The sequence below is a fragment of the Crinia signifera genome, chromosome 6, assembly GCF_055691185.1.
Source record: "Crinia signifera chromosome 6, ASM5569118v1, whole genome shotgun sequence".
Lineage (NCBI taxonomy): Eukaryota > Metazoa > Chordata > Amphibia > Anura > Myobatrachidae > Crinia > Crinia signifera.
Window position 1 is genome coordinate 92,150,397 of NC_139222.1, and position 72,089 is coordinate 92,222,485.

The window sequence follows — 72,089 nt, forward strand, 5'->3', positions numbered from 1 at the left end:
AGTATGATTAATAGGCACCAAATTCTGCAGCTAAATAAAAGCTTGAGGGGACCATTTATAATGGATCGCATATACAATGCGATCTAGGCGGAATCTTACCACTGAGGATCGTATTGTAATATGTGATTCTATCGCTGGAATGTATGTCCCTGCAGTCGTAGGGACAGGGACTCTGAAAGGAGTCTGTCCCTTAGATCTACTTTGCCAGGTGCCGGGGTCTTCCCATGCGCAGTTAGCACAGAACCTCACTAACCGCACTGCCCCGCTGGCAACACACCATGCGCCAGATGCACTAAGCTTCAAAAGTGATAAAATGGAGAGTGAAAAACAGCCAGCCAATCAGCTCTTATCTGCCATGTCACAGACTGTGTTTGAAAAATGTCAGACAGGAGCTGATTGGCTGGCTGTTTATCACTCTCAATATGATCACTTTTGAAGCTTAGTGCATCTGGCCCCATGTATGGGCACCTTACCAATGCTGAATCAGGCCATGAAGGCATTTTGTATTACTGTGTAAGTATTACTGAGATTCATCAATTGCTGCCTAGACATAAACCTGTCATATTGGAGACTAAATTTGGCAGGTAAAATTTCCATTACACAACAGCAGCATTATCATTTCTTACATTATGCTGCACTACTCCATCAAATGAACACAGATTTCATTAAAAGAAAAAAAAAAGTATAACTAGGTAAACAAAGTGTTATCTGGTAAGAAGGAATCATCTTCCCCTATAAAAGGCATATAAATAAATATATATTGAAGAGTTTCAGATACATGCATTTTGTCTATGGAACTGAATGAACTGGTTCTAGATTGGATTGAAAAGGACAGATACACCTGCAAAATAACACTGTATATATGTCTTGAAGGCTGGCTGGAGGCAATCACCGATTATACTTGTTCGCCAATTAAGTTTTCTTCACCCTTTTGTTAACTTGCAAGAGGTGTATAAGTCACAGCTCAGCCCTAAGGCCATAAACAGTGTGAAGTGCTGACTATCCAACCTACCATCTCAATACCAGAAGTTTGGCTGAAATGCTCCCAGAGGCTATGTGAATCCCAACTACCTAGATATCAGGGCATTAGAACGCATCACACTTGCATTAACTAGAACACCTACAGAAATGGAAATGCCACAGTTCACTCAGCTGAAACTGAATGCTCTTAGTAACTGTAGAACATCTTGTTCAAACGGAATGTCAGTCATCAATATGTCTCTTCCCGGTTTAAGGAATGAAGTGACAGCTCTTCTTCCTGGAGGTCATGAAGCAGCCGCTGGCTACTGTATTTACTGGAAGAAAATGTGACCATTTAAATGAAACCTGCCCTCAGGTCAGCATGTCCCTGTATTTTAAATGTTCCAGTATTTAAAATAATATAAAGACACTGCAAACTGACTCTTTGACTGAGTCAATGGTGCTACAGTTTAAACTCTCTAGTGAGATGTAGGAAGGAAAGCAGAAGGATAAAAATATGAAGTGTTTAAAACATCAGAGCTTGTATGGTCTGTCCCTTGACAACTTTCTGAACAGTTTTATTGCTCAATCACACCACCTGCCTTCCGGAGATGAAATGGACAGAAATGAGAGTTTAGAACAGGTCTTTCCTACTACCATGAGGTGCATAGTACACTAGTCTGCACTATTTGCTGGTACAATGTCCAGATTGTTTCACCCAGTGTTAGCAACCTGTGTCTTCCAGTTGCATGCTGGGATTTATAGTTCCACATCAGCTGAGAGAAAACAGTGATTTTTTTTTCCGTGTTGCCAATCTGCTCTGTATCACAAGCTTAATAAAGTTAATTGATGAACAAAAGAATAAAGTTCACAAGAAAACAAAAGATTTATAAATTAAAGTTTTGTTTTATTATCAAATAAACTGTGTTTAACTATAAAAAAGTTTCATCAGTACAAAATGTGGCAGATAAAAAAATATAAATACCAGTGTACCTTTGAAATGTAAACATTCTTTGTAAGGATTATGTAGAAAAAGAATAATAGTAGAAAAACACCTGTCAACAGACATAAATAGGAGTTTTTGGCGTCCACCTGTCCGAGGCTGGCTCCCACAACTAGCCATTGTATCACTTGACAACTGCTCACTATTAATCTGAGCACTCATGAAAGGCAGTTGTTTAAGAGTCATATTAACAGGTGCTCAAGAGCTCCGTAAACACAATTGTTTGGTAACACCACAAGCTCTCGTTTTCCTGATCATTGTTAATGGTTGCAGGCATTAAAAATTGTCATTGTGCTGCGGCAAAACAGCTGCCCTTTAAGTGTGATATTATTATTGCATAGTAACACCTTTTTCTTAAAGTACTCATTTTGCATATATTTATATATACAATCACAAAAATAAGAACACATTTTTTTTAACACTTTCAATCGGTCCTTCATAAAATAGAGGAATTAGGCTTTTACGGCTTTCACAAAAATATAAAAATCATCTTTCTTGCTGGTTTAAGGCTTGCAAATCACAGGGTCTCGTCATTTCAAAATACAATCAATAGCGCCATATTATTGCTTTTTTTTTTGGTAACTGAATAAACAAAACATTTAAGCATACAAACATATAAAATGTATTTTGTTCCCGGTGATAATGCAATAAAGTTCTGGAATACAAAAGAGCTCATTTCAGCCACTAAGAGCATTACATAAAAGTGTTATAGGTCCCCCAAAAACCACATGATTTGGGTGCACTTGCTACATATAGCCAGGGCAAATTTATCTGGGAAAAGAATGACCTTCTGGAGTATCAGCAATAGTCAATTGTGCACAAAATAGTGATCAGTGACTCCCAGAACACCCTGTCTCTTCGTGCTTGTGAAGGAGTGACATGCGGGAGAAAGTCCTTGAACAGGTTTTGCACTGATACTTCTTGACGTCTGAATGGGTCTGTAGATGGGCTCGGAGATTGGAGCGGTCAGCGAAGGCCCGATTGCAATGAGTACAGGAAAATGGCTTTTCACCTGTAAGCAAAAAAAAAAAATGCTTTTAATGATCAATAAATTAACAAGGACCAATTAACATTTCATTTTTTTTTTTTACTATATGTGCACAATATATGAGCAAAAGCACCCCCATCTCACACACTGCAACCACAGAGATTAGGTATACAAGGGTGTGTGTGCTTTATTGGGAAGCAAAGTGCCTAATTAAATTGGCACTCTGCCTTTTTATCAAATGCTAATATCCACACTGCATTTATTTATTATAGTCAGGGTAGTGTCATTTAGTTAACACAATTAATGGCTTTGAATTTCTTTTGCATTGCCTACAGCACTTGAAGGGGGTGTGAAATCAAACCCACAAAATACACAACATTCAGACTGTCCCTGTGTTTGGGATAAAAGATTTGGTACAATGTGATCCTTGCTAAGAACACAAGCAAGGCTGGCAGCTGGGAGTGTATTACCCATCCAGGCAACTGTACTGCAACAGGTGCAATTCACAGTGCTTCCTGTGCCCACCCTTAACACCAGCCTGCCTCACTCAAAGAAAGGGAATTAGTGATGCTGAAATAATCCATTTGTATGTTGGCTTTTGTCATTTCCAGTTATCCTTTAGGTGTTTAATTTCCACCTGCCCATTATTACTAGCATGCCCCAACATAAGACATGCATGCATTTATATCCTCCTACAGACCAAGACATTACAGTAAATATTAATGCCACATTTAAACATTTAATACTATTTGCCAGAATGAAGCGGATTATTGCACTGTATCTTACCTGTGTGTGTTCTGATGTGTCCCTGAAGGAGCCATGGTCTTGAGAAAGCTTTGCCACAGATTTTACAGACACAGGGAAGTGTGTGGCTCCTGATATGCATCTTCAGGGCCCCTAAACTGACATATTCCTTCTCACAGTATTTGCAGCTGAATGATTTTCTGCTTTGGGAGTCACAGTGCAGCTGCTTGTGTTTAGACAGTCCAGCAAAGGTAGAGTAAGACTTTGTGCACTGGTTACAGTGGAACTTCTCCGCTTCTGTGGCTGAAGAGGCTGGGCTGGGGGGATCTGAGGTTTTCCCCTCATCATCCTCACTGGAGAAAGAGGTGAGGTCTAGAGGTTTAGAGTCGTCGCTGGATGTGGAGATTGGAGATTTACTGTAGTCGGGATCAGTGGTAAAGAACGTGGTAAGTAACCCAGTGTCCCAGACAAGAGGTGGGAAGTAAGCTCCTGTGCTGAGGATCTCTGGCTGAGGTATCACAGGGATGGGGTACTTGTCATATAGGAATGGTGAGATATACACTAGAGAGAAGAAAGCAAAACAAAACACATTAGCTTTAGAAGCATCAACATTAACTACAGATTGTTATATGATATTATCAGCAGCTGCATTGCAGATCAGACAGAGGCACTAAGCTTTAAAAGTGAAGTGGAGAGAGATAAAGTAGCAGCCAATTAGATCCTAACTGGCATGTTTCAGGCTGTGTTAAAAAAAATTGACAGATGTTTGGCTGCTACTTTATCTCTCTCCAAGTTTGAGGCTTAGCACACACCTGGTCCAGAAAGATACTAAAATGTGAACGTTCTATTTGCCCTGTGCACGGTGCAGCAACAGGACTGGGTGCAGTGGGTACAATGTAATGTGACTGTACCTGTCTGACTTTCCAGTTCACTGTAGTTTGGCTTCTTGGTGACAGAGAAGTGTTTCTTGACCAGGAATGATCGGGGCATCTTGGAGAAGCGGTGGCTACTGCCGATGACACAATCCAGGCAAAGAGGGTCTCACATGGGACTCTGCACTCCGGGATATAACAGAAGGCACTAGTGTGCCTGTGTCAGCGCTCTACAGCCTTAATATGCAGCCTGCGGGCCGGGGCGGGGCCATGCAAATTACCATTGTCAACTCCCAGCCAATCAGCATGCAGGGGAGTGAAGAAGCGTTCCTCCCAAAATCTCTCCCGCAGCAGCAGGTGCCTGGAGCAGTGAATTTTGGATGGTGAGCCTGCTACTTTCTCCACCCCTATAATAGGAGAGTGCAAACTTTTTATTGTATCTCCAGGCAAACTCCTGCTGACAGCAAAACCTGCTTCACCTCCTCCAACACACCATACCTGCATCGGGCACAGATCCCTTTGTTGCTGCTTAACAGGTCACTAAACATTAACAGGGCAAAAAAAGAGAGGTCCATCAGATTAGACTGTCCACATGAGGTCTTTCAGAGTATTATCCACACTGAAGGATTGGGACACATCTTCAGTACATTGTAACCAAACACAAAAATCCTTTGTGACAGCTAAACTATGCACTTTACTCTGACAATACCAGACCTTGTGTTGTTCAAATAAGTTTCAAAGCCCCTTTATTGCAGTGTTAGTTTGTGGTCTATGGTCTATTTACATAGTACATTTATTTGTACATGGGTTTTTGGTCAATCGTGCTGGTCACACTGGGCTACTGAGACCTCTTTAGTATCTTTTGTGGTTGTCACATTTGTGGCTATGGGGTTTTTATGTACTAAGGCTTGCAGAGAGATTAAGGGTTACAGACTGTTTTAAAAATGACAGTTAGGAGCTGACTGCGTGGTAGTTTATGTCCATCCACTTTATCTCTCTCTAAAGGCCCATACACACTTGGTGACTTTGAGCTGAAAACCGCTCATAACAGCAAGTTTGAGCAACTTTCAGCTCAAAGCCGCCCAGTGTGTATGCCCCGGTGATGAGTAATGAGCACTACTGCGCGCTCCCGCATCATCGCCGGGAAAGCTGTTCATCTGCTGGTAATACCCGAAGTATGAACGGCTTTGAGGATGGCTTTGCATAGTGCTGCGCTATGCAAAGCCATCCTCCCCCCACTGAAGCCGTTCAGTGTGTATGCACTGAGCGGTTTTCCCCCCAGCGATGATAGTGATCATGACTGTCCATACATGCTGGGCATAGTGATCCAGTGTGAATGGACCTTAAGGCTAAGTATACATAGACCTCTATAAGCTGAAACTAGTATCAACCCTTTCCCTGGTACACGAGTGTTATACAGACTGTGCAATGGCTGAAATGCCCACTTTGAGAAGCATGCTACAATTTTCATCTTCCACCATGTTTGTACAGTATATTGGGCCTGATTCAGTTGTGGTCGGAGGAGCTAACGCTGCTTCTTACATGGAAGCAGCAGCAATACCACTAATATGGTAGTTCGACAGGAGGCAGCACATTCCCGCTGCTTTACTGATCTGAATAACTGCGATACCATTGGCGGCTGAATGCATGACCCTAAGGACCTGCAAGCCAGCCATTGCAGATCCTACTAAATAGCCATCCTCCAATAGAGATCCTGCCCCCCCCCCCCAATGGTGACAACAGCCTCTGTTTCCCAAAACCCCCTCTAAACCTCCAAATGGCAGCAGACTGTCAATCAATGACAGTCAGTTGCTGTACTGCATACAACGCGGCAGACCCATCCTGCACATGCTCAGTACTGGTGCACATGCACAAAGTATAAAATATTGGTATTTTGCCGCATGCGCCGCTCCGAAACTGAATCCTGCCCATTGTCCACATTGCATGAGAACCAAATGAAGTATGTATATATGTTTTAAAAGTATAAACAATGGAGGCAGCCTTTTTGAGTAAAAATCCAGACTATCCATTAGCTTCAGTGACATTGTAGCAAGAGGCATCTGATGTCTCACGCCTCAGTAGACACTATTGCAAAAAAATGCATAGACTCTCATCATCAAATCTTTGGTTCATCTCTCAAAATGGCTTCCTTCTTTGTGTGTATAAGGAAGGGTCACAATGTCCTGGGATTTATTTATATCTACCAAGGTAAATATTGTCCAAACTATGTGACATGATTGAAACTTTGCGACTTTCTAGATTACATCATAGTAAATAATTATAAGTCACGGTATGTATGCTCTTTAATACATTTACATGTGTAGGGGGTATTTATCAAAACATGCAGATAGATAAAGCGGAAAGAAATAAAATAGTAACCAATCAGCCATTTTTAATAAACACAGCCTGGAAAAAGAGTTAAAAAGTTATTTGTTAGTGGTTTATTTATCTCCACTTTATCTTTCTCCGTGCTGATAAATACTCCACTTAATGGGGCCTACACAGGGGGTGACACTGCTGAGCGATCTGTGCAATGTCGATAGCTCAGCAAGATCGCTCAGCGCTGCACAGCGATGTGTGCTGAGCGATCTGTCAGGGCCAGTGTTCTCCGGTGAGACCACTGTCCCTGACCGGCGATATTACTAGATTTATCCAGCATGCTGCATATTAATCACCGGGCGATAACACCACATGGGCCGGGCATCACTATCGCGTTGGCCCCTACACACAGAGCAATGTAAGGGCATTTTCTAAGCGATCTAGTCAGATTAAATCGCCTCATGTGTAGGCCCCATAAGTGTTAAATATTAAAAGAAACAATATATGAATGAGCTTCTGACTATGCAGACATTGGTAGAAAACCTGATGGTAATGCCGTCTCTACTTACAAAGTCATTTTAGACAACTGACTATCAAGCTGTTCTTTAATCTCAGCACCCTCTGTGTTGGAATTGTAGAGTTTCAGGGGAAGTGCTTTCTTTTTTGAACTTTGATTCAGGCAGGCCCACACGTGTCAGCCAGATGGCACCTGTCCCCCACTGCATTCCTCTGACACCACAGTATGGACAGGTGACAGTAGACCCAGTGGAATCCGGTCTCCTGCATGTCACTTTCAACTTACCGGCACCTCTCATCTTAGCCATGGGTGGCTGGGAAATAGTAGTGTACTTTGTCTCTGTGTGTATACGTTTAGCTTTTATTTAAGCAGGACTAACCCTGTGCACAAACTTTAGCAGACTGTATGGATTCGCAGTGCTGCACAGATATTTACTCAAGAGTTATTCAGGAGTTGCTGGCTGTATCCTGTCATTTTTCTGATCAATTAATAAGCTGCATACTGTAGATAGCAGCAAATCCTGCCTTATAAGATGGCACTTAAAATATTATTAATAATAATAATAATAATAGCTACTCATTCCTATCTACTGTGGGATAATATTGGCAGTTTCCAGTCAGCATACACCAAAATGCAAAACTAATATGCATCGCTGTAAACAAGCCATGAAAACAAATGGCTCAGCTGGAGAGGAAAGGGTTAACCTGGGTTTTATAATCTATCATGCAAATGAGGCTGCTATCTGTAAACTACAGATAAAAGTCACCTGTAGTCTAGGCAGGTAATGAAAGTAAAACATTCATTGAATCCTTACTATGCAAACACCTAAAGAGATGGTCTGATACGTTAGGAATTATGGATACATTGTTCTGTGTAATTCTGTATTGTAAATGAAAATCTGTGATTTACTTTTACTGTACAGTGTACACATGCAGAGAGAATAAGTGTACATTATTTTGCCAATTAGCATTACATAGCATATGGTAACATCGCCCCCCAGTGGCAAAACGCTTACTTTAATTCCCTCAGCAACAACTTGGAAACAAACCATTTTGCATACACGATTAAAATAACATTTTACTTATAAAGATCAACACAGAAATTTAATAGTTACACAAGAGAGATTATTTCGTTATTGTATGATTAGATTCTCAATGAAAATTTAGTTCAATATTCTTTTGGTGAACACGTTAAAAAACTTTGGGGGTAGAATAAAATGTAATTTGCAACTAAATCACACTGCATTTAAGAAATGGGTGGATTTAGGGGGTGTCAATGACTGCGTAAGGAACAATGGTGGTCACCAATAAGCTGTGATAGGTAGTTAATGTCAGTGGCAAGAATAGATATGGAAGTCACTGCAGCCCACACACGCATCGATTTTAGAATGCGTTTTGTACTTTTAAAGTACAAAACGCATCATGCGTACGATTTTAGTGTTGGAGTAGCGCGGCGTGTGCGACGCGATGCTGTACTATGCGCGTTCACGTTGCTCGATTTTAGATGTCCTAAAAAGTATGTGCCGCAGCTACTTTTTAGGACATTATCGCACAGCATCGGGCTCAGCATTATACAGGCATGCGAGCCGATGCTATACGATGGTTTTTTTTTTTTCTTTTTTTTACAAACCCTCCCCTCCGCTCAGTCCCTTCCTGCTTTCGCGCGAGAGACGGCCAGTCACGTGGGGACACCACACCTAGCAGCGGAGCGGCGCGACGGGACTGCGTACAAGGTAAGTAGTGCATAACTTATTTAATTTACAGGTGGCCGCAAAAAAAAGAAAGCACAGCGGGGGACCCCAGTCAAGAAGTGGCAGGGGGCAGTGGACCCCCTGCCACAACAGGGTATTAATGCAGGGGCGGGCAGGGAAAACAAAATGGAGCAGGGCTGCTGCAGCAGCTCTCTCCATTATACATCTGTATAGGTGGCCGCAAAAAAAAAAAAGCACAGCGGGGGACCCCAGTCAAGAAGTGGCAGGGGGCAGTGGACCCCCTGCCACAGCAGGGTATTAATGCAGGGGCGGGCAGGGAAAACAAAATGGAGCAGGGCTGCTGCAGCAGCTCTCTCCATTATACATCTGTATAGGTGGCCGCAAAAAAAAAAAAGCACAGCGGGGGACCCCAGTCAAGAAGTGGCAGGGGGCAGTGGACCCCCTGCCACAGCAGGGTATTAATGCAGGGGCGGGCAGGGAAAACAAAATGGAGCAGGGCTGCTGCAGCAGCTCTCTCCATTATACATCTGTATAGGTGGCCGCAAAAAAAAAAAAGCACAGCGGGGGACCCCAGTCAAGAAGTGGCAGGGGGCAGTGGACCCCCTGCCACAGCAGGGTATTAATGCAGGGGCGGGCAGGGAAAACAAAATGGAGCAGGGCTGCTGCAGCAGCTCTCTCCATTATACATCTGTATAGGTGGCCGCAAAAAAAAAAAAGCACAGCGGGGGACCCCAGTCAAGAAGTGGCAGGGGGCAGTGGACCCCCTGCCACAGCAGGGTATTAATGCAGGGGCGGGCAGGGAAAACAAAATGGAGCAGGGCTGCTGCAGCAGCTCTCTCCTTTATAGTTCACTATAATGGCCATTACACATAATGTCAAAACTATGGCCCTTATTCTGGTTGGTGCGGCCAGAGCCGCACACGGGGCTCCGGCCGCACAAACCAATCCCCGCCCACCCTACGGATCGCCACGGCCGTCCGTACACGGACGGCTGGCGATCCGCATAAAAATGGTGGAAGCTACGCCTCCACCATGGTGGGAGCTGCCCCCTGCATTCGATGGTCGTCGACCATCGAAGGCAGGTCCGCACGCCGCGGCAGCTCCCGCAAGCTGAGACCACACGGACAATCGTCCGTGTGGTAGCTTGTATGGGGGCTGAAAGCTGACATCCGGCGACGTCAGCTTTCCGCCCCCATGAGTGGCGTCATGCCCTCATTACCATGCATACGCCCCGCGTTTGCATGGGAACGCCCATGAAACGCGGGGCGTACACATAGGGAAATGAGGGCATGAAGCCCCTCACGCCCCTATACGCCCCCTTTGCGGCGGACGAAATACGTCTGCGGCGAAGGGGGCTGCACATGCGCAGATTGACCTCTGTGCATGTGCAGTGTAAAAACATCGGCGGTACGGCCGCACGCGGGCCGTACCGCACGAAGTAGAATAAGGGCCTATATTGTCTGTCACACATAATGCAAACACCATAATGCCAATTACACATAATGTCACACGCTGTAATGGCCTGTGCACAACATGCCAACACTGTAATGCCAGGGAGGGAATGTGGACTAAAAGTGGACTTGTAGAATCACAGTTAGTGGACAGATGTTTGCGTAACAAAATTAATATTGAGTTGAGGCAGCATTACTTCATTTGGAAGCCATATGGTTATTTAATATGGTGCTACACCTGTTATTTTGCACCTGCCCATATGAAGATGAAGAAATGAGCTTAAGCATGTAAAATAGTGATTTCAAAGATGGTTGCAACACAAACCAGTGATGCTATTCCAATAGAAGGATTGTGCAAAACCACATCAGCAGAGAGAGGGCCCTGTTCCTTACTGTGTGCAACCACAATTGTACATCACTATATTTACGCCACACAAGACCACCTGGGTCTCTCTATTTTAGGGGAGGGCAATGCAGAAAATGGATATGTCAGTATATTTTGTGAAAAACTTTGCCTATGTCTGTTCCTCACATGACAATGTTGCCTCTTTCTTTTCCAGTTGTTGAAAGCATTGACGCCACGTTGGACTATCTCTGAACATCTGTCCAATCAGGGTCCAGAAAGTCCGAAAGGTATGTTAACAGCACCATGTTGGGGGGGTTGATTTGTACTGGGTAGCTGCAAGTGCATCTCACATGGTTTTCACATGCCATATTGTGCAGTCGCTGTGTAGTAAACAATGCATGTTGCTAGGTTATGCAAAGGGAGCTCTGGATCAGTCGGTAGCCTGGACTGATGAGTTATGTCGGGGGTTTGTACTCTTTGGACAAATTGATTGGTTTCTGCAATATTTAACAAAGTTATTTGTCTAATCACTACTATTATTCCCGCATCGATGTTTCTTTTATTTGTGTATTTTTGCCTTTGCCTATGTCTGTTCCTCACATGACAATGTTGCCTCTTTCTTTTCCAGTTGCTGAAAGCATTGACGCCACGTTGGACTATCTCTGAACATCTGTCCAATCAGGGTCCAGAAAGTCCGAAAGGTATGTTAACAGCACCATGTTGGGGGGGTTGATTTGTACTGGGTAGCTGCAAGTGCATCTCACATGGTTTTCACATGCCATATTGTGCAGTCGCTGTGTAGTAAACAATGCATGTTGCTAGGTTATGCAAAGGGAGCTCTGGATCAGTCGGTAGCCTGGACTGATGAGTTATGTCGGGGGTTTGTACTCTTTGGACAAATTGATTGGTTTCTGCAATATTTAACAAAGTTATTTGTCTAATCACTACTATTATTCCCGCATCGATGTTTCTTTTATTTGTGTATTTTTGCCTTTGCCTATGTCTGTTCCTCACATGACAATGTTGCCTCTTTCTTTTCCAGTTGCTGAAATCTGTGAGGCAACGCGGAACATTTGCATAGCATCTTGCCAGTCAAGGTCTGCACAGGCAGAAAGGTATGTGTAATTGCACCAAGGTGGGTTAGTGAGGTAGAGTTGTTCTGCTTATTGGGAATTATGGGTATACACATTTTGGGGTGCGTCGTTTCAAACATGTTTTTATTATTGTCCCTATTTAACTGACTTAAACATAAGTAATAATGTAATTCTGCCAGCAATGCAATTAATCATTTTTGTAATTTTGCCAATTATGGGTGGCATAGTTAGGGGAAATACTCAGCCAGATTGCAGCTTCTCATCACAGCCAAGGGCAAACTCCCAGGTACAGGGTGTCAATGAGGGAACAGGCGTTTGATGAGGATGATGCTTTGCTCCCGCCTAGCCTACCTAGCACAGTTGCAATATGTCCCAATTCATGACAATGGACCATTGCACACCATCAATTAGGTCAGGGTGTATCTCCCGAGTAAAGGCAGGAACTTAAGCTGTTATTGTTTTTTTATCATGGAAAGCATCCACAAAGCACAAATGTAGAAGGTAGCCAGCATTCATTATAGTTGAGGAAATTATCCTTCATGACAATCACATTCTGATGTGAATAATAATGCTTGCTTAGTGACACAGAGTAATATGCAATAAGACATCAGTACTCCGGCTTCGCTAACTACTCAAACTTAAATTCTCAAAATAGCAATGGCCACTGCATAAGTATATGTAATTGTCTGTTTAAATGAGTAATGTATCTGTCATTACGACGTAACATTTTCCAAATGACGTTTATGCAAAGGATTTCACAATGGAAAGTTTATGATTTTTGCCAGGGTGTGGTGAGTTCATATTTTTGTAATCAAGTTCTTTAACAAGTGTATTTTTTTGGACTGTGTTCCTGCAGATTTTCCAGCTACAATGAGCACCAACTACTGGACACGGTTCATTGAGATCTATGAGCAGAACGACTGTCTCTGGAGGACAACGAATAAAGATTACCATAATAAAGAGAAAAGGAATAGAGCATATCAGAAGCTAATTGATTACTGCAAGGTACGAAACAGCGAGGCAGACTTGAAGTTTGTGCGGAAGAAAATTGCTAATATGAGGACAGTAGTGGTAAAGGAGCACAATCAGGTGCTTGAATCGCAGCGATCAGGAGCAGGAACCGATGATATCTACAAGCCAAAACTATGGTACTACGATATCATGAAGTTTATCATCGAACAGCCACCAAGAAGAACAGCACAGGAAACGCCTATGGATGATGACTCTCCGGAAGTCGTTCCCGTTGAAGATCCGGAGAGTGGTGACATAGTAAGTTTTTGATTCATCTTTGGTTTTCAAATGGCTTATGTAATGTATTTTAATGTCTTCTTTCTTTCTTATTATCCATAGGACGTTTTCTCGGAGCAGGATGCAACGGCTCAGGTCGAGCCAGAAGCAGAGGGACCTGTGGATGAGTCGCCAACTGTTGCTCCTCCAAAAAAACAGAGGAGGAAGCAACCGCCACAGGGGACCTGTTTGGCTGCATCCTGTGCGCTACCTTTTTTTAAGCGCGCGGAGGAAGTTCTAAATAAGCCCCCGGATGATATTCAAATGTTTGCAAACCATATGGCTAGTGAGTGCAGGAAGATGCGTCCAGAACAGTATCGCATCTTCAAACGCATAGTTCATGTCGGTATGATACGCGCATCAGATAACACCCTATATGATGAGTGTGACATAACGCCATCAGCTATGCGGCACCAGCCACAGCCCCCACCGGCCCCTTATCCATATCACCACCCCTTTGTCAATGCGCCGGGTCTACCTCCGCATCCCCATACTTCTTTTGAAGCGCCCGGGCCATCCACCCAATCATCTTCCACCTCTCAACCGAGCGCATTGTCTGGCGGTTTGTTCAGGACTATGTTGAACAATCCATCCCTCCCCCCAGATGATGATGCGTATTATTAAATAAATTGATTTAATTTGGCTTCGATTTTGGCATGCGTTAATTGTTGGTACTTAAAAAAAGGTTCGTGCTGTTCAAATTGGTGTCTGTTCGATAATAAACTCATGATGTTGTTTGTCCATAGTTTTGGTTATTGGAGATGTTATTGGTTCTGTGCTCCTGATCGTTGTGATTTGTGTGCCTGATTTGCTCCTTTTTCCACTTCTGTCTCCCATTTTTGCATTTTTCTTCCGTACAAATGTATAGTCTGCAGCACTGTTTCGTGCCTTGCATGTTCATAATTGCTGATATGTGCTTGATTCCTTTTCTCTTTATTATGTTAATGGTTCCTCCGAGGCAGTTGTATGCCTCATTTTTCTTAATGAACCGTGTCCAGATGACAGAATCTGCCGAATGCAGTAAAGTTTTCAAAATTTAAATACCGTGTGCTGTTTTTTTCCTTGCAAATGTATAGATATTGCTCCAAGCCATACATTGTTGTTTTGCATATTAACCAAACACTGTATATTAATATAAGTCAATTTTGGTAGAAAACTAAGCTTGAAAGGTGGAATTACGGTTTTTGTTTCCAAAAACCATTGTTTTGTCACGGGATATGAGTCTAATTTAGCAAGGTATTGACCTATTAACATAATGGTTTGAAACTTTTGAAAATGAAAAATCGATGGCCCTTATTCTCATCGGTGCGGCCCGATCAGTAATATGCGGTGATGTCCGTCTTGGCGAATCCCTGCCTTCCATACGGATCGCCACCTCCGTCCGTATGCGGATATGTGGCGGCCCGCATGAATGTGGACGGGGATACGCCTCCTCCATGGTGGGAGAAGCCCCTCCATTCGATGGTCGCCGACCATCGAATGCAGGGCCGCACGCTCCACCAGATCCCGCAACACAAGACCACACCGACACTTGTCTGTGTGAACTCTTGTATGGGGGCCGGCAGCTAACATCCGGCGATGTCATATGTCTGCCCTGTAGCCACGCGTCACAGCCTCATTACCATGCGTACGCCCCGCGTTTCCATGGGAAGGCCCATGAAACGTGGGGCGTATGCATAGGGTAATGAGGATAAGTAGCCCCTCACGCCACCTGTGCGGCGTATCGAGAATCGTTGCGGCGCAAGCGCCTGCACATGCGCAGAGTGACCTCTGCACATGCGCAGAAGATAAACATCGGCGGACCGTATGCAAGCGGGATTATCCGCACCGATCACAATAAGGGCCTATGTGACACAATTTGCCTCAAGGATGGTAAAAATGAAATTTCTAGAATTGGTGCACACATGACCTTTACGTACAGTAGTAATGTAGTGACAAACTATGACATATATGGCTCAAAAAAATTACACACTGGTAAGGTGTTTGTAAGTGATGGGTGGGTTTTTATTTCATGAACACTGCAAATTGAAAAGAACAATTTGGTCAAAAATAATGTAGCCTTGAGGAATATGTATTTCACGAAATGCTTAGTTCCTGCCATGGTACACTTCCAATCCCATTGAAATATTGCAAATACTCCTCTCGTACATTTCTTGCAGATGTGCTGGATCCCTGTGCAGAGGTTGTGACATGAAAGTTGTCAAGGGGGCAAGTCTCAATACTTTCACATGTTGTATCAGAGACATATGGTGTACATGGTCTGACTGTAGTTGGTGAACTTTGACGTAAGAAATTATGAAGGGAACAGGCTGCAAGAACTACCTTGTCAATTTTGCATGGGGTCATATCAATAGTGGTATGGAACACTCTGAATCTGCTACAAAGAATCCCAAAGGTATTCTCAATTACCCGGCGTGCTCTTGACAGCCGGTAATTGAAGATTCTTCTGTCATGATCCAGCGAACGTTGAGGATAGGGCTTCAGTAAATGATTCTCGAGGGCAAAGGCCTCGTCGGCCACAAAGACAAAATTAAGCCCAAACTTGCATTCATTTGCAGTAGGCAAATGAAGTGTACTGTCTTGCAACCTTTGGTAGAATTTGGTTGCCTTAAATGTGCCACCATCTGAGGAGCGACCATTAGCACCAACTGAAACATAAATAAATTCATAATTTGCATTGGCAATTGCCATCATAACGGTGCTGAAGTAGCCTTTGTAGTTGTAGAACAAGGAGCCGCTATTTGCTGGTGGCCTGATTCGAATATGCTTTCCATCTATGGCACCGCCACAGTTTGGAAATTGCCATCTGTCGTCGAATCCTTGAGCCAATTGCAACCATTGGTCCGAATTTCTGGGAAACTAGATGTAGAGAAATTTAATATTAGTGAATATTTAAAATCGTTTTCAAAATTAGACATGCAAATATATAGTGTATACGTATGCAAGGGCATGTATGTATGCAGGTAGGTATGTATGTATGTATACAAGAATTGATGTGTTTTGAGTGTGAGAGAGAGAGTGACAGAGAGAGAGAAAGATAGAGGCAGACATTGATGTGAGTATAAAAATGCATTGCATGTAATGGCAAAACAGATCTCCAGTGAAAAAGATCCCGGTAGTCTACAGTGACAATCCTGTCCCAGCCACAAACCGATATGTTACAATTTTGCAGCACACCTAGGTCGACAGTCTTTTGGCCGAGATTATCATGGCCAAAGAACCACATGTGTGTGGAGGGGGAAAAGGCCAGACCTGGTGTGTATGGGGAGCGGGGAGCACCTGCCTCCGGGGTCCGGTATGTATTGAGATTAATGGCGCCACAGTGGCGGCCTGAAATCATCAAAATCCGTGTTCCTCACTATCTGGACCCTGGACACATCAGATCACTGTCATCTGATTCAGCAGCTATGAACTCCCAGCATAAAGGACCCCAACAGGCGCAGCTAGCTATGTACACAGGTGGACCTATCAACACATAGTACTTTCTGCTCCCTCTGTGCACATGATTAGCATCAAACATTTTCAGTGGGCTGTGGAAAATGGGGTAGTGTCTAGGGGAGTGTAATGCTTGAACTTTGCTGGAAGCTGCGGATCCATGTATGCAACTTTTCACACACATGCTGCCACTGGCCACTTGCCTTGATACATTTAGGTGTTAAAGACCCTGCAAATGGCATGGCCACCAATGTTAGGGGCAGAACATCGCAGCTTATTGATAAGTGTGTCCCTCGGTGTGGTATTGCTGAAATGGTGAGATCTACCAAATGACAATCAGTATGTTATGAAAAGCAAGGGGGAAATGAAACGGATTTACTTGCATTACATATTGCCCCTGATTCTGATCGGTGCGGACACAGGTGATTATGCAGGCCGGACCGTGTGCGCAAAACCCCGCCTTCCATACGGATCGCCAACTCCGTCCGTATGCGGTAAGAAGGTGGCGGAATGGTCCGCACGTGTATTTGACACGCAATACGCCTCCTCCATCTAAGGGAACCTCCCCCATCATTCGATGGTCACAGACCATGGAATGCAGGAGCAATTGCTCCACCAAGTAGCGCAAGCACACGGACATGTTTCCATGCTAAAGCAGGGATCTGGCCGGGCAGCTGACATCCAGCAATGTCAGATGTCCGCCCCCTACACGTGCGTCACGACTGCATAACCATACGTACGACCAGCGTTTGCATGGGAAGGGCCATGAAATGGGGGGCGTATGCATATGGTAATTCGCACAAATAGCCCTTCACGCACCTCGACAGTCCCTGTTCGGAGTGTTCACAGGTCATGCGGCATTTACCCATATGCCCTGCTCTCACATGCGCAGAGACGCCTCTGCATATGCGCAGACACAAAACATCGGCCAGCCCAACGCATGAGTATATATCCACACCGATCAGAGTAAAGGCTATTCTTACATTTTTAAAGTGAAAGCAAAATATTACCTGGAAACACTTCTTCTTTAACACAGAATATATGGCTTCACACGTCTCTGGAATGATCTGGCCTAAAGCTTGCGCTGATATTCTGGTGGAAAATTTGAGGTCCTCAAACGATCTACCTGTGGCTAGGTAGCGTAAAGTCGCTACTAGCCTATCGTGCGGTGAAATTGCTTTACGCATGATTGTATCCTTTTTCACAATCAAGGGCGTGACCATTAAGAGTAGTTCTTGAAACGTGTGGTCGTTCATGCGCAAATAGTTGCGGTAATCATCAGGATTTGACTCTTGCAATTCCTGAAGGAGTGAGGTATGGGACATGCTATCTCGTTTCAGGAGCCATTCTTTTGTCCAGCAACTACGTTCCTTTCGGTCACCTGTATGATGATGATGGGCCATTTGCATAACTGCGATGCCCTGAGCATATAGTATTTGCGCCTGATACTGGAATTCATCCATAACAAATTTCTGGGAATAGCCCAAATCACCAACAAAATCACTGCGCAAAGGAATTGAAGTCTGTCAGTTTTGGCCTATAAATAAACTCTGATCACTTTTTTTATACATTCAAATTGTTATCAACAACTTTATTGATGGGTTCAAACTTGTCAACTTCAGCCAAAAAAAAGTTCAGAAAAGTCAGGTGAAAAATGTGCTTAAATCGCACAGCACAGCACAGCATCGCATCGCAAACGGCTAAATAACCATCGCATCGGGTCATGCTTAAATCTGGCCGAAAAATTGTATAGAACCATTGTACTGCTAAAAACGCATAGCACTGTAATCGGTGCGTGTGTGGCCACCTTACAGTGGTTCCCATACTGTGTGCCCCAATACACCTGCAGGTGTGCCTCCGGCTGCTGATTTAGAACCAAATGAAATTATTAATGGTCAAAGTGATAGGTAAAACCAGTGTTAATAGCTGCCAATCATAAAGCAGGTACACAATCAGAAACACAACTGTACACCACTACATAGCTGACCATTAGGATGACAGGTAGGCACAATTTACTTACTGTAACTAATCCCTCCCCCCCCCCCCCCCCCCCCCCCACACACACATAAAAAAACGGCCATGGATTGAAAGACATGCCCACTTTTTGCTGATCGCCAGGCGGCATATTGAATCCTGCCTGCCAATAAACTGGTGAGCGGGCCGAAAATGGGCCAGGGTCCCAACTGTCGGGACGTACTAACAGTCGGGACCCGGGTTGAATACTAACTAAAAGTTGATTAAAAAATGAAGAGATGCATGTCAGTGATGCAGTTCTCAATATGGCATTATAAAAAGGAAATCCAGTAGTTCATCACAGAAGTGAGATTGTCGAGCGATACCCAGGTGATGTGTTTATTACACCAATTGCGATCTTTAGGGTTGCTTTAAGCAGCTAAACCCGTCTCAATGAATGGGTGTCGTGTGGCACAAAAAGACCAGTTTAGATGCTCATATGGGTTGCTTTTCGCTTATTTCAGTTCACCACCCCTGGTGGTTTCATGCACTTTCAGTTTCCAAGTCATACACAATAATGACAACTGTAAACTAATAAAGTACAGATAATGTATCGACTATCTTGTAACAGATGTCAATTTGCAGTTTATGTGTATGATTTATCAAAGTAGTTACTGAACACATAATTCCTAATGCAACAGGGAAAGATTTTCTCTAGTCAATGATGAAAATCTAAGCTCAACCTAGAACCCTGCATTTATGTTATAGGTGGATATGTCCAAGACAACTGAAGGAGCAAGTATGCCCTCTTTTGGCAAGAAAATGAATAACATGATTATTAAGAATACCAACTGGGTACATTCTCTTATTATTATTTTATTTATTTACAGTTTCTTATATAGCGCAGCAGATTCCGTTGCGCTTTACAATAGTAGACAGTGATAAGACAAACTGGGTAACAACAGACAGACTTGGAGGTAGGAGGGCCCTGCTGCAAGCTTACAATCTATAGGGATATAGGAGGGAAACACAAGGACAAGCCTTGCTACACTCAGCACACTATTTTATTCTCCCACCACGCCCTACTGGATGATAGGGCATGAAATACCGCCTATCGGCATGTCGTCTCAAAAAATTTGAAAAACCCCATGTTGACCTTTTGACTGTCGACCTAATGACTCTGTTGACCTAACCCATGTCGACCTAGACTCACGTTGACCTTAATGCATGTCGACCATCATGCTGGTGACCCAATGACCGTATCCCATTTCGGATAGGAGTACCCGTTGTGTTATTAACATAAGAAAATGCACATGAACACCTATTTTACATATAAAGTTATTTGGCGTTCAGGTAGGGATGGCCATCATTGCCATTAATGGCAATAGTGCAACTGGCCATTGATAGCGCTAAACTATGCAAGGGATCACCATCGATATTTTTACCTATTGATGGTCATCCATTGTGTTTCTCATTTGGTTAACCCCATATGGCCGACAGGGTCAAAAGGTCAACATGGAAAAGGTAGACAGTAGAGAAGGTCCTCAGGGTCAACACGTTTATTTTTTTGTAAAACCCCTTTAGTGTACTATTGCATGTTTTATGATATGTAACCACAGTTATAGCAAACATAGATATTTGCTAGGCTTCTGGCAAAGTGCCTCGCTCTACTGCTGCCTAACGCTGCACACGTTATTATTCCCAGTTATAGTCCACGTAATGGTTAATCAAAAGAAAAATATGTGAAAAACCTTGTGTCAACCATATGTGTCGACCATTGTCACGTTGACCATTTAAACCTGAGCAAACAATTGGATAGCTCTGCGCTCCATTCCTTTGTGGTTGTGTGTGAATAACGAACAACAATGCAGTGTAATGGGTAAAGCAAGGTTTACTTAATAAAACACACAATCATGCATAAATGATACAATGCAGGGGGTACAATTTGATTGGGTAAAATCAAATTGGATACAAATAGCATACAATATAATATATAAGTGAGAGCTCTTATCTCTGCTTCAATGTAGGTGGTTCAATGGTGATGCGGTCACTTATTGCAATTGTCCAAGGATACTGGTGGGGGGATGGAGAGTGGGGTAAACTACAGTCCGGTTGGTTATTGTGGTGGGGGTGTCCAACATACCTGGTATGATCATGGCTTCCCGCTGGTCTGGACCTGCTTTTTATAGTTTCTGCAGTGAACAGGTATGGGGCCCTAATGTTGGCACAGGGTGGTGCAGTGTTTCTGAGGAGGGGCTGGATGTCGGGGAGCCCGGTGGAGCGGTGTTCCTCAGATGGAGGGGCTGGGTGTCGGGGAACCCGGTGCTGGTGGAGTGGCATTCCTGAGGAGGGGCTGGATGTCGGGGAGCCCAGTGCCTGTGTCTGGTGGTGCTTTGTGGGATACAGAGGTTTCCGGAGAGGGTTGCAGTGCGGGCGGTTCTGGACCTGCCATGTGTCAGCCCCATGGGTTTGCCCCTGTTGTTTGTTATGTTCGCTGCCACGGGGGACATGGCTGGTAGCGATCGGCACGTGCAGTCAGCTCACCATGAAGGGACTGGCCGTTTGCAATACACACCGATGGATCCGCCCTCACTTACCTGTACCTTCTCCCTCCCGATTGTGTCCACACTAGCACTTCCCGCTTTCCGGCTGTGCCTTCTTTTCTCTTGCCTCTACCTGTTTGGTGTAGGAGCTCACTTTGGGGTGCTCTACAGTGGGAGTCGCGCAGCATTTGGTCCTTGGGTGATTGCAGGTGGGTGGTGGTGCTGCTGGGAGATGGTAGGTAGGTACCCCTAACGCATTTCAGCCTATTTGGGCCTTCTTCTAGGGAACCACTCTATACTCCTACCTTTTAAATCTATTGACTGTCTAACTAGACCAGGGGTGGCCAAACCTGTCCTCAAGATCTACCAACAGTTCATGTAAATCAGTCAACCTGTGGATCTATAGTGGAAATGAATGCAGCAGGTCTGAAAATGTGACAGTTAGTAATGACTACAGCTGTGCATCAGATAGGTGATTTTTAAAACGTGAACCATTGGTAGATCTCGAGGACCGGTTTGGTAACCCTAGACCTAGACCATGTAGATCTATGATTCGGGTACAATACACATAGGATATCCAAAGCTAGACTTGTAAGCAGTTAAACTAATGTGCTGTTTAAAGAGCCAGTCTACTATGGATGGAGGATAAGTGGCACACTAGCAGACCAGGATAACAACCTTAGCATTGTTTTGATGCTGCAAGAGAGACTTTTTATAGAGTGAGATTGGTATAGCATTGTGAAAGAGACTTGGAATCATGTAGGTGTACAAAGTACTCTCTTGTATTGTAAAAGATGGAAAAGTATCATGAAATGTGATTGGGGTATATCTATGTCATGGTATGGTCCTGCTAATGCTTATAAGCATATGATTGTGTAAATAAATAAGCCAATGTAGTTAATATGTGTGCATGCAGTGTGGTATGTCCTATAAGATTCTGTGTGTCTGTTTCTATGTAGATGGACATGAGGATGATTAAGAATGTTGTCTTAAGTTATTTGTAAAATGACACATTTATTATCAACTATCAAGTGGTGTCTACTCTACAACCGGAGTGCAGTTGAGAGTCAATAATAGGATTTTTGTTTGAGGTCCAGGCAATATCACTCTGTGGGGACCTGTATAAGGAGTTAGGGTATCTTTTACAGACACCCTACACCCATAGGTATATAGGACATCTCTGAAAGATACCCAAACTCCTTATACAGGTCATCCTGCGATGAAAGCCTGCTACTTTTTTTGCTCACTGGCCATTTGCCAGGTGATTGACAGTAAGTAGGCATCTGGGCAAGGCCATCTTAACAGAAGTGCAGGCCCATGGGCAAAGCAATGCTCTGGGACCTCTTCAGACCCATTCCCGGGAATAAAAAATGTAAATGGCAGCTTAGTGCCAGAAAGAGCTAAGGTGTTCCACTACCTCAAGCACCCTTGTAGATGGCACTTTCACAGGCAGGTGTACGTGGGACACACTGACAGGTGCGCTGACACAGACACGCGTGCGGTCAGCTTCTCCTTCAGCAGCGCAAGCTTCTCTGTCTGAGGTAAGGGCGCGCTGTCACTTAACGTGTACGCAGCACGCAGGGACGCTGGGGACCACCCACAAGCGGGGACAGGAGGCGCAGTGGAACAAAATAGCCTTACGGGGCTTATAATGCTGCTGCTTCCTGGGGACAGGTGCCAAGCGCACCATTCTAACACATACTCAAGGAAGGAGGGGGTTGGGCCCCTAGAATCCTTGGGCCCCTGGGCAACTGTCCATTAAGCACAATGGGAAAGACGGCACAGCATCTGGAGTGCCAAGAAAAAAGCTAGGCATGACAGAAAAATCGCAGCTGCCGAGTAAAGCTGGCCATACACTACTGTGATGTATTGCAGCAGTGTATGGGTCATCCAATCCCCCATGAGCCCCCCAGGAAGGATCGCATGCAGTCCTTTCACATGTGATTTATCACATGCAAACCCCTTTTCCCCACAGCTAGGAGGGGGGTCCGACCGTAAATCATTAGATGGTGAGCCTGTTTCGAAGGGTTTTGGACATATTTGCTCAGCTTCAACATCTGCGCCAGGCATACACATCCATTTGCACAGCGTATAATTATAATATAATTTGCAAGTTGGGATTTATCACATACACTCCCGGGAAGCTTCAGGCAGAGGTAGAAGGGGGGCAGCGGACGCCAGCGTGGGGACTAGGGAACTGCAGCAGGGAACGGTGCCTGTGACCAGAGAGCCGGGCAGCGCAGGGTAAAAAAAAAACATACAAATTAATGGACAGCCACTGGCCTCTCTCAGCCAATCAATGGCTACCTATTCATTTGTAAGTGTTCCACTACTCCTGCCACTGGCACTGCATCATCTTCCCCTGCCCAGCTCCCTGGTTCCCTGCACTGCCCCCCCTGCTCCCTCCACCCGGCTCTCTGGTAGCCAACATCCCCCACCAGCATCCGTCCCCTGCCCAGCTCCAGGCTGCACATAAGATTTAGTAAATCTTATGTGCAGCCCATCCGACTCCGATCCGATGTGCACGGAACCTCACGTGTGATTTGGTCCGATTCATCCAAATCGGGTGAAATAGTGCCCAAATCGCATAGTGTATGTATAGTTTTCAAGCTGCACTGGGGCAGGGACTGATGTAAAGCACTGCAGATTATATGTGCTATATAAATAACTGATAACAAAGGAATACTTATAAATACAGTAAACCATCAGACCAGAGTATTAGCACCTGCCCAGTTGTAGTCACTATCTAAGAAGATTCTTTTAAGGTGATAATCACTGCAGATTGTGACATAACGACATGCAAATCATAGTGTTAGTCATAGAATAGGCTATGGGACAGGTTTCCTGTTGTCAGCCATGTATTAATACTGAACAGGTGTAGTGGTTACAGACAGGATAGAGGTAACATTCACAGAGACATGTCACAACGTGCAATCAACAGCCAGCTAACAATCCCATTGGTACAGCCCTTTGTACATTTAGCTGTGATGTTTATAGCACTTAGCCACACCTGAAGGGCAAAGACCAGGAGCTGAATGTTTAGCATCTTTTACAATTAACAATCCTTTAAAGACATATACTAAGAGCAAATCAAATAATTGTACATAATACGGATTGTCTTACTAAATAAACAAGTAAAAAGATATGAAATGGTCTTTTTATTATTTTAAGGCTGATTGGACAATTTATTGATCTAAGCCAGGATCTCCCAAACTCGGTCCTCAAGGCACCCTAAAGCTGGATACACACCTACGATTTAGCTGTTCAACCTGTCTGGTGGGAGCAAAAATCTGGTAATGTTTATGAGCAAATGATCAGTCAAATCAGACAAAAACGATTGTTGGTATAAATTTGTTCTAGACTAAAACAGCTGTTCTGACGTCTAAGGAATGGATTTTAAATATTGCACATTTTAATGAACTTGCAATTTTATTAATGTTGACCATCACCTTCACAATTAAGCACACATTTAGTGGTATCTAATCACTAGTGCAGGAGTTCCCAGCTCCAATCCTCAAGGCACACTAAAACTGGGTACACACTAGAAAATGATAGTATAGAATAATAATAATTATATATTGGGCGTAGTGGGAGAATAAAATAGTGTGCCCGAAGAATAGCGAGCGATGCGGTGCACTGGAAACTGTGTCCATGTCCACTGTCGACATTCGGGTGAAAAAACCCATGTTGACCTTTTGACTGTCGACCTAATGCTTGTGTCAACCTATTGACTTGTCGACCTACACCCATGTCGACCGTTCCCCATGACCCAATCCCCTGTAAGACATCAGGGGCGAAATGTAATAGGGTGCGTTTTTTTTTTTTTGCGATTTTTCCCGCAAAATATGCCGTTTTCGGCCATTTCCCGAAAATCGCATATTTTATAGGGTGCGATTTGCGGGAAAAATCGCATTTTTTAAAGGTGCGATTTTTAGTTAGACTAAAAATCGCATCCAGATGTTTTCCCATTAAAAAGGATAGAAGTCGCATATTTAATGGGTTGCGATTTTTAGTAAAGCTTACTAAAAATCGCAAAAAAAATAGACCAGGTTCTGCCTGGCGCTTTTATCAGAAACATGCACAGATCATTGAGATCTGTGCATGGTTCTGTTGTAAAAAAAATAGTTAAAACAAAAAAAAAGAAAAAAAACGGCGTGCGGTCCCCCCCCTAAACATAACCAGCCCCGGGCTCAAAAAGCCGGTGCTGGTATCATAAAATCAAAGGAACAATCAAGTTGGGGTTCCCTGGATTTTATAAAACCAGCACCAGGCTCAAGGTCCGGCGCTGGTTCCCAAAATACGGGGGACAAAATGACTAGGGGTCCCCCGTATTTTAAGAACCAGCTCCGGACACAACCAGCCAGCAGGGTAATGCCACAGCCGGGGGGAGACTTTTTATACAAGTCCCCCCGGCCAAAGCATTAACCCCCTGGCTGGTCAGCATGGGCAGGGGTCCTGGGGAAGTGGGGACCCCCCCCAATGAAGGGGTCCCCCCCCTCCAGGACTTACCAGCCCATGCTGATAGTCCGGGGCTGTCCCTGATGCCCCTGGGCGGTGGGCATCAGGCTGATGACTTGTGTAAAAAAAAGGATAAAAACTATTGTTCTTTACTGGCGAACTATGAGTCCCAGCAAGCCTACCCCGCATGCTGGGACTTGGGGAACCACAAGTCCCAGCATGCGGGGCATTAAAGGGCCCGCTGGCACTTGTAGTTCTGCAGTGAAAAAAATAGTGCACAAAATCACACTGACACCCTGTAAAATAAAACTTAAATACACACAAAACACACACACACTGATACTTACCTACCTTGAGCCCGTAGGTCGGTCCCTGGATCCTGGGTCCGGGCTCCAGGGCAGAAGAGTCCGGTTCCGGGGCCTTGGTCCTGGGGTTCCGGGGCTCCTGGCGTGAAGAATCCGGGGTCCGGGATCCGTGGTAGTCCAGAGGGGTACCTAAGGAGGCAAATCCTACTCACCTGCTCCCCGGCGGCGACCTCCGGTGACAGCGCTGCTCCCGACTGGTACCCGGCTTGAAGGACTTTGCCCGGCGCTGAGATGTTTCCTCTTCGCCGTCTGTGAACAGAATGATTTCTCGGCCAATCAGGAGCCGAGAAACTCGGCTCCTGATTGGCCAGGATTGGAGCCGAGAAACTCGGCTCCTGATTGGCCAGAAATCATTCTGAATACAGACGCCGACGGAGTAACATCTCAGCGCATCCAGAGCAGAGATGTTACTCCGTCTGCGTCTGTATTCAGAATGATTTCTGGCCAATCAGGAGCCGAGTTTCTCGGCTCCTGATTGGCCGAGAAATCATTCTGTTCACAGACGGCGAAGAGGAAACATCTCAGCGCCGGGCAAAGTCCTTCAAGCCGGGTACCAGTCGGGAGCAGCGCTGTCACCGGAGGTCGCCGCCGGGGAGCAGGTGAGTAGGATTTGCCTCCTTAGGTACCCCTCTGGACTACCACGGATCCCGGACCCCGGATTCTTCACGCCAGGAGCCCCGGAACCCCAGGACCAGCCCCGGAACCAGGACCAAGGCCCCGGAACCGGACTCTTCTGCCCTGGAGCCCGGACCCAGGGACCGACCTACGGGCTCAAGGTAGGTAAGTATCAGTGTGTGTGTGTGTGTGTGTTTTGTGTGTATTAAAGTTTTATTTTACAGGGTGTCAGTGTGATTTTGTGCACTATTTTTTTCACTGCAGAACTACAAGTGCCAGCGGGCCCTTTAATGCCCCGCATGCTGGGACTTGTGGTTCCCCAAGTCCCAGCATGCGGGGTAGGCTTGCTGGGACTCATAGTTCGCCAGTAAAGAACAATAGTTTTTATCCTTTTTTTTACACAAGTCATCAGCCCGATGCCCACCGCCCAGGGGCATCGGGGACAGCCCCGGACTATCAGCATGGGCTGGTAAGTCCTGGAGGGGGGGGGACCCCTTCATTGGGGGGGTCCCCACTTCCCCAGGACCCCTGCCCATGCTGACCAGCCAGGGGGTTAATGCTTTGGCCGGGGGGACTTGTATAAAAAGTCTCCCCCCGGCTGTGGCATTACCCTGCTGGCTGGTTGTGTCCGGTGCTGGTTCTTAAAATACGGGGGACCCCTAGTCATTTTGTCCCCCGTATTTTGGGAACCAGCGCCGGACCTTGAGCCTGGTGCTGGTTTTATAAAATCCAGGGAACCCCAACTTGATTGTTCCTTTGATTTTATGATACCAGCACCGGCTTTTTGAGCCCGGGGCTGGTTATGTTTGGGGGGGGGGACCGCACGCCGTTTTTTTTTTTTTTTTTTTTTTTACAACCAAAATCGCATATATGAAAATGCGCACATTTTCAGGACTGAAAATGCGCACATTTTCATGACTAAAAAATCGACCTAAATCGCGGCAAATCGCATTTTTTGCCGCTGATTCGCATCTCATTACATATGCGAATTAGCGTCTAAAAATGCGATTTTTAAAGGTGCGATTTCTGGCGAGTTTGGAACTCGTCCAAAAATCGCAGCCTATTACATTTCGCCCCAGGTATACTGTTACCGTATTTTAGCAGGATAGAAAACACTTTGCACTAAACGCAGGAAAGAAACAAATGCCATTCAATTTCTAAGTGCTTTATTGCTGCTCAGAATGATAAACATTGCTTTGTAAAATCAGTGTAAATATCCTGATACACTAAATAAGTTGCATAAACAAGTTAAAAGGCTGGGTCGACCTGCCATGTATCAGTGATAGAAGGCTGCGCCTCTTCACATACTATATGTGCTGACCCAACCTGCAGTATTATAAATCCAGGTCTCTGTTACAGCTCAGACTCACAGTACACTGCAAAATTGGACACATGTAACCCTAATATTATAAGAGGGATACATGGAGGTGAAAAATGTGCTAACAATTTTAAAGGGACACTATCACAAAAAATATATATATTTTTTAGGACTGAACACTTACAGTTTAACACAAAACTTTTTTTAAATATGTGCATGATTGTTTGGATTTGTTGTGATAACTGGTCATAGTCCATTTGTCCTCCCCAGGAAACCGGTTGGTGTTTGATGAAAAGTACAAATCAGCACCATGCTAGCACCTTTATTAGAGAAAAGCTGAACAAATTGAAATGAAAAGGGAGTTAACTCCTATTCTTGAGGTTACCAGCCCGGCAGAGTTTTGAGAATGAATGGATGGAACTCCTGTGTTTCATATCAAGTGAAAATGGGTTCCTTAATAACTGTAAAAAAACAAGACTCCCACTTCTAATATAAATTCATTTAATTTGAATAAGTGACAAAAATGAATCCCGGCTCCTTCATCCAAACGACTATTTATACCGCTTTCACCCAGTGGCCGAATAACCCAGTAATTACTAGGCTTTTGAAGTGCTGGATTATTCGGCAGCTCGCTGTCAGACCCCCTTCACACAGGAGAGCAAATCTCTGGATCTAAAATTTAGACCCAGAGATTTGCTCTATTACACAGGGTTTTTGCCTGTGTGAAAGGGTCAACCAGGATCTTAAACTCCGGGTCTCCGACCCTGTTCATTTGAAAGGTCGGAGATCCGAAGTTTAAGATTCGGATTGACCTTTTCACACAGAAAAAGGACCGGTGTATTTAATGCTTCAAACTCATTCACCCCCAAAATGGCATAATTCAGTTGCTACAAGTGGATGGAGTGCCAAACCACCAAGTCTAAGCAGTAGTAATATTGGCATAATATCCCTAATCATACAGCAACACAAATGGATAGCTAAAACATCAAACTGCCTCTGCTTCTCCGCAGTCCCAAACTCTAAACGTATATACAACCACATAAACATAATGATAGTGCCCCTTTAAAGACCACACAGAGAAATGTTATAAGACCTTCTTAATAACGACCCAGATTTATAACTGCTATTTCAATACACAGAGAGGTAGACTACCAATTTCTAAGTTATTAAAATAACCTGATAAACAGCATTTAGTCTGAAGTCTCAACATGTGGTACATTAACGGTAGGGGTATTTCCAATGGTTCAATTAAACTGAAAATCAGAGTTTAAGATACAGGTATAAAACATACAAGAAGAGTTGTCTTCAGAATGATTAATCAATTAATTGTTATATGACTGCCTGATCAAAAGTGACACATTAGAGGGTACCTGGCAAATATTTGCCATAATAATGGGGTTTCCAATAGAACAAAAGTTTAGAAACACTGGGGTAGATGTATTACTTTAAGTCAGGCTTTCCCAACCATGGTCCTCAAGGAACACCAACAGTGCAGGTTTTAGTGATATCCAGGCTTCAGCACAGATGGTTTAATCAGAATCACTCAGATACTAATTAAGTCACCTGTGCTCAAGCCTGGATATCTACAAAACCTGCACTGTTGGTGTGCCTTGAGGACCGTGGTTGGGAAAGCCTGCTCTAAGTTATGGGGCTGAAGTGGTAACAGTGCACCTTTTGTGGGCTGATACCACTTTTCCCCATAAGTCCCTCCTGTATTGGCACTGCGATCTAAAAGATTAGCGAGATCTCTTGAATGCCCAGTGGGAGATAGCGCGGGGGGGGGGGGGGGGGGGCAATGACAAGATGTTAATACATCTTATTAGTGTGGCATCCTGCTTTGCCTAGGTAATGAGACAAAGCAGGAAGTACTATAGCGGCACCACATAATACATATACCCCACAGCTCTTAACATACAATTTCAATGACATTTATCCTTAATAAAGTCCCTCCTTTAGGGGTTGATGAATCAAGCAGAGAAAAGAATAGATTTGGACCAGTGGAGAAGTTGTCCATAGTAACCAAGGACTGCACTCATGCTCTCTACCTTGTAATGTTAACTACCTTAATAATTGCATTTACCATTCTGAAAAGCATCTTTGTTGTCTCAACATGGCCAGATCAGGTAAAGACAGAGGCAACAGTCTGTTAAGCTACGGACACACTGTGAGGTATTGTCTAATGGCCAATTATGACTAAGCAATTTTGAGTAGATGCACAAGAGATTTTGTATATATGCACTGGAGATTTTGACTAAAAGACCCATACACACTGGGCGATTTTGAGCACAAAGCAGCTCAGTTTTACCATTTGAGCGGCTTTCAGCTCAAAAGCCGAACAGTGTTTACCCCTTTGGTGGTGTGGTAGACAATAAAATAGACAGTGGGTGAGGGATATATGTATTTTTCAGAAACATTTGAAAATGAAGTCAGCATGACTAAATAGTTAACTATACAAAAGTTTTGTCACTTTCCAGAGAGAGAAAAACAATACTGGATAGAAACAATAAAAAGTGAATAAAATGAAACTCAAGACAAAATGAACTTGTTGAACTGTAACATTTCCCCCTGCCATAAAAAGCATATTAAACTAGAAATGGATAAGGAATCTGTTTTATCAGTCTGATCACTAGGTTTGAATTTTACCATTGTATACTAATTTTTGCTTCTGAAGGCGACATCATTTATAATTCAGTAAAACACAATACTAGTTCCATTCAGTAACGGGGCACATTTCTTAAAGGTGCTGGTCACTTCTTTGTCAGTGATCAGCAGAATAGCTTACAATATATAATATTTGAATTATATACTATAAGCCAGCATTTACCAAACTGGTGTGCTGTGGCCCAGAGGACCAATCTGGTCCCAAGAAACAATTTGTGCCAGCAGATAATTAGTTCATGCCGTGACTGGTTTCAATTACAGAGCATGGCCACATTGGGTGTGGTATGACCTCCCGATAGTCGGGATTATGACGTCATTAGACCAACATCAGAATCCATCCTGTCGGTACTCAGATTGGGCGAGCGCTACAAAGCCCCTTGCGGACTTGCTGTACTCCCCACCCTGCGGGCTTGGTGGCTCGCCACAAGTACTATTCTCCCTATATTGGGGTTGTGGACCCCCAAGAGGGAGAATAGTTGGGATCCCGACTGTTGACATTTCAACAGTCGGGATTCTGATGTAGGTCTACTCTTGGAGGCCATCCGGCACCTGGCCACTTGTACTGATCAAGCTGTAGTGGTTGCCAACCATCTCTGGTTCCACACCCTCCATTCATCTCCTCTGATATATACACCCTCCACAGAATAGACAGACTAGATACAGAGCAGCACTCTTATGGTGTTGTGGGGAACAGCATGCCTCGCCTCCCCTCTGCAAGAGGAAACCCAAATAGCCAGAGGAAGATGTCAGCAGCGAAATGGGTGCTCCCGTGGGCCTGAAGAACAAGGAAGGTGTATGTGTGGATCGAGAAAAACTACAAAAAGGTAAAGAACATTATCTGTAATCTATGTACTTTAAAAAAAAAAATATGTGCACTGATCTACTATTTTAACTGCTACTTATTTGTATTGCACACTATCCATGTCCACCACCCATAATAACATCCTAATGAAGATTTCACAGAAATCTCCTGCAGAAGGCTAATCAGTGTTGCATACTACAGTCCCCATTATTAGCAATGGGAGCTACTCTCTGGGCGGTATTCAATGCCGCTGGCGAGGGTGGCTTGTTTTTGGTGAGAATCGCCTAAAACAAGCCATCCTCGCCATATAACCCCCTCGCCAGCCAATCACCCTATTCTATGTTCTGGGGGAATCAGATTCCTCTGAACGGCAAGGTTCGCCTCTAATGCAGTGAGCTCGCTGCATATAGCGGCGACCCTCGCCATTTTGACGGCCGCACTTCCTGTTACCACCTCACTGGAAAAACATAGCAAGGTGGAACCGGCAAGTGCAGGGGGGGTCAGTTGAATACTGACAGCTTGCCATAGAGCATTGAATACAACCCTCTGACTCCTACGCACTAAACTGTGAAAAGCATAACTCTTGCGTTTGGCCCTGCTGGAAACAAGGGGGTACTTGTGAGTTATCCGGGCTGCCGATTTTTTCATCGCGCCCGAAATCGTGGGCATCGCGTCGGTCGTGGCCGTTATAAGGGGCCGCGACGCGATGCCCGCGATTTCCCATAGACAGATGTTAAAAGACACGATGGACCCGATTTCCGACCCGAGGGGACGCGGACACCTGTGAAGCCCGCAAGGGCACGCGGATACCTGTGAAGGTATCCGCGTGCGCTCGCCACGCTTCGGACTCGGTGGCTCGCTGCACTCGCCACACTATTCTATTCTCACTCCACGCCCTAGTGGATAGTAGGGGTATGAAAAGGTCGGAGGACGCGTACCGCTGCGCTCGCCACGCTTCGGGTTGGCGTCAATAGCGGGGTGGCGTTAACGGTGGTGGGGGGCCATGAAACATTTTTTTTTAAAACATATCCAATGTGAAATGGCCATATTGGCCAATTTCACATTGTCATTTTATTTTAACATTGCTGTCTATGGGAAATCGGGTCCATCGCGTCTTTTAACATTAATGTCTATGGGAAATCGGGTCGGAAATCGGGTCCATCGTGTCTTTTAACATTACTGTCTATGGGAAATCGCGGGCATCGCGTCGCGGTTCCTTATAACGGCCACGACCGACGCGATGCCCCCGATTTGGGGCTAAATCGCGGGCATCGCGTCGGTCGGGTGTCCTTAAGTTAACTAAACTTAAGGACAAATTCGGCAGCCCGGATAACTCACAAGTACCAACAAGGGTGACACAAAACAAGTTGGAGACACCAAAGGTGCCCTTAACCAACAAAGTTTGGAAACCACTGCTATAAGCGTTAGTCATAATACAGGCAGCATTAGATTGATCGGGAGTCACATCTAAATCACCCTCTGGTCTCTATGGCAGATAAAGTCCACTTCTGTAGAGCCTGGACTAAAGCTGCAACCAACATTCACAGTGCACAAACCCTCTATAGCATCAACCAGAAAAACCAGAATAAAATCGCTCTTACCAAGTTGTCCATGTTCTTCTCTTTTAAAGTTTGTTGAGTAACTAAGCAGCAGCTTGTCACCAATCATCAGCAGCTTTGAGTGATAGTTATATAAAGGCTACAAAAATAAATGCTAGGCAACCTGGTTTAGCATTTATTTTTATTACAATTTTAAAACTATCCATCTTAATATCAGATAATAAAGTTCCTAACAATTTACTCTGGAAAATGTAGAGCGGTGTGTTAAAATGCATTGTATTTGCTGGCTGCTACTACTAGAAACACACGTTATGCATACTAATGGCTGGGAAGAGTGGGCAAGTCTCCCCAACCTCCTGGAAGAGTGGTCAAGTCTTCCCGACCTCCTGGAAGAGTGGGCAAGTCTCCCCGACCTCCTGGAAGAGTGGGCAAGTCTTCCCGACCTCCTGGAAGAGTGGGCAAGTCTCCTGGCCAGTCCCCCACAGTTATTGGGTTCTGATGACATTTATCATGCCATCATGGCTGCCTCCTCAAGGGGCAGCCAGAATGTTGGCATGTATGACAATGTTCACATATACTTAAGGCTCAGCTATATTTAAACCTGTATAACAAGATTATATCTGTCTACAAATATTTTTTTTTGCGTGCTTTAAATAGATGTTTGTAAAGTAGAACTCCACTAAAAACAAATGAAGCAGGTCACGTTAGCATTGGCAGTGATATAAAGAGTCATTGCTCCTTCCACTTATTATTCATTTTTTTTGTTTAGGTTACTTTATTGTTTCAGTCTACGTTCTACTGTAGGAACTAAAACCTAAGGAAAGTTCCTGTGCGTGCAGCCGGACACCAACTCCATTCATGTTTTGCTGCTTTTTAAAAAAGACTTTTACATTGTGTAAATAATAGCTTATAAGGCAAAGTGCTTAGTCTATGGTTCAATATTTTACAATCCTATAAACATTAAAAAATAATAGATCCAGATTTTTGTTTACTTAATTAAATATTGTTAAAGGCAATAAACTATAGTAATTAAAAAAATAACCCACTACTTCTTGGGTACCAACAATCTAAATATGCAACTAAAAACAAAAGCCACCTTCCTAAAGTCCCCGTACACATAGCCAAGTTATCGCATGCAGTCAGTTTGATTACGATGTATTGCATGCAATCCCAACTCTCCGGACTGCACATCGGTAGTAAAAGACATACGATTTGACACTTTTCACACAATTTATTGTCCCAAAGCGTCGAAATGGTGTGAAAAAAAATCGCACTAGTGTATTGGGGCCTTAAGAAACATTGCACTTTGTTTGTTTTTACTGGGCAAGAAACAAATTAAAATAAATAAGTCACACTAATATATGTATTGAGGGGAGAAAGCATTGGTGGACAGGAGGGGCTACTACTGTGATCCTGTATATGGGTAGAAATTTCAGATGGTCAAACACTACTCCCCCCCCGGACTGCACATCGGTAGTAAAAGACATCCGATTTGACACTTTTCACACAATTTATTGGCCCAAAGCGTCGAAATGGTGTGAAAAAAAATCGCACTAGTGTATTGGGGCCTTAAGAAACATTGCACTTTGTTTGTTTTTACTGGGCAAGAAACAAATTAAAATAAATAAGTCACACTAATATATGTATTGAGGGGAGAAAGCATTGGTGGACAGGAGGGGCTACTACTGTGATCCTGTATATGGGTAGAAATTTCAGATGGTCAAACACTACTCCCCCCCGGACTGCACATCGGTAGTAAAAGACATACGATTTGACACTTTTCACACAATTTATTGGCCCAAAGCGTCGAAATGGTGTGAAAAAAAAATCGCACTAGTGTATTGGGGCCTTAAGAAACATTGCACTTTGTTTGTTTTTACTGGGCAAGAAACAAATTAAAATAAATAAGTCACACTAATATATGTATTGAGGGGAGAAAGCATTGGTGGACAGGAGGGGCTACTACTGTAATCCTGTATATGGGTAGAAATTTCAGATGGTCAAACACTACTCCCCCCCGAGAACATCGTATGCAGTTCTTTTTACATGCGATGTACTGCATGTGACCCCCTTCCCCCCCATTCCCCGCCTTCGGGATGGGGGCTAAGTCGGAGGTCGGACAGGCTGCAGGTCCGACATCCAGCTCAGATCCGATGTGCACGGGACCTCACATTGGGTCGATCTGTCGGGATCGGGTGAAATCGTCCCAAATCAGACTAATGTATGGGCACCTTAACACTAAAACAGCAATGTATTTTACACTACAGTGTAACTATCATGAATACACACACAGAAGGCCTATAGCTAGACTTCAATATGGTAGGATTCATTTGGTAAATATACTTGTTGTGGTCACATCCGGTCATACACCTGTTAACCTTTTTAATTCTAACCTGGGGCAGCCGGTTTCCTAGGTGCTTTGGTACTGCCTTGCCTTCAAAAACCAAGGGGCCAAATGCAATAGGGTGTGATAATTAGAAAACAAGATTTGTGGGGAGTTTTCCCAGTATTTTTAAAATGGCAATCATTTACACTGAAAAAAACAGGTTGATTTTCCCATGTTATTAATTGCCACTTTAACAAAAAAAAAGTAAAAAGTGAAAATTCTCCCAAAATCTCTCAGATAGTGATTCACACACCCTAAAAATAAAAAAAAACATGCATGACTTCTATATTGTGTTTTCGAGTAACTGTCTCCATAGAGAATTTTACATGATGCAGCTAGGATCTACCAACACAGGGCCTGATTCAGCTTTGTGAGCACACAACAAGGCAAAACCATGGTGTACTGAGGATGGGGCTGATGTAACGTGTGCAGACATATTTAGATTAGGATGTGTTGTATTTTATTGTGCAGGGTAAATACGATCTGCTTTATTTTTACACCACAAATCACCCTTATACTTCCATGCACTTCGCTAAGTAGGGTCCAACCTGGCTCCAACCCTTTTACACTAATCCAGAGGCACCCATTATACAAAGGGAGACCCGGGTTTAACCCTTTTTATAACCCGGGCTAAATTGCCAGGTTAGTCGACGCGGTTTATTCAGTTTGATGCTTTCACACAACACATCGACCCGAGTCAATCTGGCAACAACCTGGAAATAACCATGTGAAAGGGTTATTAATCGAGCAGAGAGGACAGATCAGTCCATGTATGGTAAGTTAGTTACACTTTATGCACATAAGACGCTACCAGTGCCACAGCAACATTTGTATAGAAATTGCAGCATGCTCCCATCTGATCACTATTCTGCAGCTTATAGTGTAATATTCTCTATGGCTAGAAAATCTACTTTGATTACAGGGGTAGTTGGTGCAGCAGGGACATAAGGGACCTGAACAGCAGACCATCTCCTGCTCAGATGAGGGCTGCTGCTCATTGCAAGACCAGACAATTTCACGTCAGCTACTCAATATTAAATTAAGACTGCACATGCTTTTACCAAGCTATATAAATAAAAAGACATTTGATGCCACTTTCAGATGTATGACATGGGATATTGGCAGGACTAGCAGGGACACAAATTCCATGGTCTCAGGTCCATGACCCTGGAACAGTCTTGGGTTGTTCCCTTTCACAAATAAAAAAATACCAGGTTGATGTGGTTTCATGTGCAAATAATGGGGATATTGCTGCATGTGTGAAAGTGGCTAAATAACATTAGTCACTGCTGATGTGTGCGCTACAGAAAACATTGCGATGTACCAGACCAAATCTCAGAGAAGGCGAGGAAAGCCTTTACCTTTAAGTGTTTTGTACCACATTTGTTGCCACTTACCACAACATTTGCACAGGATCATTCAAGTATTTCTTCATTCTGCAGATAAATACTGAATGGGGGCTATTGTGATGAACGAAACCTAGTGCAATGCACTGACTGCTACTGTGCTCTGTGACATGCACCACAATGCCTCGATCTAGCCAGCACCATGAAGTGAGAAAGTACTACAGGGACCCTTTGACCCTTGTGGAAATTTGAAACTGAAACTTAAAAGTAGACCAGATCATTCTTTTACCCCAAACTAAAGGGTTACGGTATAAATGGTAGACAAAGTCTTGGTCGACAGTGACTAGGTCAACCAATTATGGTTGACAGTGACAAAATGTCGACACAAGCTTATGGTCAACAGGAATAAGGTTGGGCATGAGTTTTTCACCTTTTTTGCTGTCTAAGTCAAAATGTACGCATCTCCTCTCGCATGGCTCGCTGCATTCGCCATGCTTCGGACATGGCGCCTCACTGCGCTCGGCACACTATTGCATTCCCGCTCTATGCACACTTGGATAGTAAAGTATGACAAACCACCTTTAAAAAAATAAGTAAAAAAACTCACGTCGATATACATGTTAACCATACGCTTGTGTCGACTATTTGTCAATGTAGAACTTGGGTATGTCCACCATTTCAAGGTGTCAACCTAGTTACGGTCAACCATTAGTGATTGACCTAGGCCTTGTCTACCCAGTGACCACATACCAAGCTGAAGTTATTTCCTACATGGGATACTTGTAATTACAGAAACATAAACCTCCAAGCAGTACATCAAGTCTATAACAAATGAAGGTATGAAATCAGTACTAATATTTAGCAAAGAAATAAGCAAATAACATTTCTGATCGCCAAAACAAATTAAAACAAAAATAAATGTGTGAGTTGCAGATTTAAAAAGAAGAATATTTTGGTCTTGGCCCCTGATGTAATGATCATGAAACCCAACACCTTCCACAATCAATTTTGAAACATTATAAAATAATTCTTTTGGAGTTCACATATACAGACATCTATCACCTCAACACAGTCGGTGGTGGAGGAGCACCCGATTTCAATGTCTACACAAAAACAGACTTTTCTTAAGCCTACTGCCTTTACGTATGTTATCCAGAGAGCCAGAGAATTTGGGCTCAGCCGGATACATGGAGTCAGACATCGCCATTAGACTTCAGTCATTGCTGCCTTTAGTTATCCATTAGGGATCGCACCAGAGCTTCTCTCATCATGGCATCTTCATCAGCACTGTAATCCTATAAAATAAAGAGATGTAAGCAAACATTACATAGGTGCATAGTTTGGATGCCCAATCAAGCTCTTCAGATGGGTTTAGCTTTGGAGTGGATAAACCTGGAGCGGTCAGGTCTAAAAAACTACTAATGCCCATCTGATCAGAGCAACATTTGCATAACTACAATAGACACTCAGCAGGGGACATGATCCCCAATTGAATCAGCCCCTAGGACTGCAGACATTTAGAAAAAGCAGTACAAAGATTACATCCAACATTTCAGTTTACATTTTTAAACTTTCATCAGTGATAGAAAGTTTAAAACATATTGTGAAAGCCTATAGCAGGGAACTATAGCTAAGATATCACATTAGATTTGCCACCTCCTATCGTAGTGTCACATTACTGCATTTATTCTGGTTATTTAAGCTTAGGTGAAAACTAAAATACAACATAAAACAATTTGTTTGAGGTTTCTGACAAATGTACGTACCACAAACGTATCATATGAAAATTTGTGTCGGCGGTGGATGTGTTCCATGAAATTGGCACTTCGGTAACCTGGGTCTCCCCATGGCATAGAGGCGCAGATAGGACAAACCTATTATAAAAATGAACACGGTTGGGGTAGTAGTAGTAGACAGGAAGGGCAATGGTAGAATGTACGAACAGAGAAAACTTACCACGGGTGTGGTGTCTGTGAAATGATACTTTTTACAATGGTCCACTAACCCTTCTTGGTCCAGGTTCTGTTCACGACAATATGGACAAACAAAGGTGAACCGATTTGGGACATCTCTGGATCAAAAGTAAGGACAATCAGTTAGAATCCAAAAAATGCAGGCACATATATAAAACCAGCGCTCCAATAAACAAAATTTTTTGGTTTTGCATAAAACTGCTAATATCTGTGTGAAGTTTATATGCTTTAAATAGCTGCAATGAGTTGGAGTTGAAAAAGTCCCTCTGTAGTGACTCATTGCTAAGCAAGTCTCTCTGTTTAACAATGTGTGCTAAGCAATAGGACAACATAATTGTTGTTAAACACTGTTTGGAAATGAAATAAAATATTTTTTTATTGATTTGCCTCCCAGTTATAGGGGTATATCCAATTACAGTCAAAACTGCCTGCTTGCTGGAAAGATGGCAATTTCCGACTAGAATAGGTTGGAATAGGTTGGAAGGGGTTGGCTGCTTTTTTACGACAGGTCAGAATGCTCCGACCTGTTGGAAACCAGGCATGTTGGCGGAATAGCCCCAAATCCACCTGCTTTTGATTGAAACATGGCCAAATCCAACAGGTTTTGGTCCTGGCAATCTCAATCCAATTTGAAAAAATGTCGGATTGAGGCAGGGAGGACGGCCAGCTCACCCGGCGCCATCCTCCTGCGATGCTCACCCATTCTGGCGTCTCATGCCGTTGCTCAACCGATCCCAGCGCCAGCAGTGAGCAGCAATCAGCAGCCAAATCCTACATTCCACATATGAATGTTGGAATGAATCCAACACTATAATATACCATAGAGGAGATCTGCATCCAGAGACAGTGCTCAGTGTGGAGAGACTTTTTGAACTCTATTGCATAGCACCTGACTACAGATGCGACCTTTTACATCCTTGCTGTGATGCGTATGTATTTCAAGGATGTTGCAGCATAGTGGAGAACAGACATCGGTACGCTCCTGCTATGCCATTGAACTGAACTGGAGACAGCGTGTGCAAACTCCTGCTTCCCATTCACTTCACTGCTATTCCACTGAAGGGAATGGGACCTGGCAGCAATGATAACAAGCAGTATCAATGTAGCAGTAAACACCTGTACTTTTGGTAAGGTACTTCTGATAAGATTAGGTCACATTCCAGAATAATATGCTGCAAGCATAGGAATCACAGGAATATTATGAGACTAATACAGAATGATCCAATAAAACGTAGCAGAAATTAGTTGAAAATTAAAACAGCAATCCTTGCTTTCTCTCTTGAAGCTTACAGTATTATACCTTATGTGGAGTTTCTTGTTCACAATGTACTTCCGAATTAAATAATTGACATATTCCTAAAGTTATGCCATCAACAAAAATATAATAATCCTTTCCTGTCCAGCCAACGCTAACCTTTTTCCCAGTTGCTTCAGGCCTTAACACAACAGGGCATTAAATGCTGAATGAAGGCCTGCACTTCTATCCCTGGTGTCCAGGCACTGCAATCCAACAACCAACAGTATGCGCATAAATTGATTTATCCAGCTCAGTTATATAAATCAGTAAAACTATCTGAAAAAAGGCACAAAAGTTCTAGAAGGACACAAAGTGAGACAAATGATCCAACAACAGTGGAAAGCAAATTTGGCACCATGGGTGATATTTATGAAACCTTGTAGATAGAGTCTCATTTTACATACTGAAGGGCAGTTTTAAGTGATAAAGTGGTCAGTGATAACACACCAGCCAATCAGCTCCCAACTGTCAAGTTACAGACCAGGGGGTAGATGTATTAAGCCTTAACAAGGGTGATAAGGAGAGATAAACATCCAGCCAATCAGCTCCTTACTGACTTATTTCAAACACAGCCTGTGACATGGCAGTTAGCAGGTGATTGGCTGGGCATTTATCTCTCTTTATCACCTTTGCATTTATCTCTTGTTAAGGCTTAATACATCTGCCCCCAGGTTTGAAAAATGACAGTTAGTAGCCAATTGGCTGCGTTGTTATCACCAGCTACTTTATTACTTCACCGGGCTTAATAAACCTGCCCCAAACCTTAACAGTTAGGAGTTGATTGAGCTAGATAAAGCACTAACCAATGTAAATACCCCACATGAGATTACACAACAATACCTGAAACGTTCTAGCACTGTCTGCCAACATATGAAGTTGATGAAAATCTTATAAAAAAAAAAAATATTATTTATATAGTGGCAGGGACAAATCCAGTCCAGAATTTAGAGGAGCAGTAGCAGGGCCAGTGAGATACAGTATTGTGAATCACTGTCTAATTAACACCAGTTATAGGTTTGTCTAGAGCAGTGGGTCAGTGTTCTCAATGCCTTTTAGCGGCTGGGCCAGAGGCTGAGGGGAATGTATGATTAAGTTAGGGATTCCCTGGAGTACCCTTATTGTGAAGTTTGTGTGTTGCCTGCTGAAACCTGCCATTGCTTTAGTAACCTTAGAATTGTCAAGCTGTTATCCTGGTATACGGTCTATCTGCTAGAACCAGAATTTGTTTCAATTCAGCCTATGGGATTAATTGTCACAATATAATTATATACATGCTGCCTTTATAAGTCAGCAAATATTTAGTAAAATATATAACATGCATACATACACACACTACAACCTTTGGTCACAAAATGCAACTAAACGTTCAGTCACTAGTGGCATGAGACACTTACCTAGAGTGTTTTGACTCCTTTGTCACAGATTTAATTCCTTCCATGACGTAACTCTCATATTTAGAACAGGTTGCAGAGTGTGCGCGCATGTTTGAAAGGGCCATCTGTGAATTCAAATATATATCTCATAACATAAACAATGTTGTGCTTAATGGAAATCCCCTTGTGTTAAGCAAAGGAAGTTCTACCCCACACTGGAAATCCCAGTGCTTTGTCACTGTCACTATTCTGAACGAGATCAGCCTGGAGGGGAATTTGTGACAGACTAAGAAAAGAATAAAATGTCACCTTGAGCTAGACCAGGCTCAAAAGTTCATTCTTTGTAAAAGTGTCACACAGAGTAGCCTTGCAAAACCCTATAGCAGTGGTTCCCAAACTGTGCGCCTTGGCTTCCTGGGGTGCCTCAGGTTGGTCGTCCAGGACCAATTCAAATTATTTATGATCAATTATTTCTGGACAAAACCAGTGCTGGTGGTTGCCAATCATAAAATGTGTACAATCAGAACCAAATCCTGCCCTTTACCACATAACTGAACCTAAGAAGCACATATAAACACAATCTACTTAATTTGATATATATTTTTTGGAGCCTAGGGGTGCCTTGGAAAAATTCTGATACTCTAGGGTGCCGTGATTATAAAAAGTTTGGGAACCCCTGCCCTATAGCATATATATGAAGAAGCACAGACATATACCGGCTACTCTATATAAAACAATGGATTGGCAAAATAAATATCTCCTAACTATGTAGTCATGAGTCAATATTGAGCAATTAAAAGGTGCATAAAGGATAGGGTCAGTCAGCCTATGTCAAGTCCAAACATAGGACTCAGAATAATGCTCATCACTAACTGAATAACAAGTAAAAAGCAGACTAAACGTAACTCTGTATAGCCACATACAGGTAAACTCTGGAACCCCCTATCCACACACAGTTTATTCTGCCCCTAAGACCTGACTGGACACATACAGTACCTTGCATGTTTTGTGCTGAGCATGATCTAGAACCAAGCATATGCAAGTACAGTCCAAGCTATGTCATACACATTACCAGCAAATCTCTATTTGTGAGTAAAGGAGATCAACTGGGCTTTACAATAAAAGTGGGGTTGCCATAGCAATCAGATTCTAGCTATAATTCTATCTTGCATCCTTAAAATAAAAAAAATGGACACTTCTAGAAGTTTTAGTAACGCTACTCAGTCTCTGACCGCATACCCATTTTCTCACATCACAATCTGCAACCATGACAATAATATAACATCAAAGTCTCCACTTCCACTCCACTCAAATTAATGTTTACTTCTCCTCAACCTGTCTGCGTCCACTGGCAGCTTCCTATCCTCCTAATCAGTTTATATTCAGGCTATCTTGCTTTCCCAGCTTTGAAATTGGGCTTCATGCCTAAATATTCTCCTAAGGCTGCCCTCACAAAAATTATCAATATTTTTCTTACATACCAAATCCTGCTACACAGATATCCCAATTGGCTCCACCCTCTAGTGCCACCACCTTAAACCTCACATCTGGACACTTCTGCCTTCCACCTTCACACTACTGCTAGAATATATCCCTTTCTTATCTTAGCTGCACCAAAATGCCTGGCTATTCTCCCTTCATCACCGGCCTAAGCATGTGGAATAGTCACATGGTCACTCCCGTCCATAAAAGAAAATTAATAAATAAAAATAGAACACTTGCTCTGTACTACTGATGTCCTTAGCTAGTGAAAAAAAAAATTAAACATTTTCCTGATCTAAAATTATATTGGGAGGGATAGCTAGAGCAGATCTGGCCAGAATATTGATGTCGACCGACTTCTGAAGTGAAGGGACGCATTGCGGCTGGTGCTGGGGCGATGTCACCGTGCACAGCTAGTGAGGAGCTCGTCTGAGCCAGTTTAACCCAGTGGTTGTGTGGTGCGGCTCAGCGGCAACAGAGCACGGACTGTCAACAGCCAACTTCCTGTAAGATTTATTATATGATGGGTACATTGGTTCCTATTTCCGAAACGGAATTACTTATATTCCCACCAACCAAGAACAGTTCCCATCCTGATATCTCCATTACTGTTGACAACTCGACAATCTACCCTACCCCACAAGCTCGTTGCCTAGGGGTCATCCTCAACTTACTTCACATTCAATCTGTCTCCAAATCGTGTTACATGCATCTAAAAAACATATCCAAAATATGACCCTATCTCACACTACTAAATCTCTTATCTATGCACCAATTATCCTGCATTGATTATCGCAATATTCTCCTAACTGGTCTTCCCAAGAACAGACGCTCGCCACTGCAATCCATTTTAAATGCTGCTGCTAGGCTGATCTGCCTAGCAAGATGCTCATCGTCTGCTGATCCGCTCTGCCAGTCCCTTCATTGGTTGCATGTATCTTACCGTATTCAATATAAAACACTTCTACTCGCATATAAAGCTATTAACCATACTGCACCAGCATATATCTCTTTACTTATCACTAAATATCTCCCATCTCGACCACTACGCTCTGCACAAGATCTGCGTCTCTCTTCTGCATGGATCACTAGCTCCCATTCACTATTACAGGACTTTCATCGGGCTGCTCCCATCCTATGGAATGCCCTTCCACGCACAATAAGACTCTCCACTAGCCTCCAAACTTTCAAGTGTTCCCTGAAAACTCACCTCTTCAGGCAAGCCTATCATATTTAAGTTCTACACGCATAACCCTCTGAGGCACTTCCCTTCTGGACTTGTAACTTGGCGGGACTGCTATGCTGTTACTGGGGCCTGTCCTTGTGTTTCCCGCCTATGTCCCTATACGTTGTAAGCTTGCAGCAGGGCTCTCCTACCTCCAAGGCTGTCTGTTGTTACCCAGTTTGTTTTATCACTGTCTACTATTGTAAAGCGCAACGGAATCTGCTGCACTATATAACAAAGGTTTTGTTTTTTTAATGGCTGGTATACAGTAGGAGGGGGACGTGGGTCTCTTTAAAAGTGTTAGTTCACCCCAGGTAATGAGTTTTGTGCCCCCTAAAATAATAAAAAAAATCTCAGTTGCTGTCTGTGACAGAGGTTTATATATAAAACATGTTATTTACAGTTATGTGGTGCTGTCCCGCTCTTTGTTCCTATGTCCCTGCGGTCACACTCTCGGTCCTTACAGACACTCTCACCATCATTCCATGTGGCATAAGAGGAAATGTGTCTCAGTGGCATAATGTGCAAGGGTCGTACTGTACTGGTATGAGAATATTTTGCACAGGGGGAGATGCCGGTTGACCACCGGTAAGGAAGTATACAAAAAGTACATCCTGGGTTACAAAAGTCCAGCCACTCCTGCACTAGAGGATACTTCTGATTTCTGTATAGGTTTCATTATGCAAAAGTAGAACACATTATTTTCAGTCAATACAGCATGTGGAATGAATGAGTGTTTGAATGATTCAATGAGATCAAAAGGTCCAAAGACAACTTTAACTACTACCCTGATAGAGACCTTAGTGACCAGTGTGTATTGCGTGTGTGCCGTCACACACAGTGTGATTAGCATGTATTATGTCTGATATCAATGGTACCTCTGTACAGTAATTAGTATCAGGTGTGTGATATCAGTGCACTAATGCGGAATGTAGGTCAATGAGCATTTTTTTTTTTTATTTAATTAAAAACAGATGTTGATGGTGATACATATTGTTCTTTTATTACCCAATCCTACTCCCAACGCTGACTACCTATCCTCAACCTAAACACCACAGGAAGACTGATCTTCCTCTCAATGCAACAAAAATCTGTAAACGTCAAGACTATGACCCTTATTCTGGTTCACTCACTTTTCTCAAATGGAAAAAACTATGTGCACTGCAGGGAGGGGGAGATGTAACATGTGCAGAGCAAATTGGATTTGGGCGAGTTATTTTGTTTCTGTGCAGGGAAAATACGGACTGCTGTATTTTTACATTGCAATATAGAAGTCACTTTGAAGTAAAAACCCCACCAAATCTAATTCTCTCTGCAAATGTTACATCTGCCCCAACTGCAATGCACATGGTTTTGTCTATTTGAGAAGGAATTTTCCTTTGCGAGTGAACCAGAATAAGGGCCTATATCCTCAGGAATACATTTCCAACTACCTTAAATTATTCACCTGTACAGCCCTCAACCTCGCCATCTCAAACCTCTTATCTTATATGCTTGTGGCATACATTTTGCCTCCCAGCCGATAACCACCTCACACTCCCACCTACAAGACTTCGATATTCACCTAGGTTGTGCTACCTCTGAAAGCTAACATCACGGTTATATATACTGTACGCTTCCATAGGCCTGCATATACTCCTCTCACAGGTCCACTCATATTCATCTGGTCTCAGATCTCATCTTACTCTTTATATTAATGTGAGCATAATATGTATGATATGCCTTTTATCCAGAGTAGCAGTAAATAGTAGTAAGAAATAATAACAGTTCCCTGATTAGGGTACCATTAAGATCCTTGAATCAGGTAACAGCAGGGTAGGCATGTCTTTTTCCGAAGTAACAGTGTGTTAGGATTCCCTACCCTTCACCAACAATACATTGTACGGGACAAGAAATGGTAAAGACTCGAGATGTGTGGGTTCAGTTTTACTTGTTTCTAAAATCCAAACCATTTGGCCATCCAAAACATGCAACACCCGAAAGCCAATACAACTCCAATTTGAGAACCGAGTAAAACCGAACCTGCATAAAGAGACTCAACCAGCCCTATGTTTTCCAATATTATGAATCCTTCGGGTTAATGTGGAACTGGCAAATGAATGGCAGTTCAAGAGCGCAGAATGGTATATCCTGGCATTTATACTCTTCTTTAGCTTTGATGTCAGGATCGTTAACAGTGAAGTTTCAATCGAATAAAAAAGGACCTCGCATTTGTTACCAACGCATTACTACCTATCAGCTGGGCTCTTTGTCAAGGTTCAGACCCCAGCTGAGAGGTAGAAATGCATTGATTACAGATGTGAGGTCCTTTTTGATTGGATTGAAACTTCATGGTTAATGAACCCGACACTAGAGTTAAGGAAGAGTATATATCCCGGGATGTACCATTCCGCACTCTTGAACTGCCATTCATTTGTCAGTTTGGGTGTGGTATAATTCACCGACAGTCGGGATTCCGACAGTCATTACTCAGACCTCGGGATCCCGACTGCACAGCGGGGGGAGCGCAATGAAGCCCCTTGCTGGCTCGCTGTGCTCGCCATGCTGCGGGCACGGTGGCGAGCTGAGCTCGCCACCTATTTTATTCTCCCTCTATGGGGGTCGTGGACCCCCACAAGGGAGCAGTCGGGATTCCGACGCCGGAGTATTGACTGTTGGAATCCCGACTGTCGGGGAGCCGTCCGGCACCTGTCAGTTCCACCTTAGCCGAGGGATACAAAATTATTGCCAAACATAGCGGCGGTTGTCTTTACCATTTATTTCTTGTAGAATAAATTTTTCCAACATTGGGGTATTTAACAGTAGTATACAAATCTTTTCTAACAAATCAGGACAACTTTGACATTAATCATTATTTACACAATATCTTCTCACACTAGATCAACTTTGTTAAAGTGTTCACCATTAATGCGAACACCAAAATAAAGCAATGGTAAATCATGTGATTAAAGTGGTCTCAGAAAAGGCAGGGCAGCCCGCATGTCACCAACTGGGAAAAGCCGCTATGGTAGAAAAAAGGGTGATGTTCTTTCACTTACTTGTGAATTACATCCTTTACAGGCAGCTCGAAAATCCTTCATCTGCTTTTCTAGTTCAGATGCCTTTCTATCAGGACATAAAACAGAGCGACACACTGCGCATGTAGGGTTCTTCTGCTTCATACACTGGTGTAAACACAGAGAGCAGAATCTACAAAGCCAAAGAAATGAGCAGGACTGTGAACATATGTATTATATATATTTTTTAGCCATGCTTTTTCCAGCAGTGCAAAAATCTCAAAATCCCCCCATAGTCTTCATTCTAGCACCCTGCACCTTTCAAAACCTGTGCAGTTCCTCCTTCCTACCTGGTGCCGTTTGCTTTGATGCTTTTAGTACAATCTGGTCTGCATTAAGATACAGAACTGACTATGCTAGAAAAACCATAGCAGAGAGCGACACCCCAGGCTGGAAGGTCGCAGGGTGCTACGTTAAGGCTACGTCAGCTCCGTTAAGGTTGCAGACGCTGACATTTCAGCTCGAACTCCCCAGGTGCGGTGAACTGAAAGTTGAGAAAATCAGTCGTTTGAGCGCTCAAGCTGGACTTTGAGTCTCGCCTATTACTTTGGTAAGGTTAAGCCGCTTTGCACACACCTAAACCCGATTATAGGTACGACCAAAAGCATCAATTGCATTTTGCCCTGCAATTTCCCCATCTACCACTTTTCCGCCTGGGGCCGGGTGCATCTGGAATGGTGCATTCCAGATGCACCCGGCCGCAGGTGGAATGCACAGCCACCTAACTTCCACTGCTATTTAAGAAGCATATTGGCCACGTGAGAGCACACTACTGAAGAAGGAGCTTAGGATCTGAAATGTGTTTGGAGTGCCTTGCCACTATTAGTTGGACTCTTTACACCCTTGGGACTTCAGGTTATTCTGCCACTTTTGTTTACCAGATCCAGAGCTGGACTGCCACCCCATTGGACAACACTGTGACCTGCTTTACCCTGGGTTTTTGTTTATATGCTTTTATCCTGTATATATTGTAAGTGTACATCTTTATTAAACATATATGTTACAAAAGTTATGCACTATATGTTTTCTCTATCTATTTCAGGGCTCGACAAATTTCTTTAAATTCTAGGAGCCAGGATGAAAGTGTTCAAAAAAATGCCTATTACACCTGTCACACACCCATTACGTATTATACCACAGGCCATAATGGGTGTATAGTGTGTACACAAAAAATCAAATGTATTTCGGATCATCCTTTAGTTCCCGCTAGTGTGGTTTGTCAAATCAGTCAGTTGTGTAGCTAGATTTAGAAAGGTGCACAAATGCTAAACCCTAGAAGATACATGTTATGCTTCATCTACGGGTGACCTGGGAAGTGTCAGTGAGTAATGAGTACACCTGTGTGTCTGCCGATCGACCTGGGAAGTGTGTCAGTGAGCGAGAGTACACTTTTGAACCTTTCGGGTGACCTGACCCATATCACCTCTCTATAGCAGCAGGGTAACAGGACTGGTGTGTGCAGCACTATCATTCACCCAATTACCTAGCTGCTGTAGTTCCTGCACTTCCAAGTGTTGCCGCTGTAGGAGCCCCTGGCTTTGCCGTCACTTGGGCAAGCCTGCAGTAGGCTGTAGCTAAGCTAATAAGGCCAGAGGTGTGCTATTGGCATGCTCAGGTCCTTTCCTCTAGGACCAGGGGCTCTGGCTGAGCAGCTGCTGGTCACCAGGGGAAGAAAGTCTCCCTGCTCCGAGAGCAGCTGCCGGATACATGGTGGCCTGCCAGCCGGAGCTGCGGCGGAGGGGTGGCCCGGCTGCCGCGGCCGTGAGCGGGGGTGGCCGGGCTGGGCTGTCTGCCGTGGCTGTGAGCGGGGGTGGACGGGCTGTCTACCGCGGCCGTGAGCGGGGGGGCGGTCTGGACTGTCTGCCGCAGCCGTGAGCGGGGGTAGCTCGGCTGGCCCGGCTGCCTGCTGCGGGGGTGGACCGGCTGGCTGCCGAGGCTGGGGTTTGGGGGCGGCCGTCAGGGCTGTGTGCGCTGGAGGCCGGGCTGCTGTGGGTGAAGTGCTGGTTTGCGATGCCGGCTGCAGTTTTGAAATAGCCGCGGCAGACCTGCTCTGGGTTGTCCACCGCTCTGACCAGATTCTGCTTTCTCCCCCCCAAAAAATCTGGTAGCCAGTAAGCAGAACCTGGCACCCAGGGTTGGTCGAGCCCTGATCTATTCCATATCCCAATCTTGGAGAAGGAATACAAAATTGAGGAACCTAGCTGCCATTAGGATATTCCTTTATTGAATGAACATTTGTGGTGACTTTTACCTTATTCTTTCACTCCTGGTATCCACCACAATTTGGGAACTCAATTAGCTCTTTCTATCATTTTATTTTTGCATTCTGCAATTTCCCATCACTTTAGATGGGAGATTGGGCGCGATTTAACAACTGAGCACAAAATGGAAAGGAATACCAAACATTAGCTAACTCTTCAGAGTGCAGATGTAATAGTCACACACAATCATGTATATAGGAAATAGGAGCTTTCCAGCGCTGGTAACAATGTTTACATTTCAGCCCTTAAATGTAATTCATCATATTCACATTAAAAAACAGTCCTCCATGTAAGTTCCCGAATAATTGTCACATATCAAAGTACATGATTACTTCATAGCGGAAATGTATTATTTATATCATATCAATATCATATATATATTGCCCTGCTGAGAAACTCTGCTTCTATATTCCGGATCCCTGGCATGAACACAGCCGACAGAGTAGGAATGTTCATTTCTGCCCACTGAAAAATCTGCGAGACTTCCTGCATTGCCATCATGCTGCGAGTCCAGCCCTGATGATTCAGGTAAGCCACAACCGTGGCATTGTCTGACTGTATGCGTATCAGTGATCCCTTCAAGAAATCTTCTGCCTGTAGACGGGTCTTCCAAACCGCCCGGAGCTCCAAGATGTTGATCGGCAGTCTGGATTCTTCCTTGGACCACAGACCCTGAGACGGACATCGGTCGTGACAACCAGCCAATCCCACGAGCAGAGGGAACTCCCCATTTGCAGAGACTCCAGATCTGTTCACCAGATCAAGGAATCCCTTGTCTCCTGAGACAGCAACAGCCGTTCCTGTTTCATGGTCTATGAATTTCCTGACCAACAGGACACAATGTTCCACTCAAAGGTTCTTGAGTGAAACTCCGCAAACTGCAGTGTCTCGAAGGTTGCCACCATCGTGCCTAACAGCTTTACACCCTGCCATACTGTTGGATTTGGAGACTGAAGAATGTCCACTGCTTTGGATTGCGGAAGAAACACACGATGTAGGTGTGTGTCCAAGATCACCCCCAGAAACTGAAGTCTCTGTGTGGGTGTCAAATGAGACTTCGGGACTTGAACAGGATGTCATTCAAGTATGGGATAATTACTATCCCCTTTCGCCTGAGAGCCGCTGCCATGACAGCCATCACTTTTGTGAAGACTCTAAGCGCTGTGGCCAGACGAAAAGGTAGGACTTGGAACTGTAGATGAGTCTCTCCTATCGCGAAACGCAGTAAAAACTGATGTTCTTTGCAGATAGGCACATGAAGAGAAGCATCTTGGATGTCCACTGATGCTAGAAATTCTCCCAACTCTTAAAAGCGCTGATCGAAGAGATTCCATGCGAAAGTGGTCCACCCACAGGTGTAGGTTTAAAGACTTCACATTTAGAAAGGGTCTGAAAGATCCATCTGGTTTGGGGACCAAGAAAAGAATAAAATAAAAATCCCTTCTTTCTTCCCAAGGTACCAGGACTACCACTCCTTTTTTGAGAGGTGACATTGCCGCCCCCAAGAGGGCTTTCCGCAAGCAAGCTTCCCGCGGTAGGGGTGTTGGAAGAAATCTCTTTGGGGAAGCCCCCCTGAGAGTTATTCTGTAACCCTCAGAAATTATGGAGAGAACCCAAGGGTCCGTGGTGGTGATGTTCCACATGTCCCAAAACTGCAGGAGGCGACCCCCCACTCTGAACCCAGGACGGCGAGTCTCCACCGCGTCATGCTGAGGACTTATCCTCACTCTTGAACTGGTGTTTCTTAGCAAAGGCCCCGAATCTGGGTGCCCTCCCCTTGCAGGCTGGAAACTTTCCTCTTCCTGCCTGTGCTCTATTAGACGCACCCCCTCGAAAGGAGGAATGAAAGGATGGCTTAAAAAACCCAAACTTGGACACAATGTTTAGACGTGGTGAGCAGGAAAGGGATCTTTCCCCCCGTGGCTTGTTTGATAATGGACTCAAGTTCTGCCCCAAAAAGAAGTTCTCCCTTAAAATCCAGGGCCTCAAAAGACTTCTTGGATTCGCTGTCAGCTTCCCAAACTTTAAGCCAGAGTGCTCTCCTCGCCGTCACAGATGTGGACGACTTTTTTGACGCCATCTTCGCTCCTTCTTCCCCATCCTCACAATCATACTCTGAAGCACACTTAAGCTTTTCAGCCAAGGCAAAAGCCTCAGAGTCAGGCTGGAGTTGATTACATAAGGCTTCAGCCCATTTTATCATAGCCTTGGATACCCACGCAGAGGCAATAAAAGGGCATAGGGTAAAGCCCACCCCTTCAAACACAGCTTTAAGGCATCCTTCAATTTTCTTGTCCACGGGGTCTTTGAACGCAGCACCTCCTTGAACTGGTTAAACCGTGGATTTAGACAACCTGGCAACAGGTGCATCCACTAAAGCAGGGCTTGACAAATTTAAAATAAATCTAGGAGCCAGGATGAAAATGTAGGAGCCAGAAAAAAAATAGTGACAGTGTGCGCCAAAAAGTAACCACATAATGCCTATTACACGTCACATACCCATTACACATACCCACATGCCACAATGCCCATTACACATTATGCCACACACTGAAAAACCTTTTGCATACTATACCACACAATAATGCCCATTACATATACCACACACACCGTAATGCCCATTACATATAATACCACACAACGTAATGCCCATGGCATATTATGCCACAGTGCTGCTTACCTACATGCTCATTGCTATGGGTTTCTGGCTTGATGCCTGGCAGGGGCAGACTGATGCCTCTGCGTAAGTAGCAGGTCCCCGTGGCTGGTTATCCTATCAGCACTTACAACAGCCTTGGGTGCCCCTGTTAAAACAAAGACACATAAACAGATGGCCCCGCGGTGGGTTATAATGTTCAAAACGACAGCCAGCATAGTGGCAGCCCGGTGTACAACTCTCCCGGCTGCCAGGAGATGGACAGGGAGAGGCAGCAGCCTCTGTGTAAGTAGCCGGGTCCCCGTGGCTGGTAATCCTAGCAGCACTTACAGCAGCCTCGGGTGCCCGTTTCAGACACGTAAACAGATGGTGCTGCGGTGGGTTATTATGTTCAATATAACAGGCAGCACGGCAGAGCGGTGTACAACTCTCCCGGCTGCCGCTGTATCAGAGCAGGTCCACAGCGCGCCTATTACATAAGTCAAGCTCTGTGCTTGAGTTTTGAAATAGGCACGCTGCGGACCTGCTCTGATACAGCAGCAGTCGGGAGAGTTGTACACCGCTCTGCCGGGCTGCCGCCGTGCTGGCCGTTATATTGAACATAACCCACTGCAGCACCATCTGTTTACGTGTCTGAAACGGGCACCCGAGGCTGCTGTAAGTGCTGATAGGATTACCAGCCAGGATTACCAGCCACGGGGACCCGCTACTTACACAGAGGCTGCTGCCAGCTCCCTGCCTCTCCCTGTCCATCTCCCGGCAGCCGGGAGAGTTGTGAACTGCTGTTGCCTGCTGCCCGCTGCTGTCAAGCCACCACTCTGCCCGCGGGTTCTGCTTCCTGGCAAATCTGGTCGCCAGGAAGCAGAATCTGGTCGACATGGCGACCCTGGCCCCCGGATTTTGTCAAGCCCTGCACTAAAGGAGTCTTTTCCCATAATTTTACATGCTCCTCTGGCATTGGGTACATGTTAGCAAACCTTTTAGGCATGAGAAGACTCTTATCAGGAGTTTTCCATGCTTCTCCCAGTAAAGCTATCATGCCCTCATCTGAGGGAAAAGTCACTGAATCTCTGCGTATTTTCTTGAATACACAATGAGCAGGCACTTTATCCTCTGAAAGATTTAAAGTCTGCTTAACTGCAAGGATCAAATCCTCAATACCAGGGACAGAAGATTCAACTTCTTCCCTCTGATCCCAAAAGACATCCTCAGCACACACACCTTCCTCATCAGAATCTAAATAAATTCAACAGGGGAGGTGTAGATAAGGGGTGTCTGGATGTGCTTCTGTCAGCCTCTGCTGCGCTCTCAGTGCGAATAACTTCTTCTGGAAGTCGCACACTGGAAACCTGCACTAACTAGTACAAAAAAAGGCTGCAGCACACAGCCAGTCAGCAGAGCACCCACTCCGGTGGGCAGCTAAAGTGAACTGAGGAATTCTGGGATGAAGAAGGGAGAAGCCTGCCTCTCAAAAAAGTCAGCATAGGTGCCTTGCTCCTGCGGACGCTCCTATATCCCATGGTTGAGCTGTGTCACCAGGAAGGACGAAAGAGAAATACAGATAGTTAATAGAAACCCTGGAAGAACAGGCAATCTAGTACATTAAATATAATTATGCTTAACAGACCAGAAATCAACTTTGTGCAGCTTTATTCATTTAAAAGAGAAAATCAGTCTCTTCCTGCAATGGAAAATCAAATAGTAACAAATTTCCCCAAACTATTAGCACGCCTTGCTGGTTTTCTATCCGTAAAGCAGACTATACACTCGTTGTTTGGAGTGTGAAATGTAAACATTGGTCCCAGCACTAAAAAGCCCATACTTCTTAAATACATTTTTATTCAGATGGAAATTTGGACTTACTATATGAACTACAGCAGCAGGGATTAAAACTAGCAAATAAAGGGAGTCATTGTATACACATAATAATGCTTGATAAATAACACTACGTATACCCCTTTCACACTTGCAAAAATATTCCGGGTTTTTGCACATGAACGCGCATCAACCCGGGATTTAGCTCAGTGTGAAAGGGTCTTGGACGAATATCCCGTGTTCAGCATTCTGGGATCTCTACCCAGATCCTGACCTGGGTAGAACCCGGAATCGACACGGGATGCGGCCAGTGTGAACGGGTATTACGGGTCAGCGTGACTCAGATCCCGTTCACTGCAGTGAAAACGCGCCGCAGGGAGGTGCTGACACCTCCCAGCGTTGCCCCGGCCAAGCCTCCACCCGCCCGACTTCATTCCAAGTCGGATGGCCAGTGTGAAAAGGTACATTCCTGAGTAGTGTCCTGGGAAGCATCCGGGAGCGTGAAAGGGGTACAAATAACAATCCCTGCATATGTACAACCACTAATGAGTACCTTCTGCCCTTTACAAATTGACACATACAGAAAATATGCATTATTCTACGATGAGACAAAAAAAAAATGAATTAAAGGTGAAACATAACAAAGTAATTTTTTCTCTGAACAATGAAGAAAATCCTAGTTACTAGACCCCAGGCACTCTGCATACAAGGTTTCTTTGGGCCTGGAATTGGAATAATAAAGCTTTGAGAAAAGTGAAAGTGTTTATAATTTCACTGCTCCTTTCAGTTTCATTTCATCATATACACTCAGGATGGATAAGAAATGGCCGGTAACATAAGAACAGCTATGCATAAAAACATACAGGAGAAACTCAAGCTGAATAAGAACCCATTGTCCTCAGAGATTTATCAAACATATTCTGGGTCACACTGAAATATTTTGGGTGACAACAGACCCCCAGTTTTCAATAAATAATAATTTCAGTAGTTTGACCTTCAGTGCACAGCATGAGGGACATGGTAATTAAATGGGAACATCAACAAATTACATCATATAAAATAAAATCTATGTGGGCGATTTAATTATGATGCAGGAATTTCGCTCCAGGGGGCTATTCAATTAATTCCCGCGTCAGACACGATTTCCCTAGAGAAAAGTCATGGAAGTAGCCACACTCTTGAACGCCCCTAATACATTCATAGACAAAAACTAGACAGATTAAAGCTGTAACTAATCTGATTAGTTGCAGTTTTAATTTAATACTGAGATTAAGTATAATGTGCAGCCCTTTTGAAGAATAAATTGGGTATACGCTGCACAGTTGGGTGGATCAGACTGACATCGCTTAATGTGTACTGGCGATAAGCGTGCTTTGGCTATCGCATTTGATGTGCTCATTAAATCTGACGATATCACTAGCGTCCTAATGCATACTGTGATCTTTCCTTAACGACATATCAGTGTGTACCAGCAATCCCTGATTTCAGTGATTTGTTCTGATCCCCGTCACTCATGTGTACCCTGCTTCAGAGAGACGACAGGCTGTCCATTACTGATACAGTGGTAAACCAAGGTGTATACAAAACAGTGTTTATTACAGAGGGCTATCCCTAAAAATATACAGAGACCCTGTAAAGTTGTAGCACAGTGCCACCAGAGATGAGCTACTGTATGTGTACAAAGTAAAGTACAGCACAGTATAGCAAATATACACAATCTCACAAAGACATCCCTGTCAACCGGGACACCTATAATTTAAACGGACAGGTAAAACCTGGTGAAATGCAGGCTTGAATTGAAATCACAGAACCTGTGGTAAATCCCCGGTGTTCCAGGCTACAGGGATATGTCGGCAAGCCTGTGCACACAGGGATTAGTTAGGAGAGAAGAGCAGAGTGCAGTAGAGAGTGGAGGAGGTCTGGGCTCGCTCACACTCACATATGTCCGCAGGCCACCTGGAAAGGATCCTGGAAAAGCTCCAGACAGATTGGGCACATGAACCGGTCCATGGAGTCGCTGTCCCGAGATCCTCCAAAACCGCTCTTCTGTCTGCGCTGCTCCCCCGCCATCATCCCCAGCCCCAATCACTTCCGCAAACACCCGGTGACGTCACTCCGCTCTGCCGGCCGTTGCCACCACGTGACTCCCCCCTTCCCACCTGGTGACGTCAGCGGGATCACAGGCACAGGCACACACAGACACACACACGATAGTGCAGAAGTGTACAGTTTCTGCTTTAGCTGCTGCTGCAGTCATTCACCCCATGCTAAGTGCAATGGTGGTACGTTTAATTTCCTAAAGCACTTACCTCACCTGTGATCAGTTAATATCTTATATCTATAGATACAGTATAGCAGTAGCTTTATCTGAAAAAGCTCCAGGCTATCTATAAAATAAATATTTATTAGATTATATAGATAAATAAAATACAATCAGTATTAGGAAAGCACTCGATTCAATTACAGTAATCTTTACATATCAGGTTAAAGTGGAGGTTTAGTGGAAACTAAATATTTCATATTGTACATGTACCAATTGTGTGGCCAGTGGTGTGCTTATAATGAGTCTCACAGATCTGCAGAACAAGCCCCCGCAGCGGATGGATGGCCATCGACCATCGATGATTATAAATCATCATTGCTTTATGGCCGATATCAAATAGTTTTGCCATCAATGGGGAAGAACAACCAGATGGTTTCCCACCATCCATGTCAAGCATAAGCGAATAGATTTGTTTTGCTTTTTACCCCAAGGGGTCAGGACACAGAGCATAGTAATACACTATCGATGGCCAGTTGCACTTTTGCCATCGATGGCAACCTCTCTGAGAAGGGGTATGGATCATTGGACAGACAGCAACTAGGTCGAAACCACTAGGATGACATGCATTAAAGTCGACCTGACTGAAGGTCGACATGGGTTAGGTCAACAGGTCATTAGGTCGACATGGGGAAGACGGACAGTCAAAAGGTCATACCTCCCAACAGTCCCGATTATCAGGGCCTGTCCCGCTGTCCCACCCACGAGCGGCAGTGTCCCGCGGTGTGGGGGGGCTGTTGGGAGTCCCCCCTGTCAGCTGCTAAGCAGCGGGGAATAAACGCTGTGCGCATGCGCACAGCGTCTATTCCCGCAGCCAGGGGGCTGGGGGCATGGCTAGAGGCTCACAGAGCCTCTGGGTCATGCCCCCATAGCGGCAAAATGGGGGCGTGGCCTCGCGGGAGAGCCGCGAGTATAGGCCATGCCCCCAAATTAGGCCACGCCCCGAAAATTTCAACGCGCCTACGGCGTGCAGCAGCAGCGTCCCGCCTGCTGGGCTTCCAAAGTTGGGAGGTATGAAAAGGTTGATCGGGTATTTCACTGAAACGCAGCACCCCATCCACTCGCATGGCCTTCTGCGCTCACCATGCTTCGGGCATGGTGCCTTGCTATGCTTGGCACACTATTTTATTCTCCCAGCACCCTAGTGCAGGGGTCCTCAAACTATTTTGCTCTGGGACCCCATGAGACAATAAAAAATAATTACAGGACCCAAACAAGTTGCTGCAGAAGGTCATCACAACACATGTGTAGTCCGCAGACAGCACATACATGGCAGCATTGTGGAGGCACAGACTGATGGGAGGAGTCTAAAATAACAGACAATTCAACAGATTTTTCAAACTCCTTGAATCACTGATTGAGATTAGAAAAGTCATCAACCTGATGGTCAGCAACATGGAGTCGCGACACCATGCTGACAAGGTCGGGACCCACTGTTGCCCTAGTGGTAGGGCATGAAATACCGCCTGTCGGCACATGTCAACTCAAAAGAAAAGTGAAAAACCCCATATTGACCTTTTGACTGTCGACCTTCCCCATGTCAACCTAATGCTTTTGTCGACCTAACCCATCTCAACCTTCAGTCATGTCGACCTTAATGCTTGTCGACCTAATCAGTAGCGCAAGCAGGGGGGGGGTTCTGAGTACCCAGAACCCCCTCCAGGAATCTAAGGGCCATAGACTGAAAGCTGAGGGTCCCCTCTTTCCATGGGTAAAAGAATTTTAAAAATCGGCCCTGGGGAACCGGAGATAACTGACTTCAAAGTAGTGGCCCCCATCCAAGCCTGTTAATTGTTCTTCCCAGTCAGATATTTCAGGTGCTGTCTGACTTATACTGCTTTCACATTTCAGAAATGGGTAAGGACACGGTATTCTTAAATGGGACTTTAAAACGGGTCTGAGCCTTGAGACCTTTAACATTGCAGGTGAAAACCATTTTAAAAATCATTTAATACCATTCAAAATTCAACCCGTTTAACCTCCAAGGGACACGTTTCAAGCCATTGAAATAGAGCCATTCACACTGCCTAAAAAACGGCTTTAAAACGTGTAGGACTCTGCTTTTTAACCGTGTTGAAATACCGGTTATCTTTAACCGGTAAATCAACTTTGGCACTTTCACATTGCAGCCTGAAACGTTTTAAAATGGGAAAAAAACGGCAATATACCGTTTTAAAAGTGCAATGTGAAAGGGGTATACGAGGTTTTCTCCCCCTTTGAGGGACACTAGTAGCTTGTCTCTACTTTGCCCAGAACCAGAGATATCAGCCTTCCAGCAGCTGGTTACTGCTCCAGCTCCACACACCTGGTATGTAGTTTTATATACTTGTTGGCAGATTGCTCTGCCTCCTGAACTCTGATCCCCTAGTCCCCAGTACCATTTGGTAGGTGGGATTATTTAGTTTTTAATTCCATTAAATCTATTTCCGGGAACCGGAGATATCTGTAGTCAAGCAAGCTGTCCTAACACTAGAAAATTATGAATAATAAGCCCACTCCACTATACACCTCTCCTCTACATATTAAACATCCTCTACCACCCTGGAAGTTATGTATCAGGACCCCGTCATTCAGCCCAATGCCCCCTTCTCCCACCTCATCTCCCACCATCTGTGCAGTAAAGGGGGAATTAGTGGAAATTACTGATCCAGGCCCTACATGCTGAGCGGTTGATATAATACCCCCTACCACCCGCGGGACATCAAAGCTTCCGCTCATAGCACCGCCCACCCCTACCACTGGAGGATAGGTAGGGGCTCCAATACATTGCTATGCCCAGGGGTCTACACTGCTGTTATATATATATATATAGATATATATATATAGATATATCTATATATATATAAAACCAAATATGGGGGGGGGGTCCCCTTTCTGCGCTCAAGTACTTAAGAGCAGCACCTCTGAGGGATCCTCTGTTAGGCAAGATCCAGGGAATAGAAGTGAAAAAGAGTGGGATTTCAGAGGGCGCTAGAGTAACACGTCAATTTCAATAAAAGAATGGTATTTAATACAACCACAATTAAAATTTGACATAAAAGTCACCCATTTGGGTGTAGCAGTTACAAGTAATCACAAAAATGTACAACTCTGGTGAATTGATGCAGATAATCACAATTGGATCGACAACACTGGTGGGTTGATCAGTTCAGAACGGAAGGCCCAACGCGTTTTATATATATATATATATATATATATATATATATATATATGTGTGTGTGTGTGTGTGTATATATTATTATTATTATTATTATTAATATACATTTGGTCTATCTATAATACTTTAACTGACCCGGCATATACTGGGTCACCTAAGTGTCCATCTCGTGCTTTGCTCCGCCCCCTCTGGAAACTCCCTTTTGAAAATCCTGCGTTTGCCCCTGGACCTAATGCTTGTAGACCTAGTGACCGTATCCCCTGAGAAGTTGCCTTAGGGTATGGCCAGCTTTAGAAGCATCTATTGTGAGAAAGGGTCTGATCTTGGAAATATTTTTGAGATGGAAATGGCAGGACTGCGAGAGATATTTAATCAGTGGCGTAACTAGGCCTCCGCAGCCCTAGCTGTGGCGGGGAGGAGCCAGCACCACTGGGGTGCAGCACGGAGCCGGAGGAATGAGTCCTATACAAGGCTTAAGCTCTGCTGATGGGGTGGGTCACTGAGCGTCCTCACACAAACAGCCAGAGTCTGCTCGCTTCCCCTTCCTCACTGCCTGACGCTCCCCCTTCCATCCTGTCCAGCGCTGGGCACCCCGTTACCCCTCCACTGTGGCTGCCGCTCCCCCTTCTGCACTGCGTGCATTAGAGAACGTCAGCCAGCCGCTACCTGGCCCGGCAAGAGGGCCCCCCCCCAAAACAGCCCCCAACCCCACTAAATCGCACTGTACTCAGTGCTCGGCTGCCCGGCATCCCCACTCGGTGGGTGGGCGTGGCTTTGTGCAACCTGATATGGGCGGAGCTAAACGGGACCCGGTCGGTGGTCGGAGCTACATAGTTTAGTGGCTGCTGCTGCCTGGGCAAGAAGGAAAGGAGATGCTGCTATGCAACCACAGTTCCAGGCCTGCCCAGAACCAGCCAGACTGCACTCTGTAGATGTTCCAAAGGTAAGAGTGAGGGTAATGGTATGTGTGTATATTTGGGGGGTGGGTTAGGCTGAGGGGGGGGAAGGGTTAGGCTCAGGGAAGGGGGGAAGTAAGTCATTTGCGTCAGATAAATCACGTGATTAATCACATGTGATAAATCACATGTGATTTATCTGACACAAATTGGATGTAAAAAATGGCACATCAAGTCTCAAATTGTATGTAGGCCTCCTGGGAAGCTGCCAGGGTAGTTCAAGGGAAATCAGATGCAATTTTACCAGGGACGTGCAGTCAGGGGAGGCAGGGGAGGCAGAGCCTCACCTGTCATAAATGATAAAAAAAAATACAAACATATTTAAAACACATATACTGTGCAAGAAATATTTGTATTTTTTTTTTAAATCATTTATGGTGGGACGCTGAGGAAGCTGGGAGGCAGTGAGAGCGGTGCCTCCTGCTGATAATTGAATATTGTCAGCAGCGAGGGGCGGAGCTTAGGACGGGCACAATAAGAGTCAGAAAAGCCCGTTAGAAATCAATGGGGAAGCGGCAATTACACATCTGCCTCAGTGACAGGGATGTCACTGAGACAGATGTGATAGGACAGCGGGTACAGGCTGTCATACACTGACAGCCTGTATCCACTCTCAGAGCCAGCCCTATCTGCCGGGATCAGACGAGCCTGCACTGCAGCAGCTGGTCCAGCTGAGGGGCACGCATAACCAGACCCCCCCCAACCCCAGAAGGTATGACCTGCAAAATGTCGGGCATCGGCGGTGGTTGGAGTGGGCAGCGGGCGCGGCAGTGGCAGGCATTGGCGGCGGTGACAGTAGCGGGCATCTCCGGCCAGGGGCGTAGGGAGGGCAGAGCTGGTGGAGCACCTGCTCCGGGCACCGAGAGGTCAAATGGTGCCGGAGCTGTGCAGCCCGCACACCCGCCTGCTCCTTGAGAACAGCGGCAGCAGCTGGCCGCTAGCAGAGCAAAGAGTAGCTTCCCCCCCCCCCCTGCTGCTCCGCCGGTGTGGAGCGGGACTCACTAGGCGGCAGGAGGTCAACTGCATAAGAAAGTGACCTCCTGCTGCGACGGCGCCGACGTGGTGCGGGACTCACTTGGAGATTGCTACAAATCGTGGTCGTCCGGACTGAGCCTGGAACGCGGTCATCTCCCTGAGACTCCAGGGACAGCTATGGGACTCCTCCGACAGCTATACCCATCTCGCCTCTGGTACTGGCTGTGTGTGTGATCCCCGCTGGCTGTGTGTTTGATCCCCGCTGGCTGTGTGTGTGATCCCCGCTGGCTGTGTGTGGGTTCCCCGCTGGCTGTGTGTGAGATCCCCGCTAGCTATGAGGTCCTGCAAGGTGAAATCTGCCTGCTCCCGATGTTTTATTTTAATGCTGGCTATTTCAGGGCACGGGGTACCCTGCCAGGTACATTTGTTAATTAAAATCTACTTGCTCCCAATGTTTTTTTTTCTTTTATACTGGCTATTTCAGGGCACAGGGTGTGTGTGGGCATGTAGTATCCCCACTGTGCAGGTACCCTGCCAGGTCCATCTGTTAAAAAAACATTGGGTGCAAGCAAACAGAAGTACCTGGCAGGGTACATGCCTAGTGGGGATACTACATGTCCACATACACACCATGTGCCCTCAAATAGCACTGATTCCACTATTGGGGGCATATGTGTATCACACCCTCTATTTTCATTGGACGCACCCCATGTGGCCTGTGGCGTGCACACATAGTATGGTATAGGCATAAATAATGTGTCAGCGACATTACAGTGTGTGGCATAATGTGTAAAGGGCATTATTTGGTAATAGGGAGATTTTTTTTTTTAATTGTTAGTAGCTCTTCGGCGGGTTTATTTTGCCCAACTTGCAATGGGCATTACTGTGTATGGTGTGCCCCCTGTTTCTACATTTATTTGGGCATCACTTAAAAGCATAAGTTGATTGCTTACATACTAGTACTGTAGGTTAATTTGCTTCCAACAAAAATTAACCCTAGAATGTCTGTGTGTGCGTGTATATGTGATAGGGAATATAGATTGTAAGCTGCACTGGGGCAGGGACTGATGTGAATGTTCAACTATACTCTGTAAAGCGCTGCAGAATGTGTGTGTGCTATATAATAACTGGTAAAAATAAAAATAATAATTTTAAAAATACAGAGCCTCACCAGTGACTGATCTCACCGCACGTCACTGAATTTTACAGATCAGATAAATCTCATAGTGTATGGGGGCCTTTAGGCTGAGGAGGGGAAAGGGTTAGGCCTCAGGGTACGAGGGTTAATCACTAGCGGGGAGGGTCACAATCAATGTTCCCTCTAATTTTACAAAGGCTGTGTGCAGCTAAAGATTTTGGCTGTGCAACTTTGGAATGAAATTTACATTTTTGTGCGTCACTTATATATAACTGGAAAATGCCGTTCAGCATTTGTGTTAACTTTACTTCAAAATGATATTAAACATATAAACATTCAAAATACAGCACACAATGTAGTTAATGGGTGAAACACACATTAATTGAGTCCACAACTGCAAAAAGGGACCACTGCTGATTTGTGCGCTCAGTTGTAATGTCTGTGCGCATGCTCGTCAAGGTGTGTGCGCGCGCACGTGCGCACAGCTTAGAGGGAACACTGGTCACAATTATCCTGTGGTGGGTCAGGACGGAGAGTTAGGGAGCTCATCAGCATAATAGTACGCATGCCACAGGGTTCGTCAGCGTTATAGGGCGCAGGCCGATTGAGTGTGCCTTGGGATATCGTGCAGGGTGATAAAGCACAGGCTACAGGGTGAGGGAGTGCGTCAGTGTGATAGAGCTCAGGCCATGGGGTGAGGGAGTGCATCAGTGTGATATTGCGCAGGGTGAGGGAGTGCATCAGTGTGATATAGCGCAGGGTGTATCCAATGCCTCTACCTGCCATCCTCTGTCACATATTGCCTTCCCCTGGCATCACCCACTTACTACCTCTTTTACTCTCTCCCTGAGGTCACCCAGTGCTTCTCACTGTCACCCTTTGTCTCTCCCTGGTTTTTTTTTTCAAACACTATTTATTAAAATGGTCACATAGATCACTGACAAATTCCAAGGTGATATCACAACCTTGTTAGACAAATTGCACCACGCAGGGTGACCACATTTTCTATTTTTCTAGAACAGTAATATAAAACATATTACAGACCTTTAGTGACAACTACTAAATTCGACCATTGTTCACTTTTATCTCGAAATGTACAATTTTCAATAGTACTGTCTATGTGATTTATGGATGTGTCAAAAACTATCACTAATAACATAAAACCTTCAAACAGTGCATACAAGAAAAGACACATATAAGACCAAGACAAGGAAGACAAAACATTGGGAAAGAACAGGAAGAAAAGGGCAATGAGACGGCTATGCACAATTTCAAATTTAGGTTGAACATCAAGATATCACAGTTTGGGACAGGTAAATCACCCCTCGTAATTTCCAGAAGTTACTTATCGGATTCCTATGGAGCACTGAGTTGCCTTATTAAGTACCAGGCTGTATTTTCATATAGGCGTAAGATCTGCGTCTGGGTCGTGCTAGGTAAAGTTTCTAAGTAAGGGCCCCATTTTTTATAAAATCTCGTCACCCCCTGCTCCACATCAGGCACCGTGGCCTGTCTCTCCATATACAGAGTATTAAGTAGGATAGTTTTAGTTTCCAAGATGGTAGGTGCCGATTTCTTTATCCAGTATTTCATGATCAATTTCTTTGCTACTCCCAAGATTACTGTAACAATTGGCAATAGAGACTTTTTCCTACCATCCCAATCCCAACTACCCATTACCAATAACAGACATACCTCAGGATTTTTTACTACCTTTAATTTAAATGACGTGTTTATAAAAGCAATCAACTTGTTCCAAAACGTTTCTATCCTGCCACACTGCCAAAGATTATGAAAGAAAGTGGCCCTCCTTTCTCCGCATTTGACACATGTGTCAGGTTCCCCTGGTATCATATGGGCTCTCTGCATGGGCGCCACGTAAGCTCTATGTAACACCTTCCAGTGTGCCTCTTGTAGAGAGGCCGAGTGTAGGTATTTCAGTGTCTGTTGGCAGTGCTTCAGGACCACAGTATATTCCGGCAATGAGGGCATCTCCGCTTTCCAGGCCAACAATGTTCTATTCCATTTTCTTTCTGTCTCTCCCTGTTAATCACTGCCCCTCTATCTCCCACTATCCCTCCCCTTTATCCACTACATCACCCTCTACCTCTCCCCGGTGTCACTGTCACTATGTCCCCATTTCCCTCTCTCCCCTGTCGGTCTCTGCCTCTTTCAGACATCACTCTTTGCCTCTCCCTGTAACCTTTTCACTGTCCACTGCCTCTCTACATCATTCCCTTTGAGACTACGCCATTGTGAGGCCATAGCCACTGTTCCAGAGCTCACACAAATAACCTTTCCCACTGTCATGGTGCCCCCCGTCACTTTGTTCTGGATCCGCCCCTGGGTATTGGTATGTGGCATAATGTGTAATTGGCATTATGTTGTTCCATAATGTGTATTTGGCATAACTGTGTGTGGCATAATGGGTTATGGACATTACAGTATGTGGTATAATGTGTAATGGACATTATGGTATGGGGCATAATGTGTAAGGGTCATTATGGTGTGTGGTATAATATGTACTGTAATAGACATTACAGTGTGTGGCATATTCTGTAATGTGCATTACAGTGTGTGGCATATTGTCTAATAAGCATTGGTTCTTCATAAATGGTTATGTTTTTCTTTAATATGGGGGGGCATATTTGTACTGTTCACACTGGGAGCGCCGAATTACCAACAAATAGTCCTATTTGTTTTGCCAAAAATGGGAGTGGTGGGGAAAATGGGAGTGGTGGGGAATTTTTTGGGGGCTGGGGGGAGCAAAATTTCTAGTTACGCCACTGAGCACAGTGCAATAACTTCCTCCGCTCTCTGCTGTCCCAGATCCATCACTGGTACGTGCAGCGTGAGTCTCCCCCCGCCCTCTGCCGCATTAAATCCCCCCTCTCTCCCCGTCTCATCACTGCGCAGCACAAGTCTCGTTCACCCTCCGCCGTCCACACCCCCTCCTCCTCCCTTCAACATCCGCAAGGCCCATACTTCCTCTGCCATCCTCCATCGACCCTCTAACCTGCTGTGTACTGCAGGGGTGGAGAGGACGGGTACCTCTGCTGGAAAATGGATGCTTAATGAAAAAAGATGATACAAGGTGTGTTCAGGCAGCACAGTACTGCCTCATACCCTCCAACATGTCCCATTCCATTAGGTACAAAATTATCTGCTCCTGGACTTCCCTCTTAACGTACAGTATGATTGCCATCACCTGTGTTGAACTAGTTAATTGACGAGAAAGGTGTTTCACCACAGGTGACGACAATCATATATTAAGAGGAAGTCCAGGAGCAGAGCATTGTGTACCTAATGGAATGGGTCATGTTGGAGGGTATGCTGCCTGTCTGTATGTGTTCAAAAAGTTTATAGATACAGTATGTGTGTACATCCATAGATATATATATAGAGAGCAGGGCATAAAGTGGTCATGCAGAGGTGGGGGAACTCATTTCTCTATGCCACCTAATTACACCCTCTCCCCTCCCCCCCCATTAGGCAGAGGCAGGGCCAGTGGTAGGGTGTTTGTCATCCCCCTGCAAACTAGAATGCTTTTCTGTGAGAATTACTGTGCAAGACCAATGTGGAGGTTAAAATTTTCAACTTCACCATTAGAGGTGGTGGAACTCAGTTCCACCCCGTTCCCCCTCACTTTAACCCCTGATAGAGAGAGAGAAAGAGAGAGAGAGACATATGTGTGTGTGTGTGTGTGTGTGTGTGTGTGTGTGTGTGTGTGTACCCTAATACCTCCCTCCACAGCCTAACCCTATTTTCCCCCCACTGGTGCCTAATCCTAACTACCCTCCCCCTTGACCATTTTGACCCTCACCTGGCATACTTACGTTCTGGATATCAGCTGTCGGTATTTGTTTTGAAGTCCTGGTGCCAGTGTTCTGACAGCAGTCAGGATGCTGGCGTCAGTATACTGAACATCAATCACTGCATGTGCTAAAGATCTGAGCAGGCAAGGGCAACATGCAACTGAGCATTCTACATTTCTCAGATCGCTGGAGCACATTGCCCTGTGTGTAACAATAGACCTGTTAAGTTTTATATAATGCTGGGACATCAAAGAAGAGATAGAAGAGAGACAGTTGAAGATAAGTGTTAGGAGGGAGGGGGAGAGTATAGGGGAGGAGAGGTAGATTTGGGTGCCAATTACTGTTAGGGTAAGTATGGGAGAGGTGGAGTCTTCAGAGGAGATAGAGAAGGAATGGTCATAGAGGTAGGAGGGAAGCCAGGAGAGTGCAGTATCATGTAGACCAATGGAGTGAAGGATTTGCAGAATGGTTCACAGTGTTTAAACCAGCAGAGAGGTAAAGGAGAATAAGCCACGGGTTGAGGCCCTTGGATTTCACTACAAGGAGGCCATTGCAGACTTTAGTGAGGGCAACTTCAGTAGAGTGAAGAAGACAGAAACCAGATTGAAACTGGTCAAGCAGAGAGTTGGAGGAAAGAAAGGCAGTTGTAGACAATATGCTTAAGGAAGAAGAGAGATAGGACAATAGTTGGAAGGTGTTAGTATCAAGGGTAGGGGTTTTTCTTAAGAAACGTGGGCCCCTAAACAAGGGATAACATACCTAGGGATTAAAATCCCCCCAAGTCCTTCTAAACTGTATTCATCAAATTACAATGCATTATGGGCTAGAATAATAACAGATTTTGCGAAATGGAAACATTTACCTCTGTCCTATATGGGTAGAGGCTACTTATATAAAATTATTTCATTTCCACGCTTCCTCTATATATTGCAAATGTTTTTGATTATCTCTACTAAACATGACATAGCAAAATTCAATAAAGAACTCACGGTACTTGTTTCCTAGCACGGCGCCACCGATTTTGATTGTATCCATCGGGTCGGAAAAATCGCATCGATCCCATCGCATGCCAACCAAATCGCATGCGATGCGATCGACGCGATCGACCCGATTTTTACATTGGAATCAATGTAAAATGGTCCCTGAAACCCGATTTTACATTGATTTTAATGTAAAAAGCCCCAAAACCCCCCATTTTAATACCAAACCCACCCTCATGTTTGAAATGACCCCCCCATTGTTAACGCCACCCCGCTATTGACGCTAACCCCAAGCGTGGCGAGCGCAGCGAGCCCGTGAGGGGCGTCGGTACACGTCCTCCGACCTTTTCATACCCCCACTATCCACGTCGGCGTGGAGTTGATTTTATAAAGTGTTGCGAGCGCAGCCACCGAGCCCAAAGCGTGGGGAGCGCAGCGAGCCCCGCGAGGGGACGCGCATAACTTCACAGGTATACGCGTTCCCTCGCCACGCTTCGGGCTCGGTGGCTCGCTGCGCTCGCCACACTTTATAAAATCAACTCCACGCCAACGTGGATAGTAGGGGTATGAAAAGGTCGGAGGACGCGTACCGCCTGCGCTCGCCACGCTTCGGGTTGGCGTCAATATCAGGGTGGCGTTAATAATGACGGGGCATTAAGCATACTTTACAACTATATTCAATGTGAAATGGGCCATATTGGCCCATTTTCCATTGTCACCTATGTAAAATCGCGTTGATCAACCCGATTTTCACTTTAAAAATAATTTAACATTAAAGTCTATGGAAAAATCACGTTGATCGCATCAGTCACATCGCGGCCCCTTATTAAGGGCCGCGATGGACGCGATCAACACGATTTTCTCTTTCACCGGCAAATTAGCTGGTGATTGACAGAAAATCGGGTCCATCGCGTTGATTGTATGCCTTAAGTACCTTAAAGTTAAGGCATACAATCAACGAGATGGGCGCCGTGCTAGGAAACAAGTACCGAACTCACTAAATTTCTATGGTCCGGAAAACGTCCACGCATATCTTTGTATAAAATGCAGCAAAAAAGGGACTTGGGAGGACTTAACTTGCCGTGCCTGATATCATATGCCATAGCAGCAAATTACCGTATTGCTATGGACTGGATAATAGACACTAATAAATATACTAACTTTCTGGAAGAACAAAGCTTCATCCCAGAAATCAACCTGATGTCTTTATTACATAGAACACCGAGGACGATACCAGAGGAAGTTAAAAATAATATCTTGCTGAACACCACATATAAGACATGGAGGATGGTACGTACAGAAATGGGAAGGTTTAAAGACATATCTATATTTCTTTCATTTTGGGGTAACCAGAACTTCTCATCAAATCAATACACCAACATCTTCGGAACCTGGTATGTGACAATATTTACGAAAGAGAAAAGAATGTCCTTGATAAGGTGCACCTTAAGAGATTTTATTAAAATGTAACCTTTATTTTGTATACTTAAAAGGCTGCGAAAATTTTATTAAAAAGACATTAAACATACAGGGGTAGGGTTCACACAATAAAAGACTGGGGTGGCAGGCAGATGTGGCTGTAATGTAGATGTTTTACAGTGATGAGGTTGTGTATAGGCTGTCTGGATCTTATGCAGACCCTGCGAGTGCAGAGTGAATCGCAGTGGCTGCTACCAGATCTACACATGCATTGTACTGGGTGGGAGTGGGTTAATTCACTTCTCCACTAATGCCTTTAAACTGAGATCTAGTGCAAAGGGCTCATCCGTACTACAGAAATTGCTACGGGTAATAGCCTCTTTGGGAGTGGGTAAAGTAACCTCATAAAACTCCTATGTATCCACACACCTCTGATAAATCATAAATAAGTGTGTTATAATCCTCTATATGACGTACTGGTAATAGAATATGAACCAGTACACTGTCAGAGCCTCCTACGTATATACGGGTGTCCCACTGTGTTAATACAACAGGGGATCTCAGCCCAGGGAGGGATAGGATTCTTTTTATATTTCAAAGGGCGCTCTGCACCTTGCTGACAGTGAACGCACTGACACACAGGTGCGGGCGCATGTAAGCCTAGGTGGTGGCTTCAGAGATACATACACTAGCCTAAGTACACAATCGTAAATCACATTATATGAAAAATAATAAAAATCAATTAACAAGCCATCTGCCTGCGCACCGCTAGCCGGCACGCGCTTCGCAGATTAGCTTCTTCAGGGCCAACCAGATGCTGCCACGTAGTAGGTTTATATAGGTAGAGTCTTTAATAATCATCCAATCCCCATTTTACAGTCAGACGCACCTCCGCAACGTCACCTGGGGTTCTCTGTCCTATCACAGTGTGTGCTTACGTCCGGCGCGTCAGCGTCACGCGTCTCGGACGGTAGTCATGGAGATCGCGCACAGCGTCTTACGTGTGCGCGTTGTATCCGGGTTGTCAGTTCGCCCTAATAGGTTCTCGGACCTATGCGTCGTCCTGGCAACTGGTTACAGCTTTTCAGTGGGCGGAGTGAAGTCACGTATGTCTCGACACGTCTGCCATTGCTATGGAAACCCTGATCGGCGTCTCCCATATGTCAAACAATAAGGTCTGTGTTGTTGCCTGGCGCGATCATACCTATAATTCATGCTTGGCTGTATGGTTACTCTCGTATAGTCCTGCTAAGTATGGAGTGGCTTTACCAATGGGGATCTAAGTCCTAGAGATTACATGGGTGCTGGGTTTTCACCTATAGTACCTATTGGAGTATGAAGGAGAAACGCCGATTCTTTATTGTTATTAAACTATATAACATTCATGATGGTAACTTTCCACAAGCATCTGTGATTTGTAGTACTGATACTGAAACATATATAACGTGGGGTCAGAAATAGGGGAGAAAGGGGAGAAAAACATAATTCTTAGATTGTATAATAATCATGATGGTAAATTTCCCACAAACATCTATAATTAATAGTGCTGACACTAAAATATATGTAGCATGGAATCAAAAATAGGGGAGAGAGGGGAAGAATAGATGGTAAATTTATCTGTGTAAAAGGGGATAGGCCTCCCTTTGTGAACGTGTATATGAAAGAATGAAGTGAGTGAATATAAATCCACTATAGGGTTCCACTGAGTGCAATCAAAAAAGAGGTCTGCAGGTAAGTCCCTGCAGGGTCAAAAAACCTATATGGTGAAATCACCCGAAGGTGTGGTGTAAATCTATATGTTACAATACAGTCTGGAAGAAGTGAGAATTAGTTAAAACACATTAAGGCTCAAAAACCAAACAAAGTGAATATATAAAATGAATAACAAAATTTATAACAAACAACACGTGTGAACTTGTGAGCAAAATACATGTGTAAATATGAGGTGTGCCAGCATACTGCTGGAAATAAGAAATAAAAGTCTGAGGTAAGTAAAAATAATCCCCACTGTAGGTACTAAGGGTGGCATGTCGGCACACGTATGGCGGTGTTCAAAGAAATGCAGAATAACTGTTCTCCTCATTGAGACCATGAGGTGTCATAGTGTTCATCAAAAAGATGAGTCTGGTCTCCTGCTTGAGGAGTTCGGTATCGATATCTCCTCTTCTTATTCCCATATCAATTTTGAGCATTCCATAGGCTGTTAGGCCTATGGTCCTGCTCTGGTGATATCTAAGGAAGTGACGGGCGACAGGGGTAAGTATTTTCATCGCCCTTTTGTCCCTTTCTGCATTCCTAATACTGGAGATGTGTTCAAGAAGTCTCTTTTTAAGTGGTCTTATGGTTTTACTTATGTAAGTTTTCTTACAGGGGCACTCAAGATTGTACACAACCCCTGCTGTGTTGCAGTTAATTAGATCTTTTATTTTCCATACATGGCCAAATTTGTCCGTGTATTCTTGTCTCCGTGTCATTACTGAGCAGGCTTTACACGTCCCACATTTATAAGAGCCCACTCTTTGTTGTGTCGGCCTCTTCATTTTATCCAGGTGGCTGTGGACCAGCGTGTCACGAAGGTTGGTACTTCTTCGCCAGCTCAGATGGATCCGTTCATCTAATACTTTGGCCAGGTCTTGATCCGTTTTTAGCACATGAGCATGTTTATTCAGAATGCCCTGTATCTTTTGCCATTCCTGGCAGTATGTTCCTATAAAGCGTATCGGTTCACCTTCTTGGTTATCTTGCTTGTTAGTCTTGGGTACCAGAAGTTGTTCTCTTTTGTACCCCTTTGTTGCATTGTACGCTCTTTTCACACTCCTCTTACTATATCCTCTATCCATCAAACGGATGCTCAGTTCCTTAGCCCTCTTCTCAAAGGTGACCTCATCCGAGCAGTTCCTTTTAACTCTTAGGAATTCTCCTCTGGGTAGCCCTCGTATTACTGGTGGGAAATGGGAACTTGAGCTATGTAGTAAAGAGTTCGTGGCTGTCTGTTTCCTATACATGTCTGTGGACAGTGAGCCATCTTCCTCTATCGAAATGTGCAAGTCCAGGTAATTCACTGTCTTCTTGCTGATGTCAAATGTCAGACGTAAATTAAGATGGTTTCTGTTAAGAACGTCCATCATTTCGATAAATAGATCTTTGTCCCCCTCCCATAGTATGAGGAGATCATCTATGTATCTAATCCATAATAGGATATGCTCGGTGAATCTCTCATTTTCTTCGCTGAAGACAACTTCCCGCTCCCACCACCCCAGGTACAGGTTTGCATACGTGGGGGCACAAGTGCTCCCCATCGCAGTCCCCCGTACCTGGAGGTAGTAGCCCTCATTACAGACAAAATAGTTCTTAGTGAGAACAAATCGGAGTAGTTGTAAAATTAGGTCATGGAAGTTGTCTTTTTTGTCCATTTGTAAAAAGTACTTGACTGCCTCCAGGCCGTACTGATGGTGAAT

At 44.5% G+C, this 72,089-nt stretch overlaps 2 protein-coding genes across 4 annotated transcripts; both read right to left on the reverse strand.

Moving 5' to 3' along the window:
• Positions 1-1,867: 1,867 nt before the first annotated feature.
• Positions 1,868-5,552, reverse strand: SNAI1 (snail family transcriptional repressor 1). Its single transcript, XM_083146461.1, has 3 exons — positions 4,607-5,552; positions 3,738-4,256; positions 1,868-2,975 (listed from the first exon to the last, which is right to left on the reverse strand). Exons 1-3 carry the CDS (start codon positions 4,683-4,685, stop codon positions 2,794-2,796), a joined length of 780 nt encoding a protein of 259 aa, XP_083002587.1. The 5' UTR covers positions 4,686-5,552; the 3' UTR covers positions 1,868-2,793.
• Positions 5,553-27,810: 22,258 nt separating this feature from the next.
• Positions 27,811-56,035, reverse strand: RNF114 (ring finger protein 114). Of its 3 annotated transcripts, XR_014444405.1 has the most exons (7): positions 55,811-56,035; positions 47,122-47,272; positions 41,398-41,501; positions 38,690-38,804; positions 38,500-38,607; positions 33,385-38,028; positions 27,811-33,354 (listed from the first exon to the last, which is right to left on the reverse strand). XR_014444405.1 is itself a non-coding variant. In XM_083146464.1 (6 exons), exons 1-6 carry the CDS (start codon positions 55,942-55,944, stop codon positions 37,963-37,965), a joined length of 678 nt encoding a protein of 225 aa, XP_083002590.1. In that variant the 5' UTR covers positions 55,945-56,035; the 3' UTR covers positions 27,811-37,962. The 3 variants fall into 3 exon arrangements, 2 of the variants coding, with proteins under 2 accessions (XP_083002590.1, XP_083002591.1); XM_083146464.1 differs by having other exon boundaries at positions 27,811-38,028; XM_083146465.1 differs by lacking the exon at positions 55,811-56,035 and adding an exon at positions 55,621-55,719 and having other exon boundaries at positions 27,811-38,028.
• Positions 56,036-72,089: the final 16,054 nt, after the last annotated feature.

What these genes read in the sequence shown, in the direction of transcription:
- RNF114 (XM_083146464.1), bottom strand. Translation starts at nt 55,944, where the DNA reads ATGATGGCGGGGGAGCAGCGCAGACAGAAGAGCGGTTTTGGAGGATCT. An exon ending in AAGGAGTCAAAACACTCTAG is followed by an intron (nt 38,805 to 41,397) that starts GTAAGTGTCTCA and finishes CTTTTGATCCAG; the next exon opens with AGATGTCCCAAATCGGTTCA. An exon ending in TCACAGACACCACACCCGTG is followed by an intron (nt 38,608 to 38,689) that starts GTAAGTTTTCTC and finishes TTTTTATAATAG; the next exon opens with GTTTGTCCTATCTGCGCCTC.
- SNAI1 (XM_083146461.1), bottom strand. Translation starts at nt 4,685, where the DNA reads ATGCCCCGATCATTCCTGGTCAAGAAACACTTCTCTGTCACCAAGAAG. An exon ending in TGAACTGGAAAGTCAGACAG is followed by an intron (nt 4,257 to 4,606) that starts GTACAGTCACAT and finishes TCTTCTCTCTAG; the next exon opens with TGTATATCTCACCATTCCTA. An exon ending in ACACATCAGAACACACACAG is followed by an intron (nt 2,976 to 3,737) that starts GTAAGATACAGT and finishes TTTTGCTTACAG; the next exon opens with GTGAAAAGCCATTTTCCTGT.